General features: G+C 49.1%; 1 protein-coding gene across 3 annotated transcripts; it reads left to right on the forward strand.

Annotated features, from left to right (window-relative positions):
- The first annotated feature begins 12774 nt into the window (after positions 1 to 12774).
- Positions 12775 to 60698, forward strand: ncf4 (neutrophil cytosolic factor 4). 3 transcript variants are annotated; one of them, XM_072492191.1, is made up of 10 exons: positions 12775 to 12903; positions 13380 to 13464; positions 15654 to 15807; positions 28933 to 29003; positions 32715 to 32842; positions 34412 to 34469; positions 39906 to 40004; positions 44544 to 44695; positions 49344 to 49409; positions 56223 to 60698. In XM_072492191.1, exons 1-10 carry the CDS (start codon positions 12869 to 12871, stop codon positions 56422 to 56424), a joined length of 1050 nt encoding a protein of 349 aa, XP_072348292.1. In that variant the 5' UTR covers positions 12775 to 12868; the 3' UTR covers positions 56425 to 60698. The 3 variants fall into 3 exon arrangements, with proteins under 3 accessions (XP_072348292.1, XP_072348294.1, XP_072348293.1); XM_072492193.1 differs by having other exon boundaries at positions 15654 to 15687; XM_072492192.1 differs by lacking the exon at positions 12775 to 12903 and adding an exon at positions 12941 to 13210.
- The last annotated feature ends 10768 nt before the right edge of the window (positions 60699 to 71466 follow it).

The raw sequence follows: 71466 nt of genomic DNA on the forward strand, positions 1-71466 counted from the left end.
TAGCCGATGGGTCGTTGCCATCGAAGTAGCACCATCACTAATATCATGCAAGGCGATGACTGTGCCAGATGTGGAAGTTGGCCAAGACCGTGTACGCTGGTTCCGGCCACCTGCTGTGCCGGAAGGGCGACTCCGCAGAGAAACGTCGAAGCATGTCGCCTTGGAGAGAGAATTGTTGCTCGTATCAACGTCTGGCGATGGCGCGAGTTGGTGTGTCCATCTTGGACCGCCGGTGCTGGTTGCCACTGCCGACCCAGTGGGACTGCCACGCGATCCATTCCCTGTCGCCGTGACATCTGCCGTCACCCTGAGCGTGCCATCACCGAGGCCGCGACACCGCCCGTCCGGAGCAAGGTCTGGCGTGCGCAGATCAGAGTCGGCGCTTGGCTGCTCCCCATCTGGAGTCCGGTCTGCCTTCCGTCGATGCCCCCCGTCCGGAGTCCCAACAGGTTCACTGGAGGCAGCCGAGATTCCCTGAAGCTGCACTTCTGGAGTCGGAACATGCAGGAATGCACCAACCAGTGGAGAGGCTCGAGCCATCGAGGGTGGAAGCGGTGCGCCGCCACCGCAGTCGTCAGTGGTCCCACCGTGATCGTTGAGTGCCTCGGTACGCACTAGGCGAGGTCTGTCACCTTGCACCTTTTGCATGGGAAGTGGGATGCTGTCGTCACTCGTCTCACATCCCGTGGATAGATCGTCATTAGCAGCTTGCTGTTCACTAGGGTTGGGTAAATTGTCAGAGTTTTCATCTGGTGGTGCACACCATGTCGGTGGACTGTCATTGTCTTGCCATTGTCCTTCATTTGGGCTTTTCTTCTTTGGAACTTTAAATCTTCCCCCAGACATTGCAGAACCTTGTTTATTACCCCCAAATTCTCCCATATGTATGGTCTCGAATACAGGATCCACTGTTTCTATCGACATTGTACCATTTTCCAAAGAACATTCCGTTTCACTTTTCTTCTCAGGTACCTCATATGTAACTTTGTTTAATGTACATGCCTTCATGGTCTCTGGGTCTGATTTTGCTGGGACTGGCATGGTCACAGTCTCTCTTTTACTGTTCTCAATTGCCCACATTATACTCCCCATACATAACTGCTTAATCACTGGGGTTAGTGTGGTACAATGGATAATCGGGTCGACCTTATCTGCATCTTCACCATTAGTGGAAAGCACACTTGGTTCACTTGAAACTGCTGTGGGTTTTAAATTCGTTATCTGGCTACTCGATGTCGGTGTCCTCAGGATTCTTGCTCCAATGTTCTGCTCAATAATCAGTGGAGTGTGTATAGGTTCAATGCAATTAATGTTCCCCTCCAGGTTTGAAGAGTCATTACTGACGAACTGCTGGTCTCCGAAGTTGGGATTTTGCGGCATTGTGTTGAAGGGAGACATTTGTCCCTGCTGTAGATATGATTCAGGTTGTGTTATTTCCATTACCTGAGGATCAATGTCTTGTCCATTTTTTCGATCCGTACTAAAACACTGGCAATTCTCAGTCTGCTCCTTGCAAGCTAAACATTCAATTAATTTCGTTAGCAAATCCTCAGCATCCTTCTGTGGCCGTGCTGCATTATTAATCTCTGTTCGGCTACAATGATCCTGAAGGTCAGCGCATAAACCTTTTTTCTTCGGGCTTGGACGAGGCGATTCCTTTGGCTTGTCTTCAGTTGGGCTTGAACAGTCTTCAGCGCTGTGCCCTTTATTGTAGCATGAGAGACCGTCATGGTCATGCTGCTGTGTAGTGGAGCATGGTAGGCTGTTATAGCCTTCTTGCTGTTCACGGGAGCATGGCAGACTTGCATCGTCTGCCGCTGGTTGGTCAGGAGAGGTTGCTAGACCCTCATGGTCTTGTTCCTGCAAGGACTGCGCTCTGGAGTCTTGCGTTCCTTCCATCGTGGAGTCCGTCCACGAGCTCTCTGTGGAGGCTTGTGACACTGGAGTCACTTCTTGTTCGTGCAAGGACTGCGCTCTGGAGTCTTGCGTTGCTTCTATCGTGGAGGCTGTCCACGAGCTCTCTGTGGAGACTTGTGACACTGGAGTCACTTCTTGTTCGTGCAAGGACTGCGCTCTGGAGTCTTGCATTGCTTCTATCGTGGAGGCTGTCCACGAGCTTGCTGTGGAAGCTTGTGACACTGGAGTCACTTCTGGTTCATGCGAGGACTGCACTCTGGAGTCTTGCATGTCATCTTTCATAGAGTCGGGAACGTTGAGCGGGACGTGGACCATGCTCTGTGTGGCAGCAGGGCGCTCTCCGTGTGCTTGCACCGCTCCCTGTCTGTTCATGTCAGGCTGCAGCATCATCCGGTACTGATAAGTTGGAACGTCATATCTGCTGGGTTGAAGATCCTCAAATCCGAAAAATGAATCCGCATCTGCGTCGGATTCAATGTGGGGGCCGCCAATGTGCAACACGAAAGGTTCGTCCGAGTCATAGTCATATAGGACCACGGAGCTATCATTGGGCTCGCGAGGTCCGGAAACACTGTAAAAATCGTCATCGAAGTATTCAAGGTCGGAATCATCGGCTTGTGCGTAGGTAACTGCTTGTCGGAGGGTTCTTCGGAGGTAAAATTCATCTCCTGGGTCAATTTGCGGCACTGTGCTGTCATTCCAGGTGAAGGAAGGTTGTTTTACAGCTTTAACAGATTTTTGTTTTTTTGATTTGGGACGTTTCCCTTTTAAATTGGATTTGGGACATTTCCTTTTTAAATTGATCCAGTCTTGGGCCTCTGACATCCTGACGCTCGGTATGTAGCACGTAGGAAGCGACTGCGCATGCTCAGATCGCTGTTCCTTTACCGATGGCCGTTTTCTTAACTGCGCATGCGCACCATATTGCGCATGCGCAAACGAAACTTCCGGTTCTGCGCACTTCTCGCGCAACTGTGCTAGCGTTATACCTTTAGCAAGATGGCCGCCGACCTCGACCCAGCCTTTTCTCAGGCCCGGGATTTCGGGCTCCGGGATCCCAGCCACGAGGTGAGTACTGCAGCTTTTCTTACCTTTAAGTCCCCATTGGATTGCGTATTCTTCACAGTACTTGGCGAATTTGCCCATGACTGCCTGGTAATCGTGCCTTTGCTGCCTCCTGAAGAACCTGAACCTTCTGAACATTGCTCTTGCCCTTGCACCGGCGACGAGGAGGAGAAATTCAATTTTTTCCTTATCATCCAGGTCCTTGAGTTCAGCTGCCGCCAGGAACAACTCGAACATTTGCCGGAATCGCCGCCAGTTTTCGTGGAGGTCGCCGTCGCACTGGAGCGCCTGCGGAACCGGGAGCTCGTACATCATGCCTGGGCACTGCTGGTTGTCTGTGTACACTGAGGTATGCCGGCAGGTATCGATCCACTCCTGTACCATGTGGTGTTGGGTGCTCTGGTGCACAGATGAGCCAACACAGTTGTATGTGGTACAACTCTATTTTATTATAACTCTTATAATACAGTTCGTTCTGGATACTCTGCACGTGCTGTCTCCCTGAGTGTCTTTGGCAATAGCTCTGTCCTGGTTCTCCTCTGCAGCTCTTACTAACCACCAGGGGTCGTGTCTGTGCTTTTATATCTTTCTGTCATTGGTTGTGGTGTTGTGTGTTCTGATTTGTCTGTTGGTGTGTCTATCATGATGTGTGTGTTTGAATATCATGACACAGAGGATGAACTGTAGATGTGGAGGGAGGGAAAGGGGGAAACAAACAGGAGAAAGGTGAAGGAAAGGTGGATAAGATTGGGGGGGGGGGGGAATTAAATATATATTAAGAAAGAAAGAAATGGGAAAAGACAGTTAAAATGAAATGAAAACAAATGGGTCGAGGTGGGGTAGAGCTGATCATCTGAAGTTGTTGAATTCGATGTTCAGGCCGGAAGGCTGTAGCGGGCCTAACCGGAAGATGAGATGTTGTTCCTCCAGTTTGCGTTGAGCTTCACTGGAACATTGCAGCAGGCCAAGAACAGACATGTGGGCATGGGAGCAGGGTCTTTTGTTAAAATGGCAAGCAACAGGAAGGTCAGTTCCGTTCCCTCCGAGACAATCTAGTCCACTCCTCCACCATACCCAGTACCTCTACCATCATTGGTGAAGGATGTGCAGAGGTCTCTGGCTCTTCACAGAGGCCATCTGATGGAGGTGCCACACCCCAAGATGTAGACTTTTATATTTCTGTTATCTGGGTCATAATCTCGTATGCCGTTACCAAATCTCTCCTCAATCCCGGGAACCATTCTGGTAAATCTCCTCTGCCTCCTCTCAAGGGTATCTGGACATAAGTCCACATTTCAGCTGGCGAGGTTAAACTCAATTAATTAAATCAACCTGGAATATAAAAATCTGGGGTATCACTGATGGGGACCATATAACTAACGGGTTGTCTGGTTCAAGAAGGTCTTTGCAACGGGAGTTTGGTCTCCCATTGGATTTCGGCGGCAGCGGTGCGCAGGGGCCTTCTTGGAGGTGAGTAGTGAGTTTAAAAGCACTTACCTTTACAGGAGCAGCCCTTTGGATTTCGGCGGCAGCGGTGCGCAGGGGCCTTCTGGGAGGTGAGTAGTTAGTTTAAAAGCTCTTACCTTTACAGGAGCAGCCCATTGGATTTCGGCGGCAGCGGTGCGCAGGGTCCTTCTTGGAGGTGAGTAGTGAGTTTAAAAGCACTTACCTTTACAGGAGCAGCCCTTTGGATTTCGGCGGCAGCGGTGCGCAGGGGCCTTCTGGGAGGTGAGTAGTTAGTTTAAAAGCTCTTACCTTTACAGGAGCAGCCCATTGGATTTCGGCGGCAGCGGTGCGCAGGGGCCTTCTTGGAGGTGAGTAGTGAGTTTAAAAGCACTTACCTTTACAGGAGCAGCCCTTTGGATTTCGGCGGGAGCGGTGCGCAGGGGCCTTCTGGGAGGTGAGTAGTTAGTTTAAAAGCTCTTACCTTTACAGGAGCAGCCCATTGGATTTCGGCGGCAGCGGTGCGCAGGGGCCTTCTTGGAGGTGAGTAGTGAGTTTAAAAGCACTTACCTTTACAGGAGCAGCCCTTTGGATTTCGGCGGCAGCGGTGCGCAGGGGCCTTCTGGGAGGTGAGTAGTTAGTTTAAAAGCTCTTACCTTTACAGGAGCAGCCCATTGGATTTCGGCGGCAGCGGTGCGCAGGGGCCTTCTTGGAGGTGAGTAGTGAGTTTAAAAACCCTTACCTTTACAGGAGCAGCCCTTTGGATTTCGGCGGCAGCGGTGCGCAGGGGCCTTCTGGGAGGTGAGTAGTTAGTTTAAAAGCTCTTACCTTTACAGGAGCAGCCCATTGGATTTCGGCGGCAGCGGTGCGCAGGGGCCTTCTTGGAGGTGAGTAGTGAGTTTAAAAGCACTTACCTTTACAGGAGCAGCCCTTTGGATTTCGGCGGGAGCGGTGCGCAGGGGCCTTCTGGGAGGTGAGTAGTTAGTTTAAAAGCTCTTACCTTTACAGGAGCAGCCCATTGGATTTCGGCGGCAGCGGTGCGCAGGGGCCTTCTTGGAGGTGAGTAGTGAGTTTAAAAGCACTTACCTTTACAGGAGCAGCCCTTTGGATTTCGGCGGGAGCGGTGCGCAGGGGCCTTCTGGGAGGTGAGTAGTGAGTTTAAAAGCACTTACCTTTACAGGAGCAGCCCTTTGGATTTCGGCGGGAACCGGAAGTTCAACCTCTGGCAAGTCCCCCCCCCCCCAATAAATTCTGGTGGAGAGGAAACCCGAGACACTACACGTGTAGTGTCTCCCACCCACCCTCCTCCTCTAACCTAATAATAAGACCCATTGGTGGAAGGTAAGTGCCATATTATATTATATATTATTAGCATTGTGCAGGCCAAGGATTGGAGGTGGAGGAGCAGTCTCTGTCAGCGAGAGAACCTGAGAACATCTCAGAAGGTAAGCAAGTGATTTTTACTTTTATACCTTTTTTCAAATTGTGTGTGTCGGGGGGGGACAGAAAAGCTGTGACCTGAGTGGCTGGTTGGGATTCTAACCTAAATTTTTTTGACTATTTGGGAACTAATTAAACATAATAACTTAATTATAATTTAGAGGATATCTAAGCCAGAGATCGGAGGATATTATAGTTAGCTATCGCATTTCTATTAGAAATCTAGTGCTAGGAAACAGATAGTTGACAGTAACTTTGTAATTTAAAAAAAAAAAAAGTATTTATAAAAAAAAGACAAATTTTAATTTTAATTAATTGACGCAATGTCAGTTAGAGGGGTGCTGTGCTCTGACTGTGAGATGTGGCAGGTCCGGGAGGCTTCCAGCGTCCTGGATGGCTTCATCTGCAGAAAGTGCACCCAACTGCAGCTCCTCACAGACCGCATGGTTCGGTTGGAGCAGCAATTGGATGCACTTAGGAGCATGCAGGTGGCGGAAAGTGTCATAGATCGCAGTTATGTAAGTGTGGTCACACCCAAGGTGCAGGCAGAGAAATGGGTGACCACCAGAAAGGGCAGGCAGTCAGTGCAGGAATCCCCTGTGGTTGTCCCCCTCTCGAACAGGTATACCCCTTTGGATACTGTCGGGGGGGATAGCCTATCAGGGGAAAACAGCAGCAGCCAGAGCAGTGGCACCACGGCTGGCTCTGATGTTCAGAAGGGAGGGTCAAAGCGCAGAAGAGTAATAGTTATAGGGGACTCTATAGTCAGGGGAACAGATAGGCGCTTCTGTGGACGTGAAAGAGACTCCAGGATGGTATGTTGCCTCCCTGGTGCCAGGGTCCAGGATGTCTCCGAACGGGTAGAGGGAATCCTGAAGGGGGAGGGCAAACAGGTAGAGGTCGTTGTACATATTGGTACTAACGACATAGGCAGGAAGAGGCATGAGGTCCTGCAGCAGGAGTTCAGGGAGCTAGGCAGAAAGTTAAAAGACAGGACCTCGAGGGTTGTAATCTCGGGATTACTCCCTGTGCCACGTGCCAGTGAGGCTAGAAATAGGAAGATAGAGCAGACAAACACGTGGCTAAACAGCTGGTGTAGGAGGGAGGGTTTCGGTTATCTGGACCACTGGGAGCTCTTCCGGGGCAGGTGTGACCTGTATAAGATGGACGGGTTGCATCTAAACCGGAGAGGCATAAATATCCTGGCCGCGAGATTTGCTAGTGTCACACGGGAGGGTTTAAACTAGTATGGCAGGGGGGTGGGCACGGGAGCAATAGGTCAGAAGGTGAGAGCGTTGAGGGAGAACTAGGGAATATGGACAGTGTGGCTCTGAGGCAGAGCAGACGGGGAGAAGTTGCTGAACACAGCGGGTCTGGTGGCCTGAAGTGCATATGTTTTAATGCAAGGAGCATTACGGGTAAGGCAGATGAACTTAGAGCTTGGATTAGTACTTGGAACTATGATGTTGTTGCCATTACAGAGACCTGGTTGAGGGAAGGGCAGGATTGGCAGCTAAACGTTCCAGGATTTAGATGTTTCAGGCGGGATAGAGGGGGATGTAAAAGGGGAGGCGGAGTTGCGCTACTTGTTCAGGAGAGTATCACAGCTATACAGCGAGAGGACACCTCAGAGGGCAGTGAGGCTATATGGGTAGAGATCAGGAATAAGAAGGGTGCAGTCACAATGTTGGGGGTATACTACAGGCCTCCCAACAGCCAGCGGGAGATAGAGGAGCAGATAGGTAGACAGATTTTGGAAAAGAGTAAAAACAACAGGGTTGTGGTGATGGGAGACTTCAACTTCCCCAATATTGACTGGGACTCACTTAGTGCCAGGGGCTTAGACGGGGCAGAGTTTGTAAGGAGCATCCAGGAGGGCTTCTTAAAACAATATGTAAACAGTCCAACTAGGGAAGGGGCGGTACTGGACCTGGTATTGGGGAATGAGCCCGGCCAGGTGGTAGATGTTTCAGTAGGGGAGCATTTCGGTAACAGTGACCACAATTCAGTAAGTTTTAAAGTACTGGTGGACAAGGATAAGAGTGGTCCGAGGATGAATGTGCTAAATTGGGGGAAGGCTAATTATAACAATATTAGGCGGGACCTGAAGAACATAGATTGGGGGCGGATGTTTGAGGGCAAATCAACATCTGACATGTGGGAGGCTTTCAAGTGTCAGTTGAAAGGAATACAGGACAGGCATGTTCCTGTGAGGAAGAAAGATAAATACGGCAATTTTCGGGAACCTTGGATGACGAATGATATTGTAGGCCTCGTCAAAAAGAAAAAGGAGGCATTTGTCAGGGCTAAAAGGCTGGGAACAGACGAAGCCTGTGTGGCATATAAGGAAAGTAGGAAGGAACTTAAGCAAGGAGTCAGGAGGGCTAGAAGGGGTCATGAAAAGTCATTGGCAAATAGGGTTAAGGAAAATCCCAAGGCTTTTTACACTTACATAAAAAGCAAGAGGGTAGCCAGGGAAAGGGTTGGCCCACTGAAGGATAGGCAAGGGAATCTATGTGTGGAGCCAGAGGAAATGGGCGAGGTACTAAATGAATACTTTGCATCAGTATTCACCAAAGAGAAGGAATTGGTAGATGTTGAGTCTGGAGAAGGGGGTGTAGATAGCCTGGGTCACATTGTGATCCAAAAAGACGAGGTGTTGGGTGTCTTAAAAAATATTAAGGTAGATAAGTCCCCAGGGCCGGATGGGATCTACCCCAGAATACTGAAGGAGGCTGGAGAGGAAATTGCTGAGGCCTTGACAGAAATCTTTGGATCCTCGCTGTCTTCAGGGGATGTCCCGGAGGACTGGAGAATAGCCAATGTTGTTCCTCTGTTTAAGAAGGGTGGCAGGGATAATCCCGGGAACTACAGGCCGGTGAGCCTTACTTCAGTGGTAGGGAAATTACTGGAGAGAATTCTTCGAGACAGGATCTACTCCCATTTGGAAGCAAATGGACGTATTAGTGAGAGGCAGCACGGTTTTGTGAAGGGGAGGTCGTGTCTCACTAACTTGATCGAGTTTTTCGAGGAGGTCACTAAGATGATTGATGCAGGTAGGGCAGTAGATGTTGTCTATATGGACTTCAGTAAGGCCTTTGACAAGGTCCCTCATGGTAGACTAGTACAAAAGGTGAAGTCACACGGGATCAGGGGTGAACTGGCAAGGTGGATACAGAACTGGCTAGGCCATAGAAGGCAGAGGGTAGCAATGGAGGGATGCTTTTCTAATTGGAGGGCTGTGACCAGTGGTGTTCCACAGGGATCAGTGCTGGGACCTTTGCTCTTTGTAGTATATATAAATGATTTGGAGGAAAATGTAACTGGTCTGATTAGTAAGTTTGCAGACGACACAAAGGTTGGTGGAATTGCGGATAGCGATGAGGACTGTCTGAGGATACAGCAGGATTTAGATTGTCTGGAGACTTGGGCGGAGAGATGGCAGATGGAGTTTAACCTGGACAAATGTGAGGTAATGCATTTTGGAAGGGCTAATGCAGGTAGGGAATATACAGTGAATGGTAGAACCCTCAGGAGTATTGAAAGTCAAAGAGATCTAGGAGTACAGGTCCACAGATCACTGAAAGGGGCTACACAGGTGGAGAAGGTAGTCAAGAAGGCATACGGCATGCTTGCCTTCATTGGCCGGGGCATTGAGTATAAGAATTGGCAAGTCATGTTGCAGCTGTATAGAACCTTAGTTAGGCCACACTTGGAGTATAGTGTTCAATTCTGGTCGCCACACTACCAGAAGGATGTGGAGGCTTTAGAGAGGGTGCAGAAGAGATTTACCAGAATGTTGCCTGGTATGGAGGGCATAAGCTATGAGGAGCGATTGAATAAACTCGGTTTGTTCTCACTGGAACGAAGGAGGTTGAGGGGCGACCTGATAGAGGTATACAAAATTATGAGGGGCATAGACAGAGTGGATAGTCAGAGGCTTTTCCCCAGGGTAGAGGGGTCAATTACTAGGGGGCATAGGTTTAAGGTGAGAGGGGCAAAGTTTAGAGTAGATGTACGAGGCAAGTTTTTTACGCAGAGGGTAGTGGGTGCCTGGAACTCACTACCGGAGGAGGTAGTGGAGGCAGGGACGATAGGGACATTTAAGGGGCATCTTGACAAATATATGAATCGGATGGGAATAGAAGGATACGGACCCAGGAAGTGTAGAAGATTGTAGTTTAGTCGGGCAGTATGGTCGGCACGGGCTTGGAGGGCCGAAGGGCCTGTTCCTGTGCTGTACATTTCTTTGTTCTTTGTTCTTTGTTCCTTGGCCAGCCGGGCCTATAGGCGATTCCAGATGCACAGCAATGGGGTTTTCCTTTCAAATGGCCGAGGAAGTCAGTTGTTTGTCAAGGTAGCAGTGGTTCATCACTACCTTCCCAAGGGGCAATTAGGGGTGGGCAATAAATGCTGGCCTCGCCAGCGATGCCCCCCCCACCCCCACCCACCCCTCAACAACCCCCCCCCCCCCGGCCGAATCCTGCGACCAAATAAAATGAGCGCAGTCGCCTTGATTGATGCGGTTTTCCGCCTCCAGGACTATTTACCCCCCCCATTGGCAGAGCTACGAGATGGAAGAGCTGGGGTAACTAGTGGTGTCGCCTTGGGCCAGTAACCCAGAGACGCAGGGCAATGCTCTGGGGACCCGGGTTTGAATCCCACCACGGCAGGTGGCAAGGAATTTGAATTCGATAAAAATCTGAAATTCAGTGAAAACCCACCAATGTTCCTTCTAAGGAGGGAAATCAGCTGGCGGGGCGGAAATTTGTCCGGCGCGGGCCTAGCCCCTTAAGGTTGGGGCTCGGCCCCCAAAGATGCGGAGTATTCCGCAACTTTGGGGTGGCGCGATGCCCGACCGATTTGCGCCGTTTTGGGCGCCAGTCGGCGGACATCGCGCCGATACCGGAGAATTTCGCCCGTGACTCCAGACCCGCAACCACGCGTTTGACTCCTAACTGCCCCCTCTGAATAGCCTCGCGCTGAGCTGACGGGCGATTCGGGATGAATGTTGGCCCAGCCGGCGCCACCCACTGCCTGAATAACAACAAAAAAGAAAGATTAAGCAGCCCGACTGACGGCTGAGTGGCCGTCATCCAAAGGGCAAACCACATGGCTGAGCATCTGGAGCCCCCATAAGGGCGGTACGTGCTTGACCCAGGGGACAACGTCACCTGCCTGGCTACCCTGAGGAGCGCCAGTGTCTCTCCCACTCTCGGGCGGGGGAATCCCCCCGGGGAAAACAAATTAGAACCAGTTCCGCCCCACTTAAAGCCGTTTGTTCAAAGGGGCCACACCACCTCGCAAAGTTATCTGTTGCCTGACTGCTTTAGGTCGGTCGCCTGTGTCATAAAAATATTTCTGCTGGGACTGAAGGTGATTCAGCCTCTCCCCAGAGTTATCTTTCTCGAAACTATACAACATTGTGCAATAGTTGAGCAAGGGCCATAAAGCAAGCTAGATTTCGTTTCTCGAAGGGTTACAGTTGAAAGGCAAGGGCGTCAGCCTAAACCTGCCTTGAACCTTGGTTAGGCTACGCTCAGAGTAAGGATGGCAAGTCACTGGGGGATGGTGCAGAGGAGGTTTACAAGGATGTTGGCAGAAATGTCTGGGCTAACACACGGCAGTAAAGGATCGACAGGGGACCTTTTCTCTCGGGGAAAAGGTCGGCTGAGACGGTGACCTTTAAAACGCTGAAAGTTTTAGATGGAGCGGAAACTGAGTGAATGTTTCCTCTCGTGGGGCAAGGGCTGAACTGGAGGTCACCAGTACGGGTCAGGGGCAGGAGGAGGCGGTGGAATCCCTACAGTGCACAAGGAGGCCACCCGGCCCATCCACGTCTGCACCGACCCTCCGAAACAGCACCCCACCCAGGACCACTGACCCCCCTCCCCGCACCCTAACCCCGTAACCCCCGCCTAACCTGCACATCTTTGGACACTAAGGGGCAATTTAGCACGGCCAATCCACCTAACCCGCACATCTTAGGGCAGCACGGTAGCATAGTGGTTAGCACAATTGCTTCACAGCTCCAGGGTCCCAGGTTTGATTCACCGCTGGGTCACTGTCTGTGCGGAGTCTGCACGTTCTCCCCGTGTCTGCGTGGGTTTCCTCCGGGTGTTCCGGTTTCCTCCCACAGTCCAAAGACGTGCAGGTTAGGTGGATTGGCCGCGCTAAATTGCCCCTTAGTGTCCAAAATTGCCCTTAGTGTTGGGTGGGGTTACTGGGTTATGGGGATAGGGTGGAGGTGTGCGGTTGGGTAGGGTGCTCTTTCCAAGAGCCGGGGCAGACAGTGAATCGAACCTGGGACCTTGGCGCTGTGAAACCACAGTGCTATTCACTTGCGCTACCGTGCTGCCCACACGCGCCTCGGAATCAGAGGTTTGTAGTCCCACTCCACGCTTTGAATTGAAAAATCAAAGAGTGAGAGTGTGCTGCACTGGTCTTTATCACAAAGGCAGGACTCTGTCTAGCCCGATCGCTGGCATGGACTAGAGGCCACCTGGTCACCTCGGCATTGCCAGCTTGGCACCCTGGCAGCACCACCTGGGCACCTTGATACTGCTAGGGACTGTAAAGATTCCATGACTGCGGTTTATTGAACATCTTGTTCCACTTGCGTCGCGCCTCCGGGTCAAGCGGGGATGGAATTGACCGCGCACTGCCCCAGGGGGCCGTGACAAGAGCCAGACAAATACATTCTTGATTAACAAGGGGAGGGGTGGGGGGAGGGGGGAGATATGTTAGCGGGGCGGGGGCGGCGGGAGTCAGGCCGGAGTGTGGAGTCGAGGTTACAATCAGGTCAGCCATTGAGGGGGCCGAGTGGCTCCTGATTGGCACGTCCGTACGAATGAGGAGCCTTGGGAACTCCTGCTGGGCAGTCAGCACTTCAGGAATGCAAGTTGCTCCCGTTCTGCAGCTGATACTCGGGTTACACCTGAGCCGGAGACACCTGCAGAAACCTCGCCCTGCAACGCCAGGATTTAGAGATAACTCACTCAAAATGAAAAACCAGCCTGTCCAGAAAGAAAAAAACAGGTCAGGTGATAGTCCTCTGATTGGAAAACTGGTTTCAGCCTCCACGGCATCTGACACAGCAACAAATCTATCTCTCGCTCTCTCCGTGACGGCAGTGCTGTTTATATATAGAAGGGGCAGTTAGTTCCCCAAAGGCAGGATATTCTGTTGCAACTCGCTCGTCAGGGCACGGTTCCTCAAATCTAGTTTCAGGCTGACAAAAGCGGCATTGGCGACAACTTGTGAATCAACGTTTGCTCATTTACTTTGCTGCCTTCTCTGGCACGGCGCAGGCTTGGGAGATGCAGCGGCAACTGAGAGAGGAGAGGTGAGGGGCGGGCAAGGGCGAGTTCAGCTGCTGGCCGGGGTTTGAAGGGAGCGGGGCGAGGTGTGGAGGGGGGGAGGGGGGGTGGGGGGGGTTATCAGATCGGGTGACCGACAGGGCTGGAAAGCAGAGAGAACTAGGCAGGAGCTCAGATTCCTCTTTGCCGTTTCAGTGACTACGACCAGCTACCCGACAACGTGCCAGTCTCTGCCCACATCGCCGACGCAGAGCTGAGTAAAGGGTTCAACAGCCACTATGTGAGTATTCCGCCTCTTAAACGGCCAGGTTATCTTTGTGGGGGGGGGGGGGGGGGGGGGGTTTCACGGATGTGTGCGCTTTGGCAAAAAAATGTGAGCCAGCCAGTTGCGCGCAGCAAGATTTTGCCCCAGATAGCGGCGGGCAGACAGTGCACGGAGGTACTGTCGCTGGAATAGTAACTCAGAGGCCCAGGTTAATGCCCATGAGGGCCCGGGTTCGAATCCCACCACGGCAGATGGCGGAAATTAACTCGGCACTGTAAATTCTATGATTCTATAAAACGTTTGGATTTATAAGTCTAAATGACAGCCATGAAATTGTTCCCTCTGGAAGCACCGAGCTGCTTGGTTGAAGGGCACCAGAGATGGACGATAAATGAGGGGGAAAATGAGCGTCGACTTAATTATGTCAAGATGGCCTTTTAACGAACATGCGTGACATGCTAATTTATTGAACGCAAAATAGCTGCCCGACGTTATCCGTCGGGAAGCTCAACCCCGCCTTTAAAGTCACCGGGATCAGAATTCCGACAGTTCGTCCCTCCGTCGGGAAACGGACTCCTGGCCTCGCACCACATTAGGTACCTGCGTCCCGTCCTGCTTCCCACTCCTGGCGGGTCCTGACGATTCGGCCCAACGTTTGAACACGACTCTCCTTCCATTCCGGAGGATTGATCTGGAGGCGTTAACTCTCTCTCCACCGACTCTGCCAGATCTGCTGGAATTTTCCCCTCCCTCCCCGCCCCTGCACTTTCTGTTCGTTTTAAAGTTTCAGGTTTGCGGCACCCGCCGTATCTTCTTTTGCTCGTTTCCTCGGTTTTAATGTCTGGCCTGAAAGATGGTTCACTCGCCAGCACGACGCTAACAGAACCCGCCTCCGTTATGCCCCCAGGTTGGCCGAGTGGGGATTGACCCCACGACCTTCTGGTCCAGTGTTCTACAAAATCGGAGAAGACCACACAATCCCTAAAACCTGTGCCATCGCTGGACAAGGCCATTGCCGTTCCTTTATCACAACCCCCATTTCTCGGATAGCCTTTCACTTCCTTTGTTCTCTCATGGGATGTGAGCGTCATCAGCGGGACCGGCACTCGTTATCGATCCCCAATTGCCCTTGAACTGCCCGGTTTCTGGGCCATTTCCGAGGGCAGTTTAGAAGCAACCACATTGCTGTGGGTCGGGAGTCACATGTAGATGGTGGCATAGTGGTAATGTCACTGGGCTAGTACTCCAGAGGCTGGACATATCCCCTGGCACCACAGGTTCAAATCCTACAGCCGCTGGTGGAATTTAAGTTCGACGAATAGATCAAGAATTACCCTCAGTAATGGCCACTGGCAATTGCCGTTAAGAAACGGTGGGCTGGATTCTCCGTATCAGCGGCTAGGTGCCAGCTCGAATGAAGAATCCGCGGGAGGTTTACATGGAAAACAATTGGCGCCAATCCATCACCAATTCCGGGATTGGCCAGGGGCTAGCACAGAGGCTGGGTGAAACTCCCGGCTCCCGCGGCAAAAACGTCCGGTGAATGGCTGGGTCCCTGCCGTGTAAGCGCACATTTGACGACCTGCAGCGGTCGCGCCATGTAACATGGCGCCGGCCGTGCGCGGAGCCGACCCACCATCCGCGACCCCACGGGCAACCCCTGGCCAACCCCCACCAGTCTCCCCTGCCTTCATGGAAGCCCCCCCCCCCCTCCCCGGCCAGCGGCACGTTTCCCATCCGATCGTGGCGGCACTGGGCACAGTTCACAGCTGCCACGCCGGGTCCCCGACTGCTGAGACCGTTGCAAAGTCGTTGCATCGGCGCGCGGTGTGCGACGACGCCACGTTTGAGGGGCCGGAGCAGACTGACCGGCGTCAAATGGGCGCCGGCCCCGACTTGGGCGTCGGAGTCGATTCTCCGTCTGATCGCTGATTACGGTCCTTTAGGGAAGGAAATCTGCCGCCCTCACCTGGTCTGGCCTACATGTGACTCCAGACCCACGGTGGTGAGGTTGACTCATACCTGCCCTCTCTGAAACGGCCCTCAGCAAACCACTCAATTCGAGGGCAATTAGGGACGGACAACAAATGTTGGCCCAGCTAGTGACGTGAACGAATTAAGGACTTGGCCCTGGACACACCTGCCCACAGGTTGGGGGTTTGACATTCCCGTTTCAGTAAGGTCAGCTTTTGTTCTTCCCTCAGGTCTTCACAATCCAGGTGAAGCAGAAAGGTGGCGGTAAGTATTTCATCTTCCGTCGCTATCGGCAGTTTTATAACCTTCAGGTTAAACTTCAGGAGAAATTCACTCCAGAGAACCACAAGAACACCTACACCTGTGACGTGCCTCCTCTACCAGGTAAGGAGACATAGCAATTGCCAGGCTAGGCTGGCACTACCCGTGGCTCATACTGCTTAGACACCAATGAACAGTCTTGTAGAAGCTACAAAGAAGTCTCCATTAACATTATTGAACTCTGCACGGATTTACAGTGGACGGTACATGAATGAGGAGGACTCCATGGCATGTCCTTACATGTTGCTAACTAGCTCTACACTGCCAAACCTAAGCTCTCGGTCAGGTGCCTCCTTACATCACCAGTGCGCAGTATTGTACTCAGTCCCAGGTTAACCCTTAATGCACTGGATCTTTCTATGCCCAGCCCTGACAATGGAATACTCCATTACTACTACACACGAACATACAAATTCGGAGCTGGAGTAGGCTATTCAGCCCCTCGAGCCTTCTCCGTCATTCACTAAGATCATGGCTGATCTGACTGTAACCACAACCCCACATTCCTGCCGACCCCCCCCCCCCCCCCCTCCCGATAACCTTTCACCCCCCTTTGCTTATCAAGAGTCTATCAACTTCTGCCTCAAAGGTATTCAAAGACCTCAACCTGCTTTTGAGGGCGAGAATTCCAAAGCCCCGCATCGTAGATCATAGATTTTACCTTGCAGAATGAGGCCATTCGGCCCATCGAGTCTGCACCGGCCCATGGAAAGATCACCCCACCTAAGCCCACATCTCCACCCTATTCCCTGTAACCCAGTAACCACATATAACCATTTTGGATGTGGAGATTCTGGCGTTGGACTGGGGTGAGCCCAATAAGAAGTCTTACAACAGATTCACCTGAGGAAGGAGCAGTGCTCCGAAAGCTAGGGATTTGAAAAAAACCTGTTGCACTTTAATCTGGTGTTGTGAAACCTTTTTGGACACCAAGGGCAATTTAGCATGTCCAATCCACCTTTCCTGCACATCTTTGGACTGTGGGAGGAAACCGGAGCACCCGGAGGAAACCCACGCACACACGGGGAGAACGACTCCGCACAGACAGTGACCCAAGCGGCGAATCGAACCTGGGACCCTGGAGCTGTGAAGCAACTGTGCTAACCACTGTGCTACCATATCGCTATCTGAGAGTACCTCTTTCTCTCTGAGAGAAAAAAAAGTTTCTTAATCTCGTTTTACCTCTGTTTAATTTCTGATTCTTTATCAGTGAGGGAATCGAGGGTGAAGGTTTAGGAGGCGGATCATTCTGCCAGAATCCTGTGTACGCCTGAGCTCACAGCGCCAAATAATGTAGGAGCGATTTCAAGACCTGTGTATTGAGTCAGCTTCCACGTGGGGTTATTCCCTGCGGCCCAGCTCAGTACAGAGAGGAACAAACATGACGACCTGGACAAAGATGGCTTATTTAATCAAGCTTGTTACGTGTACACGGAGAACAGACTGGATATCGGCCAAGACCCGTTCTGCCGAACACAGTAATGACACAAAGTTCAAAAATCAATAGCCCACCCCAGCTGAACGCAATCCAATCCCTGAAGCTGCTTCTTTTAAACTTATCCAATAGAATGGCAAGCAGTGTTTAAACTTCACCCAATAGAGTCGCAAGCAGCGCATGATTGATCCTCATCCTGACAGCTGCGTACTATCCCAGCAGCTTGCTGATGTTTGTGAGAAACAGAACAACAGAACCAGCACCCTGAATTGTTTCACAAAGACAAGATGTCAGAAGCAATGTCCTTTTGGTCAAGTTAGCTATCCTAAATCCCATTTGATTACTTATTACTGCTACGTCCTAAATTGCATGTTTAATGGTTAATAATGATTACTCAGTCCTATATTTTTTTTCATTTTTTTTTCTTCATATAATTCATCTCAATCCTTAATAAAACAACTTATGTAAAACTACACTAGTGGCATGCTAACGATTCAGTTTTAAGAGGTATCATCGCTGAACCCCTCCTTCAGAGGGTTGCGGGGATAAGGCGGGAAAGTGGAGTTGAGGATTATCACATCAGATCGCCTGTGGTCTCGTTGAATGACGGAGTAGACTCGATGGGCCGAATGGCCTGCTTCTGCTCCTATGTCGTACAGTCACATGGTCTTTCTCTTCATCGGGCAACCCTTTATTTTCAAATAGTCACCCCGAGTTCTAGATTCTCCCATAAGAGGAAATATCCTCTTCACATCCACTCTGTCCCCTCAAGATTCCTCTATGTTTCAATCAAGTCGCCCCTCACTCTTCTAAACTCCAATGGAAATAAATCCAGCCTCTCCAAACTTTCCTCAGCAGACAACCTGCCCAATCCAGGTATTGATCCAGTAAATATTCTCTGAACTGCTTCCAATGCATTTACACCTCTCCGTAAATAAGAAGACCAACATTGGACACTGAACTAAAAGCAAAATACTGCAGGTGCTGGAAATCTGAAACCAAAACAGAAAATGCTGGGAAAAACACAGCAGGTCTGACAGCCTCTGCTGAGAGATAAACAGAGTTAATGTTTCGAGTCCATGTGACTCCCCTTCAGAGATGAATGTAAAGCGAGGAGCGTGCTGATTGCTCACACCTGTGAGAGCCGTGCGCTCCCTCTGAAATGAAAATCGCTCATTGTCACAAGTAGGCTTCAAAGGAAGTTACTGTGAAAAGCCCCTAGTTGCCACATTCCGGCACCTGTTCAGGGAGGCTGTTACGGGAATTGAACGGTGCTGCTGGCCTGCTTTCAAGGCCAGCGATTTAGCCCTGTGCTAAACAGCCCCTGTGTCCAAAGTGTAAATATTTCTGTTGCTTTTACCATTTGAAGTTGTTGATTCCATTAATATATGAATGATTAAACTTGTCGTGAAAAGTCAGCGTGTATTAAATGTATTTCATCTTATTCATGGGGTCAGGGTTGGTGAATAAGCCCGATTTCAATCTTGCGGCCCACTGAAATGAAGGAGGGTCACTCAGGCAGCCCACTCACCAGCCTCGGTTGCCCATCACTCTTCCAGATGATAGCGCTTGTGGGTTTGGAAGGTGCTGTCGAAGGAGCCTTGGAGAGTTCTTGCAGTGCAGCTGGTTGATGGTACGCATGGCTGCCGCTACGTGTCGGTGGAGGAGGGAGTGAATGTTTGTGGAAGAGGGAGCAACCAGTCGGGCTGCTTTAACTGGATTATTGATCTATTTGCCTAATGTTACGGAACCCGGTCCAGACCTCAATCGATATCCGGAAACCAAATGGAATCCCAACAATGTTTCAATTTGTAAACGGTGAGGAAAGGATACTTCGCTCCAGGATTGATCCCTTGACAACTCAGGATCTTTAATATTGAAACAAACTTTATTGTTAACACAGGAGTAACCCCACAAACTTTCAGTTGCCCGTTTTGAATTTGAACAAAGCTTGGCAGTTAACTGCCCCGTGCTGCATTCTCCATGGCAACGCTCGTACCCGTCATAGTCAACCTGCTCGGTTTGAATTTGAACAAAGCTTGGCAGTTAACTGTTCCGTGCTGCATTCTCCATGGCAATGCCTCCACCAATCAGAGTTCAGTTTCCAACCAATCAGCGTTCTCTTCTCTTTCAATAACGTAGGGCGGGACTTTCTGTGCGCCTCCCTGCGGCATGTTTTCTGCTGGCGGAGGTGGCTAGCCGTTGCATCCGTCCGGTCCCGTCGATGTCTACGGCTTTTGCATGGCTCCGCCTCCCTGTCACCGGGGAACGTTGCCGCGTTACCTTCAGCGGGACCGGAAGATCCCACCATCGGAAAGGGCTGGGACATCCCACCTTCGACTGGTTTACGAGTCGGTTTATAAGAGGGCGACTGTTCTGCAGATGGTCTGAGAGGTTAGGCTACTTGCGATACCCAATAATGGTGTGAGCTGGAGCTACACCCGTGAAATAGTTCAGATGTAAGGGGGCGTTTCTCTTTTGCAGAGTCAATGACTGTTCAAACAAGCTTCCATGTGAGGAGGAAGGGGGTGGGGTGGGAGGGTGTGGTTGGGGGGGGGGGGGGGGGGGGGGGGGAGGGCCTCAGTCAATTGAAGACAAACTGGTTAAGTTACTAAGTGGAGCAATTGCCGGTCAGAGACCAGAACGGGTTAGCTAGTTTAGATTTTGATAGTCTCGGCAGAATGATGCCACTGTTGCCCAAATGCTTTAGGAAATTGGGAAAGGATTTTCCGGAATTATTCTTGCATTGGCCGTGGGGACGTGGTAAACGTTCCGGTCCGGGGCGGAATGACGGCACAGTGGTTAGCACTGCCGCCTCGCAGCGCCAGGGTCCCGGGATCGTTTCCGGCCTTGGGTGACTGTCTGTGTGGAGTTTTCTCCCCGTATCTGTGTGGGTTTCCTCCGGGTGCTCCGGTTTCCTCCCACAGTCCAAAGATTACAGGTTGGCCTTGCTGAATTGCCCCTTGGTGTTCAAAGATGTGCAGGTGAGTTGGGGTTACGGGGATAGGGTGGGGGACTGGGCCTAGGGAGGGTGCTCTTTCAGAGGGTTGGTCCAGGCCCGATGGCCCTCCTTCAGCACTGTAGGGATTCAATTCTATGGTCCCACAAAAATAAAGACAAACTTACCTGTTGTCTCCTCTGTGGCTGGGCCCCCAGCTGATAGTGACGAGGAGCCTGCGCAGAGAAAGCCGCACGGGCTTTACACCTGATTTGGGTGGGTGAAGAGGCTACCTGGTGGGTGACACCACCGTAGCCATGGGAACGGTGGACTGGTGAGGTAACCCCACTCCTTCCAGGATTGGCCTGGAGTCTCCGGGAATTGAAGGTCAATCTCCCGGGACACTTTCACCCCGCGATGGAAGCTCCACGAATATAATTAATCGCAATTGGCACCCCTGCTAAATTGCCCATCCCTGCCAGACCAGTAGGCCTTAAACATACCACAGTCCAAGGTGGCCAATTATCCCGGATTGGAAGAGATTGTCCCTCATTCTGATTGTGGATACTTTGTCCCTGAGGGGAGGGCATTTTGGCCTGCGTTCCTCGGAGAGGCTGTGGAAGACTGAGCCAGGAGCCTCCAGGGTGAGTTGGAGCGTTTTCGAATGGGACTGGCAGTGAGTGGGTCAGATAGCAGAGTGACTCAACAAGATAACTTGACTACAAGGGGCAGCACAGTGGGGCAGTGGTTACCATTGCTGCCTCACGGCGCCGAGGTCCCAGGTTCGATCCCGGCTCTGGGTCACTGTCCGTGAGGAGTTTGCACATTCTCCCCGTGTCTGCGTGGGATCCGCCCCCACAACCCAAAGATGTGCAGGGTAGGTCAATTGGCCATGTTAAATTGCCCCTTAATTGGAAACAATGGATTGGGTACTCTAAATTTTAAAAAATTTAATGAAAAGATAACTTGACTACAAACCCACTCCTCCCGCCTGTTATAATGGCCTCAAAACCGGCCCATCCGTGCTCTCATGCCTACTGACCCCCTACAATCTCTCAGGGTCACTCGCGCACACACCCTCCTCGACTCTAGTTCCACGGTGAATTTATCCCGTAGGCATCAGTCACCCTGAGGTGAAAAGGTTTCGAGAATCCTGACAGTCTTCACACTTTGCATTTCTCTCTGGTGGCACTGTGAACACAATGATAAAAATATGTCACAACACTGCGTCTTCCAGAACACTGTCCCAACATTTGTCCCAATGTTGTATGCAAAAGTTCCCTTGCCCTAAGCCCAAGTCCTTCTACTCTCTGTGAATCAACAGTTCTCCTTTCTCAATGTTAACCACACTAGATGGCAGCCTAACACATAGATGGAGAACAACACATTCTTATTGAATCAATTTTAACGTTGGTGGCCTCTTCAGTTCACTATTGTGTCTTTTGCATCTGTGCAGAATTGTTCTAATGATAATAATAATCTTTATTAGTGTCACAAGTAGGCTCACATTAACACTGCAATGAAGTTACTGTGAAAAGCCCCTCGTCGCCACACTCCGGCGCCTGTTCGGGTACACGGAGGGGGAATTCAGAATGTCCAATTCACCTAACAAGCACGTCTTTCGTGATTTGTGGGAGAAAACCGGAGCACCCAGAGGAAACCCACGCAGACACGGGGAGAATGTGCAGACTCCGCACAGACAGTGACCCAAGGATGGAATGGAACCCGGGTCCCTGGCGCTGTGAAGCAGCAGTGCTAACCACTGTGCTGTTGTGCCGCCCTGCCTTAACATCTTCTCCATCCTATCTTAACAATTTCTCTCGTTGATATCTGTTTGGATCATATTCCCCAGTCTCCCCCCACCACCCCCCCCCCCCCACCCCGGCCATACTAAATTGCCCCTTAGTGTCAAAAGATGTGCAGGTTAGGTGGACCGGCCACGCTAAATTGTCCCAGAGATGTGCAGATTAGGTGGGGTAACAGGGAGGGCGAGGGTAGTGGGTCCAGACAGGGTGCTCTTTCAGAGGGTTGGGACACACCCAATGGGCCAAATGGCCTCCCATGCATTTGAGGTAGCTGCTCCAAATCATGAGAGATCCGGAGAGAGTAGATCAAAAGACTGTTTCCACTGATGGAAGGATCGAGAACGAGAGGGGCACAGATTTAAGATAATTGGAAAAAGTAGATACAGGGGGATGAGTAACTTTCTCACGCAGCGGTGGTTAAGACCTGGAATGCGTTGCCTGAGAGTGTGGTGGAGAGAGGTTCAGTCGAAGCTTTCAAGAGGAAATTGGATTATTATTTGAGAAGGAAGAATCTTCAAGGTTATGGGTGTTAGGATACCAGACCAGACCCCAACATTTGTTAGGATAACGGACTAGAACCCCAAACAATTGTTTTAAATTTGTAAAACTTTGAGGAAAGGGTACTTCACCCCAGGAATGATGACTATTTTTTTGTGCAAACAAACTTTAAACACAGAATTAATCACATTAGCATCAAAGAAATAACTTTACAATTATCAATTAAACAATTCCTAAACAAAAGTAAAAAGTTAAAGTAACTATCTATAACTTGCTTCTAATTCCAATTGAGCAACCCAATACAGTTCAAAAGCCACTTATAAATAAAGTTAACAAACCGATTACCTGCTTAGCGGTGTAGAGACTTTGGTGAGAGTTCCTTTCAAGAACAGATTTAGTACACTTCTGCTCAACCTCGCAGCATTTACAAAAGGTGCTGTTCAACTTAAAATCCTTCTGTCTTGTCAGACTCAAATCCAATGCCGAATGGTAAAACTACAGGCAGACCTGGCTCCTCCGATTAATTAAATAATCTGTATCCTACTAAGTTCCATGACCTGCATAGATAGGACTAGGCACCACGGCCCCATAAATTATCTACCCTTCAGGGAATCTCCAGCAATAATAACAATGTTCCATTAGCCTTCTATATGTAAACAAGTATGCTCTTTCAAGGAACTAGAACAGACACAATAGGCTGAAATGCCTTGTGTGGCAATTCTAGGATTGTTTAGGTTTTCCTCAGGTTAGTGTGCTCATTATAAATCTTTTTCCTTCTGCGCCCTGTTAGAGAGCCATCACTTCTACCACTCTCTCCAATTCCAATTCACTTCCCGCACCTGGTGTGCACTAAGGTTTTGTTTGTCCCCATCGTGAGTTTTGCCTGGAATAGGCCGCTAGTCCGTCGCCAGGCGCTTTTGGCTTGAGGGGCGCCACTCCACATCAAGCGTGGCTGACCAGGGGTCTCTCCTGTTCTTACCGCCAGCCATTGACGTGTGTTGGGAGGATTCACAGGTTGACACGCTCAACCTGTTTTGGCCGCGTTATGAATGCACCTTCCTCGGCCATCGAGTCCTGGGGTGGGTCTCGAACCCGGAGCATCCGGCTCAGAGGCAGGGACGCTAACCCACTGTACCACTAGACCTCCTCCTACCGCTCTCTGCAAAAACTGAATTGTTTTGGAAATCGATACTCCCAAAATAAAATGCCGTTTGTTCTTGGCATGAGGGCAACACTGAAAAGTCAGTATTTATTGCCCACCACCAGTTGCCCAATGACACGAGGAATCAACCATGTAACTTGATCATGAAGGATGACAGAACCAAGGCAGATAGATGGAGTTAAGATACAGGTCGGCCACGATCTCATTGACTGGGAAAACAATAGGTGCGAGGGCCCGAATGGCCTTCTTCCATTCCAACACTCCTATAACAGAAGATACCCATAGACCTGACCAGACAGGAGTGATAGATTCCCACCCCCTTGGGGCAGGAATTGGTTGGGATCTTACAGCTAAACGCTGGTGTTCATTGGCACTTTCCTGGTGAGAGATGAAGTTAGTCGGCTTTCCAATTCTAAGCCATCCCTCTCCCTCTGTTCTTCCCGGAATAACAATTTATTGCAATTATCAAAAGAAACCACTGAACTCTTGACACAGACAGGCTGAAAAATGTTAGAGCCACTTTACCATCTTCGACTGTCTGTATTGTTCACAGTAACTTGAGTGTGAAGGATCCTTCATTTTCAAACCATATTGGGTTTAATCGGTACCATTCTGTCTTGTTTCAAACTTAGCTGGATTAGATTCCACTTGTGGCTAATTTTATCCCTTTCCTCTGCATGTTGTACTTCCAACATACGTTGGGGTTAGACTGCAAAACCTTCAGGTAGTCTAATATTTATTCCCCATTGTGAACTGGCATTTCCTATTCGAAGCCTCCGTCACTTAAAGGAGGTTCTGATTCTATTGGAACCTGTCGCACTGCTCCACCTAGTACGATTCGGGACAATTATTCAGCAAAAACAGAAAGTGTTGGAAACCGCACGATCCATGGCCATCTTAGGAGGGAGTAACAGAGTTAGCACTTCAGGACAATGAGCTTTCGTCAGTAGTGGAAGATGTTAGAGATTGAATAAGCAGGATAGAGCTGTGACAAGATTTGGGCTTGGGGGTGTTACTGTCTTGTCAAATTACATTGTTAAAGTTTGTTAATGTCAATTACATAGAAACGTAGAAACATACAAAATAGGTGCAGCAGTAGGACATTCGGCCCGTCGAGCCTGCACCACCACTCAATATGATCATGGCTGATCATCCGGTCGTCGGAGAATCGCGCGAAGGCATCGCGGGTCCATTCTCCGCCCCCGGGCCGGGCGCGATTGCGGCGCTGAGGCTCCGAGAATCCCGGCCCCCATGTCCCAGGAATGTGGCAGAGTAAAGTGGGAAAACCAATAGCCGGCCAAACCCTACTCTTACAGATCAGGACATTGGGAAGGCTGATTTAGAACAGGTGGCCCTAAGACGTTCCCGCTGAGTCCCCAATGGGACAGGAAAGGGTTAAGGCGCTGAGAAACATGGCAGGGAAACATCTCCGAAAGCCACGGGAGTTAGAAAGCTAATGATCGTAACAATTCTTTGATCTAATAATTGAATGAAAGGCTTGTGTTTATTGTGAGGAGGTTGCCTTAGATACTGCCTGTACCCTGCGTTCTCCTGAGGGTGACTGATTCAACCAATTATTAATTTCTTTATACGTATTGTGCAAATTATCACCTTCCAGTGAAAAGGTAATCTTAGGAGTCATAGAAGGTAAAATGATTTAAGGTTGCATTGTTTAATTCTTCACCTTTCAGGGAGTGACATGGTGTACTACTTTGCTCAACAATTGGGATCTTTCTTTAACTTTCTCTTATTCAGTATTCTCTGTAAATTATTATTGGGGTTTTGCCCCCAATCCCCCCTAAAATAAATCCATCTGCACCTCAAGCATTATAGAGAAAAGAGGGCGGCACGGTGACGCAGTGGGTTAGCACTGCCGCCTCACGATGCCGAGGACCCGGGGTCGATCCCGGCCCGTGGTCACTGTCTGTGTGGAGTTTGCACATTCTCCCCGTGTCTGCGTGGGTCTCACCCCCACAACCCAAAGATGTACAGGGTAGATGGATTGGCCACGCTAAATTGCCCCTTAATTGGAAAAAAAGAATTGGGCACTCTAAATTTATTTTCTAGAAAATCATAGAATGTACAGTGCTGAAGGAGACCATTCAGCCCATCGAGTCTGCCCCACCCCTTGGAAAGAGCACCCTACCCAAGCCCACATCTCCACTCTATCCCTGTAACCCAATAGCTCCACCTATACTTTTTGGGCAGTAAGGGCAATTTAGCGCGGCCAATCCACCCAACCTGCACATCTTTGGACTGTGGGAGGAAACCGGAGCACCCGGAGGAAACACACGCACACACGGGGAGAACGTGCAGACTCCGCACAGACAGTGACCCAAGCCGGGAATCGAACCTAGGACCCTGGAGCTGTGAAGCAACAGTGCTAACTACTGTTCACCCGTGCCACCCAGATATCAATTGGGAAACTACTCAACAAACTATTGATTCACTGAATGAAGGAGTTGCGCTCCGAAAGCTAGTGATTCGAAACAAACCTGTTGGTCTTCAACCTGGTGTTGTAAGGCGTCTTACTGTGCCCACCCCAGTCCAACGCCGGCATCTCCACTTCACAACAAACTATTGGGATTGAAGGCAGACATGTCCCCCGGGCCTGAAGGCCTACATCTTAGGGTGTAAAAGGAAGTGGCAGTGGAGATTGTGGATCCATTGCTTGTAATATTCCGAAATTCCCTGGACGCGGGAAAGGTTCCAGGGGATTGGAAAAATGTTAACGAAACGTCCTTATTCAAAAAGGGAGGGAGGCAGAATGATGGAAATTACAGAACAGTTAGTTAGTTGGGAAATTGTTAGAACCCATTATTGCAAAAGTAATACCAGGACATTTGGAAAACCAAAACGCAATCCATCAGTCAGCATGGTTTTATGAAGGGTAAATCATGTATTGCTCGTGTTCCTCAAAGATGAAACAAGCCGACTGGATAATGGGGATCCTGTAGATGTAGTGGACGGGATTCTCCGGCCGAGCTCCCCCTGGCAACCGGAAATTCCCGTCCGAGGTCCATGGACCTTTACATGGTCCGCTTCCCACCCATGGCGATCTTGCAGTGGGTGGGGTGGAAGAATCCAGCCCTGTATACCTGGACTTTCAGAAGGCATTTGATGAGGTGCTGCTCAGAAGGTGAATGTAAAAGGTGAGATCACATGGGATGAGGGGTAATTTATTAGCTTGGATAGGAGACTGGCTGATGGGCCCAAGATAGAGAGCCAGGAGAAATGGGACCTTCTCTGGATGGCAAGGTGTAACTAGAGGGGTGCCACAGGGTTCAGTCCTTGGGCACAACTATTTACAATCTATATTAACGACTCTATATTAACGACTTGGAAACAGGTTCTACCGCCAAATTTGCAGAGGACACTAAAATAGGTGGGACAGTAAGTTGCAATGAGGAAATAAGAACCTTACAACTGGATATAAATAGGTTAGGAGAGTGGGCCAAAATGTGGCAGATAGAACAATAGAACACTAGAACATTACAGCGCAGTACAGGCCCTTCGGCCCTCGATGTTGCGCCGACCTGTGAAACCACTCTAAAGCTCATCTACACTATTCCCTTATCATCCATATGTTTATCCAGTGACCATTTAAATGCCCTTAATGTTGGCGAGTCCACTACTGTTGCAGGCAGGGCATTCCACGTCCCTACTACTCTCTGAGTAAAGAACCTACCTCTGCCATCTGTCCTATATCTATCTCCCCACAATTTAAAGCTATGTCCCCCTCGTGCTAGACATCACCATCCGAGCAAAAAGGCTCTCACTGTCCACCCTATCTAATCCGCAGATCATCTTGTATGCCTCTATTAAGTCACCTCTTAACCTTCTTCTCTCTAACGAAAACAGCCTCAAGTCCCTCAGCCTTTCCTCATAAGATCTTCCCTCCATACCAGGCACCATCCTGGTAAATCTCCTCTGCTCATGTATTTTGGTCGGGAAAATGGACCTTCTGTGCAGCACCTTTTTGTCTAAATGGGGAGAGACTTTGGGTGCTCCAGAGCGGAGGGATCTGGGTATCCACATGCTTGAGTCACAGAAAACTAGCACGCAGGTACAGCAGGGAATAAAGAAAGCGAATGAAATGGTGGCCTTTATAGCTAACGGAATAGAGCATAAAGGTAAGGCAGTGTTGTTGCAGCTGCACAAGGCATTGAGACCGCACCTGGAGCATTGTGTACCGTTTTGGTCCTCGTTATTTGAGGAAGGGTCTAAGGCATTGGAAGGAAGTTCAGAGGTCGATTTCAGAGTTGAGGGGTTTGCCTTATGAAGAGAGGTTGAACAGTTTAGGCCGATACTCTCCAGAATTTAGAAGAACAAAGGTAGATCAAATTGAGGTATAGAAGATGATAAAAGGTCTGGATAAAGTAGACGTGGAGCAGATGCTTCCTCCTGTGGAGCATTCGAGAACGAGAGGTCATAATCTCAGGATAAGAGGTCGCAAATTTAAACCTGAGTTGAAGAGAAACTACTTCTCCCAAAGAGTTGTGAATCTGGAAATTCGCTACCCCAGAGTGCAGTGGGTGCTGGGACAGTGAGTAAATTGAAGGAGGAGTTGGACAGATTTATAATTGGTAGTGGGTTGAAGGGTTATGGAGAACGGGCAGGACGGTGGAGTTGAGGCCAGGATGGGATCAGCCATGATCGAATGGCGGAGCAGACTCGATGGGCCGAATGGCCTAATTGTGCTCCTATATCTTACGGTCTTATGCCAAGTGGCTACTTAGTCTTGTCAGGGTCTGGTCAGTTGTCGGGCAGGGTTTTGCCCTTTGGGTCTGGAAGCTGGGGTTGGGGTGGTGGAGGGGAGTTTGGCAGGGTTGGGGGGGGGGGGGGGGGCGGTAAGGGTTGCAGCAGTGATGTTTCCCGGATTGGCCCGAGGCTCGTTGTAATTAAGTGCAAGGCGGGCAGGCTCTTGGCCCTGCAGGCCCTCCAGCATGCAAGAGGCAACGAGCTACCTTCTCAGGTCAGAGAGAGAGAGATGGCCGCTACACGGCTTCGACAACCTCTTTCCAAGCTTCTAAACTTTTGAATTAAACAAATAGACTCGGTATAGCCAGACCCCCCCCCCCTTCCTCCTGTGGCTTCAGCTAATACCAGATGGTCACAGAGGGCCACAAACACCTACCTGGAACGCTCACCCTGGCCACCACCCAGCAGCTGGCCAATTTCCAAACGCCTCCAGGGGCCATCGGCCGACTGGAAAATCTGAGAGGAATTTCTCGGACGTCTATGAGTGGTGATGTTCTGTGGTGTCCAGAGATTTCCTTCCCCCACTAGGACAAATCCGTTCCTCTTTGCTTGTTCCGTTTGTAACTGTCGCTCCTTCTTTTCACACCAGGGAAAGTTTTTATTGGCAACAAGCAGGACATTGCAGAGAAGAGGATCCCCGAACTCAACATCTACATGAAGGTGGGTCATCTCTTCAGAAGCCCAGAAGCTGACGGCTTCTTCGTTGCCCTCCTTCTCGCTTCCCTTTCTCGCTCCTCTCTCTTTCGCTCTCTTCTTTTCATTTCCTTTTCCTCCGTCCGTCCCTCTTTTACTTTCTCCCCTGCGTCCTTTCTGAAATTGCTGAAAAAGGGACGGTGCTGCCGAAGCTTTCCGTCGTGCACTCATCAGGAATGGCGCAAGAATGTCAAACTTCAAAAGGAACAAGTCATACTGCATGAGGAAAGGGGTGCTGGTTGGTTGTCAAGTCTACTCTGGTTGGTTGCCACGGTAAATGTAACGGGCAGTTATTGACCCCATGATTTTTCTTTATTCAAAAAAAAAAGGTGCGATGTCTGGACATTTTCCTTTGTCTATCTTTCGTTGATGTAATCCAGGTTTCAAAACTCTGAAAGGTTTTGAGTACATAGGGAGAAACTGTTTCTGTTGGTGGGAGGACCAGGGCACAGCGTTTTTTAAAAAATCTTTCACGCCGCTGACTGGTCCAGCATTGGTTGCCCATCCCTAATTGCCCTTGAGAAGGGTTGTCTTGTGAAGGGGCAGCACGGTAGCATGGTGGATAGCACAATTGTTTCACAGCTCCAGGGTCCCAGGTTCGATTCCGGCTTGGGTCACTGTCTGTGCGGAGTCTGCACATCCTCCCCGTGTGTGCGTGGGTTTCCTCCGGGTGCTCCGGTTTCCTCCCACAGTCCAAAGATGTGCAGGTTAGATGGATTGGCCATGATAAATTGCCCATAGTGTCCAAAATTGCCCTTAGTGTTGGGTGGGGTTACTGGGTTATGGGGATAGGGTGGAGGTGTTGACCTTGGGTGGGGTGCTCTTTCCGAATGGCCTCCTTCTGCACTGTAGATTCTATGATTCTATGAAGGGAGATTGAACAGTTTAGGCCTATACTCTCCAGAATTTGGAAGAACAAGGGTAGATCAAATTGAGTTATAGGAGATGATGAAAGGTATGGACAAAGTAGACGTGGAGCGGCTGCTTCCTCCAAAACGAGAGGTCTAAAACGAGGAGAGGTCATGGCCTCAGGATAAGAGGCAGCAAATTTTAAAACAGAGATGAGGAGGCACTACGTCTCCCAAAGGGTTGCGAATCTGTGGAATTCGCTACCCCAGAATGCGGGAGATGCTGGGACAGTCAGTAAATTTATGGAGGAATTAGACGGATTTTTAATTAGTAATGGGTTGAAGGGTTATGGAGAACGGGTGGTGAGCGGCCTTCTTGAGCCGCTGCAGTCCATGTGGTGTAGGTACACCCACAGCGCTGTCGGGGAGGGAGTTCCAGGAGTTTGACCCAGCCACAGTGAAGGAACGGCCAATATATTTTCATGTCAGGGTGGTGAGTGACTCGGAGGGGAAGCCTAGCCAGTGAGGCCCACATCCCGTAAATTAACTTTTACAGAGATTCCCTCAGGGGGTGGTTAGTTTTTAGACTTCGCTTCCCAGAAAACAGTGGAGGCTGTGATATCGATTTTATTTGAGGCTGGGTTGGATAGATTTTTGATAAAGACGGGAGCCCAGGGTTATGGGGAGGGCAGAATTAAGAGTGGGGATGAGATCACTACTAGATCAACCACAATTTTATCGTAAGGCGGAATAGGCTCGAAGGGCTGAATGGCCTCCTTATGTTCCACGTTTTCTGATCATAGATCATAGATCATAGAATTTACAGTGCAGAAGGAGACCATTCGGCCCATTGAGTCTGCACGGCCTTTGGAAAGAGCAACCCACTTAAGCCCAGGCCTCCACCCTATCCCCGTAACCCAACCTAACCTTTTTGGACACTAAGGGCAATTTAGAATGGCCAATCCACCTAACCTGTGTAATGATATGTATGAGTGTATATAACTAAAGGGTTAATTATAACATCTAACTGTAACACTACCACTAGAGGGCATTACAAGATCCACGATAAGTATCAGCTCCCAGAGGACCTTGGTCTCTTTCAACCCAGGAGTGTTTAGTAAGCAGTAGTGTATGACAGATAGCTCTCAGCATAGTTAGTATTTAGAGTTGTGAATCAGTTAATACAATCATATTGAATTACTTGTTTTCTAAAGATAGTTCTGTAGAGTGTCAAAATCAGATATAATTAATCGTTACTTAATAAATTTGTTTGCTTAAGTTGCTTAAGTTCAGGATCACACCATCAGACCATCGACATCAACAGCAACTAGTAACGATACATATTATTAGACCCAGTAATATAACATGGTACCAGGAGCTGTAATAACACAACAACCTGCACATCTTTGGACCCTACGCTATCACTCCACCAACACCGTTAAAAAGCGGATTATTTGGTCATCTGGAAGAACATGCAAGGTTGCAAGGAGAAGGTTCAGTGCTCAAAGAGCCAGCACAGGCCTGACAGGCTGAACGGCCTCCTTCTCCACTGTTAGCATTCACTCAGTGATTCTGTGCTTCTATTGCTGTTTATGGGATCTTATTGTGCGCAAATTGGCTGCCGTTTTTCCTACATTAACACAGTGACACTTCATAAGCACTTAATTGACTCTAAAAGGGGCGTCACGGCATCACAGTGGTTAGCACTGTTGCCTCACAGCGCCAGGGATCCGGGTTCAATTCCGGCCTTGGTTGACTGTCTGTGTGGAGTTCGCACATTCTCTCCATGACTGCGTGGGTTTCCTCCGGGTGCTCCAGTTTCCTCCCACAGTCCAACGTGGGCAGCACGGTAGCACAGTGGTTAGCATTGTTGCTTCACAGCTCCAGGGTCCCAGGTTCGATTCCACACTGTCTGTGTGGAGTCTGCACGTTCTCCCGTTTCTGCGTGGGTTTCCTCCGGGTGCTCCGGTTTCCTCCCACAAGTCCCGAAAGATGTGCTGCTAGGTAATTTGGACATTCTGAATTCTCCCTCAGTGTACCTGAACAGGTGCCGGAATGTGGTGATTCGGGGCTTTTCACAGTAACGTCATTGCAGTGTTAATGTAAGCCTACTTGTGACAATAAAGATTGTTATTATTATTATTGAGTTGTGCAGGTTGGGTGGATTGGCCATGCTAAATGCCTCTGAGTATCCAAAGATGTGCAGGTTGGGTGAGGTTACGGGAATAGGGGGGGCGGGGGGGGAATGTGCCTTGATCGGGTGCTCTTTCAGAGGGTTGGTGCAGACTTGATGGGCCAAGTGGCCTCCTTCTGGACTGTCGGGATTCTATGAAAGCCCTTTGAGATGTTGTGAGCGTCTCTTTATCAAGGAAATCTCTTTCAAGTCTTTTACTTGAACGCCCTTTGTTGAATTGTGGTTTATTCCGCGACCAAAATGAAATGTTATATTTTTTCCACTGGTGACTCATCTCTGTGTATGTTTCTGCAGTGTTTGTACCCTTCTGACTTTTCTCAGATCACTTTAATACGCTTGGCTACCTTTCACTACTGGAGAATTTCTGAAAAAATACCCTGACCTTTCCACAAGATGCCAGCTGAGCTGATGTCTGAATTGTACATCCTGGGGGCAGCCATTAACTACTTCAGAAACATCTTTAGAAGCCCTTTGTCATCCAGTGGTGATTGTTGAGGCCTACCCTGGCTGAAATTCCATTGAAACCCAGGAGCTTAGTGTGTGTGTTGTCAATTAACTTTGTCTCCCTGCTGTGTAGACGCCAATAGACGTGCCCAAGTAAGGATATTCATTTTCTAATATTCATTGGAATTCTAGAAACTTCTGGGACTGTCGGTCTCGGTTCTTCTCGATGAGGATCTCCGGATATTCTTCCACCAAACTATAGGAGACATGGAGCATGTACCACGATCGCTACGGAGACTGAGGCCTTCTACACAGAGAGTGTGAGTAACTGTGCTAAATGAGAATCGCGCAATCTCCCAGAATGTTGCCTCTCTCGTCAGTACACACTGTTATTAGGCTGACACGGGGCTCGAGGAATTTGAGAATACTTGCATGAACTGCATGTTCATCTCGGGGGAATTTATCGAACGCTTTTTCGGGATCCATGGCCCGCTTACTGCCATGTAATGTTTTAGCGAGTGTAATAACGAGGTAGAACATAGAACATTAGAGCGCAGTACAAGCCCTTCGGCCCTCGATGTTGCGCCGACCTGTGAAACCACTCTAAAGCCCATCTAAACTATTCCCTTATCATCAATATGTCTATCCAATGACCATTTGAATGCCCTTAGTGTTGGTGAGTCCACTACTGTTGCAGGCAGGGCATTCCACGCCCTTACTACTCTCTGAGTAAAGAACCTACCTCTGCCATCTGTCCTATATCTATCTCCCCTCAATTTAAAGCTATGTCCCCTCATGCTAGACATCACCATCCGGGGAAAAAGGCTCTCACTGTCCACCCTATCCAATCCTCTGATCATCTTGTATGCCTCACTTAAGTCACCTCTTAACCTTCTTCCCTCTAACGAAAACAGCCTCAAGTCCCTCAGCCTTCCCTCATAAGATCTTCCCTCCATACCAGGCAACATTCTGGTAAATCTCCTCTGCACCCTTTCCAATGCTTCCACATCCTTCCTACAATGCGGTGACCAGAATTGCACGCAATACTCCAAATGCGGCCGCACCGGAGTTTTGTACAGCTGCAACATGACCTCATGGCTCCGAAACTCAATCCCTCTACCAGTAAAAGCTAACACACCGTACGCCTTCTTAACAACCCTCTCAATCTGGGTGGCAACTTTCAGGGATCTATGTACATGGACACCGAGATCTTTCTGCTCATCCACACTGCCAAGAATCTTACCATGTTAGCCAGGGCGGGGTAACTCTGCCCTTTCTTTTCGAAGTGGCCCCATGGGGGATCTCTTGTGTCCGCGCCTGACAAGAGTACTCACGACCTCCCTTCGCGGATGTCCGAAAGACAGACATTGGGAATCTCCTGTCTCGCCAGACGCTTTTTCCTGGGCAGCGCATCCCCCCCCCCACCGGCAATGGGATTCTCCATTCCCACCACCTGCCAATGGGATTCCCCATTGTGGCCACCCCACGTGCAACGGGGAATGCCGCCGGCGGAGAATCCCACTGCCACAACATCTGACAGCGCAGCACTCCCTCGGTAGCGGGCCGGAGGGAGGGCCTAGATCCCTGTGCTCGAGTCTTGGAGCGAGGGCGGAGGTTAACTGGGGTTGGGGGGCAGCGGGTGTCGGGGTTGTCAGAGAATTCTAGCGGAGTTGCAAAGTGCACGTTATTCTAGCTAAGTGAAGAATGGAAGAGGAAAATAAACGGATAATTCTGTAATGGGGAATAATTGGATTCATTTGCATCGAAGGAACACTGGTAATTGCTGTCACTCTTCATCTGTTCTATTAAGTTCATTTTTTTTTGTTTAATAATTGCACTTAACTCAATTATGTTATTGCAACACTAATAACTCCTCATTTGTTATTTAGAAAATCCAATAGCAGAAAGGAAAATGCAAATGGAAAGTCAGATGCTCCTCAGGCAGAGGTAGGTTTGCTAATGGATTCTAATGAATGCAGCACGTAAGCAGGCCAAAGTCTGGGCGTTAATTATTCCATTCTTGGTCTCTGCTCTGATTTTCATTCCCTCGCTTCTGTCCATTGCTGGACCTAGACTCAAGCAATCCTAGGAACATAGAAAATAGGAGCAGGAACCACAGATTTGAGCCTGGGAGGTGGGATGGAAGTTTTCAGAAATGGGAGGAGAAGGGGATTAAGACTCTAAAAGATTTTGTTTCTGAGGGGTCGGTTTGCAGGATTGAAGGAGCTGGAAGCGAAGTATGGGCTGGAACAGGGGGAAATGTTTAGATTCATTCAGGTTCGGGATTTTGCCAGGAAGGAGATACAGAGCTTCCCGGTGGAGCCGGCCTCCACATTGCTGGAGGAGGTGCTGACGACAGGGGGACTGGAGAAAGGGGTAGTGCCGGTGGTTTACGGAGCTATTTTGGAAGAGGAGAAGGCACCACTGGAAGGGATCAAAGCAAAGTGGGAGGAAGAGTTGGGAGAGGATATGGAGGAGGGGTTCTGGTGTGAGGTGCTCCGGAGAGTGAATGCCTCCACCCCGTGCACGAGGTTGGGGTTGATACAGCTGAAGGTGGTATACAGAGCACACCTCACGAGGGCGAGGATGAGCCGGTTCTTTGAAGGAGTAGAAGATGTGTGTGAACGTTGCGGGGGGTGGGGGCCCCGCGAATCACGTTCAGATGTTTTGGTCCTGTCCAAAGCTAGAGGCGTACTGGTAGGAGGTTTATCGGGTAATTTCTAAAGTGGTGCACGTGAAACTGGACCCGGGCTCCCGGATGGCCATATTCGGGGCGTCGGACCAGCCAGGGTTGGAAACGAGTGCGGAGGTAGATGTTGTAGCCTTCGCCTCGTTGATCGCCCGAAGGTGGATCCTGATGGGTTGGAGAGCAGCCTCTCCACCCTGTGCCCTGGCGTGGCGGGGGGATCTGTTGGAATTCTTGACCCTTGAGAAGGTTAAGTTTGAACTGAGAGGAAGGATGGAGGGGTCGTACAATTCATGGGCTTTATTCATTATGCACTTTCAAGAACTGGATAACATCGAACATTAGTTGGGGGGGGGGGGGGGTGGTGGGAGGGTTGGGGGAGGGGGGGCGATGGGTGTTCATAGTGGCTATGGGTGATTCCTGACTCCTTTTTGTCATTTGTTTATGTGAACATGTGGCCGAATGTTTGGGGTTTGGTGGGAGGATGGGATCGTTGTTATTGATATGGGGATTGACATATTTGTTACTGATTATTGTTTATTGTTGGTGGGTGTAAACTTGGGAGAAAATGTGAAAAAGGAGGAGAATAAAGAAATATTTTAAAAAAGAAAAGAAAATCGGAGCAGGAAAAGGCTATTGAGCCCTCCGAGGCTGCTCTGCCATTCAACGTGATCTTGGCCGATCCTCTATCTCAACACAGTACTCCAGCTCTCTCTCCATGCCCTTTGACTTCTTTAGAGCCTCATAATCCATCTTTTCCTTCTCAAATATATTCAGTGGCTTGGCCTCCACAGCTTCCGTGGTCGGGAATTCCACAGGTTCACCAACCATTGAGTGAAGAGGTCTTTCCTCATCTCAGTCCTAAATGGCCCACCCCACATCCTGAAACTATGGCCCCTTGTTCTGGACCCCACCCAGCCAGAGGAGACCTCATCCCTCCATACAGTCTGTCCAGCCCTGTCAGAGGCTTATACATTTCAATTAGATCCCCTCTCACTCTTGTGTTAGTTCTTGTGAATATCGGCCCGGTTGTCCCAATTCCTCCTCGCATGACAACCCTGCCGTCCCAGGAATCAGTCCAGTGAACCTTCGCTGCACTCCCTCTATGGCAAGTGTATCCTTTCTTAGATAAGGAGAGCAAACCTGTGCACAATGCTCCTGGTGTGGCCTCATCATGGCCCTGTACAGCTGCATTACGATATCTTTGCTCCTGTACTCAAGTCCTCTTACAATGAAGGTCAACATACCATTGCCTCCGTAACTGCTCACTGTACCTGCATGTTTGCCTTCAGTGACTGGTGTACGAGGGCGCCCTTCATGTAAAGATCCCTGACTGTTTGACCACAAAGTGCATCACATTCATTGCCTGAAGACTGGAGTCACACACGCACTGACACATATGCATTGGATACATAGATACGCTTATAGACAGGCACACGTGTGCACCTGTGTGCATGGAAGTCAAGGGCAGAAGATGCATGGAAATGCCACCACCTGCAAGTTCCTCTCTAGCCATCCACACTTGAAAATATATCGGCCGGTCCTTCACCATGGCTATGGTGATATGCATCACTGTAAATACACAAGGGGTTAATGTAGATACACTAGAATTAAATAAACACTAGAGGGAGCACCAGAGACATCATGACACACAGATATTCAACCAATAGGTCAGTAAGATAGGACACGACCAATGGGCAGTCAAGACACCCAGAGGTGACACTACCACAAGGGGGCTACCCATATAAAAGGGCAGGGCACATATGCTCTTCCTCTTTCCATAGGCGACACTCAGTGAGACAGGGGCAGATCAGGAAGCATCACACCCACCACATGGATTTGAGCAGACTGGTTAGTTAGATCGAGTTACTCTAGCAAGATCAGCAGGAGAGTCGAACTCAAGTAGGAGAATTGTTAACTGTTCAATAAATGTGTTAAAGCTATCTCCAAGTCTGAACCTTCCTTTGTCAGAGTATACACCAAGGAAGCAGCTTATGCTACATGAAGAAGCAGAACACAACAGTGGCCAAGTCAAATTCCTGGAACTCCCTCCCTCCCAGCACTGTGGCTATGTGGTGGTTTTAAAATTAAGACTGCAGGCCTCATAGATTGAAACAAAGAGTTTTATTCAGGAGATGTTAACAATACAGGCCACGGTGTTGCACTGCCCATTTTCCCACGATCCATCTCTTAAAGGGACCCTGTTCCACTGCAAGTGAGGAAACACTAAGTACCTGAATGCACAACAGCGGGAAATTCAGCGGTTCACGAAGGAGACCCACGATCACCTTCTCAAGGGATGAGCAAAAAATGCTGGCCCAGCTAGTGATGTCACAATCCTGTGATACCATCAAAATGAAACACTCTGGGCTGGATTCTCCGATTTTGAGACTATGTTCCCCACGCTGGCGTGGGAATGGTGGCGTTTTACTACTAAACATCCGGCGCAAAACGGCCACCGATCCTTCGTTTGGCTGGGGGCTAGCAGCCGAGCAGCGTAGAGCACCCGGCTCTAGCTGCCGATACAGCCCGGAGAATTGCCGAGTCCGTAGCCGCGCATGCCCACGGCGGTGGCCTGCAGAGGCCGCGCTGTGCAACATGGCGGCGACTGCTCACGGACCCGGCCTGCGAAATAGCGCCCCCCCCCCCTTTGGCCAGCTCGCACGCCCCGGGCCACCCCCCAACAGTGCCCCCAGCCTCCCTGCCCCGCGGACCGTCCCTCCCCCGACGGTGGCGGTGCTGGACTGAGTCCGCAGCCGCCACGCCGAGTTCCTGGCGGATGAGACCACATGCGACCGATGCCGTTGGGAACTCGGCCGGTCGGGGGCGGAGCACCGGGGGGCTGGCTTCAGGCAACATCCTGAGACCGGAGAATCCCGCTCTCTCTGTGAGCTTGGCTCCATTTTTGTCATCGTCATCCCCTTCCACCCGCCTTCTGGTTGTGCCAGCATCAAACATGGCTGCCAGAAAACAGCCAGGAACAAACATGGTGGCCGACATTCTCAACAATCTTCTCTGAAAGGCGGCCTAAGATTTGCTGCTTTTATTGGTGCTTAAGCACTGGAGAATTTCTAGGTGTGGGAACTCGAAACCACTCATTCTCTAATGACTCGCAAAATGGGTAAATAAGAAAGATTAGGTTCTAATGAAGAGTAGCTTTCAACTGTGTGAAAGAAATCCATTATATTGAAGTCAGCATCTGACTAATGTGCTTTTTCTAAAATGTTAAAAGCATTGCTAACAAGCTTAGATAATTTGCTTTTTCAATTCCCAACCACGATGATTCTGCTCAACTGAAGCAAGTTGGAATGCCAGCAAGGCGACGGTCTGGCAGCTGAACGCAATGTTGTCCCCATCAGAGAATCCTGCAAATCAGCTCGATCGGGATCAACTGCTCTTTGGGATTGCTGTGCACTTAGCCAGTAATGGATGAACGTGTCTTGTCAAACACTCTTGCCAAATGGACATTGGATAATGAAAGAAGAGGTGAAAAGGTTAATCCGTCAATTGAGCAACCACTTGGCAAGTGCCGAGCACTCGGAGCCCGTCCGTATGGAGGAAACCATTGGGGTGCTTGAATTTGGGTTGCCTTTCTTAAAGGGGCCAAGTTCATTTCTTACCAGCTTTGTGTTGGGCCTGTGACAGCTAAGAGGTGTCGGAAAGACAGCATATAAAATGCAAGTTACATAGAAACATAAAAAACCGGAGCAGGAGTAGGCCATAAAGCCCCTTGAGCATGGCCGATGCTCTACCTCAACACCTTACACCTGCTCCCTCCCCATACCCCTTGATGCTTGACTATGTTGAAATCTATTTATTTCCTTCTTAAATATATCCGGTGCCTTGGCCTCCAGAACATTCTTTGGTGGAGAATTGCACAGGTTCACCACCCTCTGAGTGAAGAAATGCCTACCCCATATCCTTAGATTGTGACCCCTCGTTCTAGATGTTCAAACCAGAGGAAACATCATCCCTGCTTCTAGCCTGTCCAGCCCTGCCAGAATGTTTTCCGTTTTAATGATATTGATATACCTTCAATTCACCAAGAGGCCGAGAGTGCGAGTGAACATAAGGCTTTATTAGTCGTGAACTTGCTTAGCCAGAGTCGGTGGTGCAGATGAGTGCCACCCACAGGTGACCAGGTTATATATGGCCCCGGTGAGGGCGGAGCCCACTGGGGTTACAGTACAGTACCTGGAAGCAGCTCGTATCACCACTTCCAGGTCAAAGGTTACATTAGATGGATACATTGGTTACAGTGTCATGCATTATGGTGAATACATTCACCACAGATATCCCCTCTCATTCTTCTAAACTCCAGTGATTAGAGGCCTAATCGAACCAATCTCTCGTCACACAACAACCCAGCCACCCCAGGAATCAGTCTGGTGAACCTTTGCTGCACTCCCTCTATGACGATTATATCCTTTCTTAAGTAAGGAGACCAAAACTGCACCGAATGCTCCAGATGTGGTCTCACCAAGGCCCTGTGCTGCAGCAATAAGACATTCTGTACTCAAGTCCTCATGCAATGAAGGCCAACATACCATTTACCTTTCCAACCGCTGTCCATATTTGATTGCTGCACCTCATATACCACTTTCAATTAATGTAATACTCGTGCTGTATCCTCACATTGCATCTTTGTTTAAGGTGCTGTTCCGAGTGTTGACACCTTTTTCATTTCGACCCATCAGGCTCTGTATGATTTTACCGGGGACAATGACTTGGAATTGACATTTAAAGCTGGCGACATTATCAATCTGCTAAAAAGAATCAATGACGACTGGTTGGAGGTAAGTGGAACTCAGCTAGCCAGTGCCTACTCTTATGGAAGATTGCCATATGTTCGGCTATGCACTGGAGTAATAATACGGGGATTGTGCTGTTAACATTGAGAACTTTCCACATGTATAATTCTTAAATTTAGGTCTGCACTATAGACAGACAGACATGAATAGATAGATGGATAGATAGATAGAGAGACAGAGTTAGATGGATGGACGGATGGATAAATAGACGGATGGACAGACAGACAAACAGATGAGATGGATGGATGGGTGGATGAATGGATGGATGGATGGATGGATGGACGGACAGATGGATAAATAGACGGATGGACAGACTGACAGACAAACGGATGAATGGATGGATGGACGGATGGATGGAACGAATGGATGGATGGATGGATAAATAGACGGATGGACGGATCAACTGTACCACGTTAGCAAAAGAAAGAAAGGTTTGCATTTATATAGCACCTTTCACAACCTTGGGATGTCCCAAAACACTTGGCAAGTAATGACGTGCTTTCAAAGTCACTGGGCGGGATTGAGGGCCGGCTTCGGATGGGAAAGTAGAGCTGAGTCCACAAAAGATCAGCTATGGGGGCAGCACGGTGGCGCAGTGGTTAGCAATGCTGCCTATGGCGCTGAACACCCGGGTTCGAATCCCGGCCCTGGGTCACTGTCCGTGTGGAGTTTGCACATTCAACCCGTGTCTGCGTGGGTTTCACCCCCACAACCCAAAGATGTGCAGGTTAGGTGGATTGACCACGCTAAATTGCCCCTTAATTGGAAAAAATAATTGGGTACTCTAAATTTAAAGTGGAGCTGAGTCCACAAAAGGTCAGCCATGATCTCATTGAATGGCGGAGCAGGCTCGAAGGGCCAGATGGCCGACTCCTGCTCCTAGTTCTTATGCTCTAATGCTCTGGGGACCCAGGTTCAAATCCCACCACGGCAGATTGTGAAATTTGAATTTAATAAATTTCAAATTCAATGAAAATCTGGAATTAAAAGTCTAATCATGACCATGAAACCAGGGTTGATTGTAAAAACCCATCTGGGTCATTCAAGTCCTTTAGGGAAGGAAATCTGCCGTCCTTACCCGGTCTGACCTCCATGTGACTCCAGACCCACAGCAATGTGGTTGACTCTTAAATGCCCTCAGGGGTGGGCAATGAACGCTGGCCCAGCCAGCGAGGCCCACATCCTTTTTTAAAAATAAATTTAGAGTACCCAATTATTATTTTTTTCCAATTAAGGGGCAATTTAGCGTCGCCAATCCACCTAACCTGTACATCTTTGGGTTGTGGGGGCGAAACCCACGCAGACACGGGGAGAATGTGCAAACTCCACACGGACAGTGACCCGGGGCCAGGATTCGAACCTGGGACCTTGGCGCCATGAGGCAGCAGTGCTAACCACTACACCACCGTGCCGCCCTTTCAAGGCCCATATCCTATGAATGAATAAAAAGAAGGTAGTTGGGGACTAAGAGATAGTTTCAAGTAAAATTATGTGTGTATAGTCGTCAGTTTATCTAAGTGTCACAGTCTATTATAGTCCATATCATGTGTGTTTTAAGTTAATAAATATTCTTTATTAACTGTTCACACAATGACTGGACTGTTCCTCACTGGGCCGAACAGCGGTTCCTCACATTGTGGTTGGAATTCTCCAGCCGTTGGGAATCTCTGTTCCCGCCGACAGCGTGCCCCCCCCCCCCGCCCCCCCCCCGTGGGTTTCCCAGTGGTATGGGGGGGGGGCTTCAATGGGGAATCCCATTAACAAGCGGTGGGAGTAGAGAATTCCGCCGCCAGCGAATACGCGCCTCCGAGAGACACGTGGCTAGGGGACCGGCGAATCCAGCCGGAAAAAGCGCATGTATCACAGCGAACCGGTGTTCCACGTCACCCTTCTGGCATTCGGGATACCCTCGCCTTTGGCATCAGCTGGGTTCGTAACAACGGCCTTGGCAGCTAATAATAATAATAATAACCTTTTATTGTCACAAGTATGAAGTTACTGTGAAAAGCCCACATTCCGGCGCCTGTTCGGGTAAGCTGGTACGGGAATTGAACCCGCGCTGCTGGCCTTGTCCTGCATTGCAAACCAGCTGTCTAGCCCACTGAGCTAAACCAGCTCAATAAACCAGCCGAGCTGAAGGCATGGCTGCCAACGGAGGAGCGATTAAAGTCGGTGAAGCGCGAGAGACTAAAATTGGAGGAGCGAGGGATAGCGAAAGGGGAAAAGGCCAGCGAGGGATTTGAACACCAGGACGGGAATTTTAAAACTGAGGCATTGCTGGACTGGGAACCAATGTAGGTCAGCGAACACGGGGCCGAGTTTGATGCGTTCAAATGTATTGCCCCTTGCTCCACCCCCCCCCCATAATGTTAACCCTACTGAAAATGTTACACTATAACAGAAGAAGGATAATTATTTTTCTTCCTCGGTTTCTCAATAATTATTTTTTTTTTTGCCTCGTTCTGTTTTTCCATTCCTCCAGCCCTTGCCCTTCTGTTAAATTTGAAATCCCCCCCAATTGTTTTAAAAGATAACAAGAATATATTTTGAAAAGATGGATGTGTTCTGCCGATGGCAGATGGTGTCCAGCTGTATTGAAACAACTGGGTCAACAGATGTGCTAAGTGTATATAATCGGTCTCTGGCAGGAGGGGACTTTTGGATTTGGCAAAGGTAACATATGGACTATTTCCTCTAATACGGTGACTCCTGGCTGCAACAGGTTGAGTGTGAAGCCAAAAAATGGCAATCTATGTTACAGAAACAACAAGTAGTCTAGCAAGCCGCAAAGTGCTCGCCTTCCACCTTGTTTGTGTAGTGAGAGTGTTTCGGCGGGACGTTGAACAGCATCCACTCATTATCTTAAAATCCTGAGTTAGGATGGAATGGCAAAAAGCCATTTGGATCATTGCCTCAAATAATCGGCCTCATTTGGAGACACTACCCCGGCGCTTCCCAAATTATTTTCCATCAGGGCCCCATTTTAATGAATCCATTGAATCCCGGCAGTGCCGAAGGAGGCCTTTCGTCCCAACGGGTCTGCACCGATCCTCCGAAAGAGCACTATACCTCGGCCCACTCCCCCGCCCCATCCCCGTAACCCCGTGCATTGATCATGGCCGGTCCTACACCTAACCTGCACATCTTTGGACTGTGGAAGCACACCAAAGCACCCGGAGGAAACGCATCATTCCCTCCACCATCGGCGCACAGTGGCAGCCTTGAGCGCCATCTACAAGATGCACTGCAGGACCTCACCAAGGCTGTTTCGACAAGCACCTTCCAAGCCAAAAGCCACCACCATCTTGCAGGGCAAGGGCAGTGGACACATGGGAACACCTCCACCTGCAAGTTCCCCTCCCAGCCACTCAGCACCCTGACTTGGAAAAAAAATCACTATTCACTGTCGTTGGGTCAAAATCCTGGAACTCCCTCTCTAACAGCACAGTGGGTGTACCTACACCACATGGACTGCAGAGATTCAAGAAGGCGGCTCACCACCACCTTCTCAAGGGGCAATTAGGGCTGGGCAATAAATGCTGGCATAGCCAGCGAGGCCCAGACACCTTAAATAAATAGAAAAACGTGTAAAACAGATTTTAGACAAAGTCTAGATCTACTCCTATCACTTGTCATGTGGGAGATTTCATAGAATTTACAGTACAGAAGGAGGCCATTCGGCCCATCGAGTCTGCCCCGGCTCTTGGAAAGAGCACCCTACCCAAGATCAACAGCGCCACCCTATCCCCATAACCCAGTAACCCCACCCAACACTAAGGGCAATTTTGGACACTAAGGGCAATTTAGCACGGTCAATCCACCTAACCTGCACATCTTTGGACTGTGGGAGGAAACCGGAGGAAGCCCACGCACACACGGGGAGGATGCGCAGACTCCGCAGAGACAGTGACCCAAGCCGGAATCGAACCTGGGACCCTGGTGCTGTGAAGCAATTGAGCTATCCACAATGCTACCATGCTTGCTAGACTGCTTCTTGTTTCTGTAACATAGATGTATTTATGTTTGTTGTTTTTCTCCTAAAATCATTAGAACAAAAGGAGCTGGAGTAGACCATTTAGCCCTTTGAACCTGCTCTGTCATTTGATAAGATAATGGCTAATCTACCTCGAATACACCTTTCTGGACAATCCAAATATTCCTTAATTCCCTTAGTACCCAAAAGTCTTTGGATCTATGTTTGAGTTTTCTCAATAACTAAGCATCAACTTCTCTCTAGGCCAGACACTGATTCACAACCCTCCGTCTGGAGAAATTTCTCCTCACCTCAGCCCAAAATGGCCGCCCCCATATTTTGAGAACGCAGCTCGAATTTCAGACTCCTCAACCTTTCCTTCTGCTTCATCAATCTTTCCTAATCTTACCTCATTCTTCTTTTCTTATCCCTTTCAGTCGTTTCCCCTTTTCCTCATTTCCATTCTGACCTCCTTCTGTCCGGCCACTCTTCCTGTTTTCGTCGCTGTTTACTTATTTGTTTCTTCCCTACCCCGCTCTCTCCCAAATTAGGGCGTTCTGAATGACTGCACTGGGATTTTCCCCAAATCGTTCGTGAGGATTATTAAGGATTTGTCAGAAGGAACGCTCAACGCGGATGGGGAACTCACGGATGCTCACTGGTTCCGATGCTTCTACCATGATATCCATTGTTGTGTGATCAGGTATGTGGTTGCCCAGTTCCAAAGAAGATTGCCAAGTAACTCGGGTAATATGGAGTCACTGGCACAGATTGTTACTTCTTTACCGTAGACTTTTTTCTGAGTTGTAGCTTCTGGATTGCTTCATCAATCTCCAATGCTTCATTTCTAACATAATCTAATTGTTATTTATTTTAAGGAATTTATTCCTGGTACCATGTAGTGTTCTTTGTGCTGCTTATTTCAGGATGGTTGGCATAGTGTTCATAAAGACCACAGAATAGCTTTTACCTTAAACAAAGCTATGATTTTATTTGCATGACTAAACTGGGATACGACACTTAGACCTTAAGAATACGCAACTGATCAATAACATCTAACTATACTCATCTACTGCTAATCTCACTACTGGTATAAACTATGATCTAACCTTACTCACACTATCTGCTCTGACGGTCTTCACTACTACCTCCTGCATACACTCTTCCCCTAAGGTCTAGCATCAGTGGTAGGTTCTTTACTCAGAGAGTAGTAAGGGCGTGGAATGCCCTGCCTGCAACAGTAGTGGACTCGCCAACACTAAGGGCATTCAAATGGTCATTGGATAGACATATGGACGATAAGGGAATAGTGTAGATGGGCTTCAGAGTGATTTCACAGGTCGGCGCAACATTGAGGGCCGAAGGGCCAGTACTGCGCTGTAATGTTCTATGTTCTATGTCACTGCCTTATATAGTTGTCTTTGCAGCTCCCTCTAGTGGCTACTCGCGATACTACATTAACCCTTGAAATGCTGACAGTTATGATAATACCACAAGCGAGAGTCCGAATATTTCCCCACTCAGCCGACCCTGCTCAGCAGAATTCAAATACAACCCCCAAAGAATACAACACTAAGTAATCCTTTAAGTTTTCCTTTTAACTTAAAAACACCTTTTAACAGAAGCACATTAGGTTTACATTCACTACTGAGAACATATATAATTCTGAATTCACCAAATAATCAAGAGATAGCCTTTTGATGGCAGAGAGAACAACAGTACACCCACTCTGTCTGGCTTCAGCTCCAACACTGAAAACAAAACCTGCAGCCTGCTCAAAAACAAAAGTAAAAAACTGACAGACAGACCAGCTCCACCCACTCTCTGACATCACTGCAGTAGTAAACACCCATTGCTTCAAGGTACTCTCACTACAGATATTTATATACACACCCATTTATAAACACCCATTTCTTAAAGGTACTCTTACATGGCACCTGAGCTGTTCCAATTTAATAACAACATCCCATAACCTTTTACCAAAACAGTAGGTTTGAATTCCTTCCAGAAAACAGTTAGCACTTTTAAATTATCAAGTAATCTGGAAACACCTTTTAACATGCAGAGAGAGACAAGACCAACTTCTCTGTCTGAATTCAGCTTCCAAATGTGAAAACCAAAGCAGAAAGACTTGGAGCCACAGCTCAGCTTCCAGCTCAAAAATGAAACTAAAAAACCCAGAGCCACAGCCCAGCTCCACCACACAATGACATCACTAAAGCCATTTGATAAGACACAACATTTCTTAAAGGGACACTCCCATGATGTTACTGTGACAAGCCCCTCGTCGCCACATTCCGGAGCCTGTTCGGGTGCACAGAGGGAGAATTCAGAATGTCCAATTAACCTAACAAGCACGTCTTTCGGAACTTGTGGGAGGAAACCGGAGCACCCGGAGGAAACCCACGCAGACACAGGGAGAATGTGCAGACTCCACACAGACAGTGACCCCAAGCCGGGAATCGAACCCGGGATCCTGGTGCTGTGAAGCAACAGTGCTAACCACTGTGCTACCATGCCAATGCCTGCATTTTTTAATGGAGTACAAGGGTCATTATGCCCTCTAGCCCTCATGATGCTCCATCCACTCTCATGGCACTCATAGCCCCATGCCAACACAGTGTCAACTCACGATCCCCCCACCAGCACTCATTAACTCCCATGGCTTCGTCCAGCCCTAATGCCAACTTAATACTTACTAACCACTAACCTAGCCCAATGGCCCCCACAGGCCCTCCATGCCAACTCAAGAACCTTCCATGCTCATTGACTTAGTATACATTCTGTACAGAACCAATGAGCACAGTAGTAACAATGGCATGTATAGAACTGCTCAGGAAAAAAAAACACCCATTCAAATATCTTCTGAAAAGGCAAAACTGCTGTTTCTACAACTGTGTAAAAGTGTCAATCAAACAGACCATTAAAATTTCAATAACAGAAGCGTAACCACATTGCATCTCTTAATCTCGTGCAAGTAAACACTGAGTCATTGACAAAAGAGATCACAGATAGAGAAACCTATTATAACCACATAACAATGTCTGTCAAGCGAAGACAACAGTTCTCTCCAGCTGTACAAAAAATCTCCCACTGAAGCTGAACTTCAAAGACCAGAGAGTCCCTGATTTGGTTCCCAGCTTGTGATAAATTTGTGATGCCAGTAATGAGAGCACCAAGGTTGATCTTTGCGGTGATGTGCTCCCTTCTTCTTGACTGCTGGAAGTGGACATTGTGTGAAAGTTGGATTGAATTTGGCTGAATGTCTGCCTTGGTTGGGGTAACTCGCCTTTACTTCAGGGGAAGAAAGGTCCTTTAGGTTAGGTTAGGTTGTCCCACAGCACATTCCAGTGAGGAGTTTGGGACAGGGGTCATTTTGTTTGCAAGTTGCGTTGAAAATCTGCCTCAGTGTAGTTAAGGCAAAGGTACGTTGGCCATCCATTTGTGTTACTCCCAACAATATCCAGAGGGCCTTGGCGTAGGGAGGTCCATGTCCTTGCTCCCTCGCTAGTGCCGGCTAATAGAAGGCAAACTAATTCCTAGTCGACATTACAATGCTTTCCACTTACCAGTGTTTAATGGGAATTGTGCGTTACTTTGTGGCAGCCAGGAGTGTCACTGAGTGCTGGAATGGTGTTAAGTAGGCTTGGGGCCTCTGAATGTTTGAAGTATTTTCTTGGCCACTCAACCCAACAATGAAGAACTCCAGCTGTGAGCAAACTGAGAACAAGGTTGCATTTAATAATTTAGTTGCTTGTTTCTTAAGAGACCCAATTCTTTTTGCTTTGGGCAGAATTGTCTCATGAAGCCCCCCCCCCCCCCCCGCCCCACCCCTTTGCTGGGCTCAAAGGCAGGCGGGGATGGGGAGATTTGACGGGTGAATTTACTGGTGTGAATTTCCTGCGGGATCTCTCGCTTGTGCCCGCCATGGCGGATCGGGAAATTACTGGAGCCCGGCGTGAAGCTCATTTGCATCTCGCGTATGGGATTCAGATGAAGGGCAGACCGCCCTCGCCTGATTCTCCGCGGCGCCAAAGGGTAAACACGCCAACGGCTGCGAAACACGTTTGGAAAACATGGCGTGCAGATATCGAGACTCCCCCGAACAATGCCCCGGGCTGCCTCCAGAGTTCAGGATGGAGGCCACCAGCAAACGTGGACTCCAGAACACCACAGCAATGAGAGAGATAGCTGGGCGGGAGGAGAGGGGGGCGAGCATCTGCCGGTGGACCTGCCAGACTGGAGGGTGTCCATCTTCCAGCCCCGGAATGTTCCCGTTGGTACATCTTCATTTTCAGGAGGTCCGCCTTCTTTCTCCAATATTGGGCCAATGATGTTGGGGGCCTTTTTTCAATGTGGTTTCTGGATAGGAGGGCGGACTAGGAGCCATCAGGCCTGCCCACCGTGGTGTACAGCGGGAAACACCCTGTCCCATAATTAATGGGGTGGGGAGCAGAAGCTTAGGCGTGTGTTGTCCCACCAGCCTCTGCAGCGGGAAAAGGCGCAGGCTTGAAGGGCCTGGTCCTGGGCTGTATTGTTCTTTGTTCTGAGTAACACTCCACGCTCCCGCCTCCGCCACGGGACTTGGTCCCAGGGTGAGAGATTTCCGCCCATTGAACCATGATAAGGCAGCACGGTAGCACAGTGGTTAGCACGGTTGCTTCACAGCTCCAGGGTCCCAGGTTCGATTCCCGGCTTGGGTCACTGTCTGTGCTGAGTCTGCACGTTCTCCCCGTGTCTGCGTGGGTTTCCTCCGGGTGCTCCGGTTTCCTCCCACAGTCCAAAGATGTGCAGGTTAGGTGGATTGGCTATGCTAAATTGCCCTCCCAGTCCAAAAAGGTTAGTTGGGGTTACTGGGTTACGGGGATAGGTTGGGAGTGTGGGCTTAAATGGGGTGCTCTTTCCAAGAGCCGGTGCAGACTCGATGGGTTGAATGGCCTCCTTCTGCACTGTAAATTCTATAATTCTATGATAAGACCAAGGCCGGGATTTTCTCGCGATTGGCCGCCAGTCGATGCTGTTATGTTTGGCTTGCTCACCTCACCCCCAGTGAACCCGCTTGGGGGGGGGGGGTCACCTTCGGCGGGACGGGAAGATCCTGTCGGCGGCAATCCTGCCCCCCCCCCCCCCCCCCCGCCCCCCCCCCCCGCCCAGGCTTATTTGGCTACATTTTAAGGCCTGAGGCCTGTTGAGCAGGATTAGCGCCGCAGGAATAGAGAGTGAAATTAATATACAATGGTGCTGTAAATGTGTGTGTGTGTGGTGGGGGGGTAATTATTAGTGAAATACTTCATTAGTAACTGTGTTACTGAAGTAGTTATTCAGTTTTCATGTGTTTTCTCTTTCCGCAGGGATGTAACTTTGAGAGATGGGGTCCCTGTACATATGGAATACACAGAGCTTTTGTCCTTGATGAGGTATTATTTAAAATATTCACCGTTTGAGCAGATTTCTTGCAGATTTTACTTTGCTATCAGCTTCCCTTTGTTTGAGCCGAATTTCAAATCAGTCACAAAGACGAGAGCATTCCACCCAATCAGAGGCAGTTTCCCTTGGAGGGGCAACGCCCTCTCAGCGTCTTAACTCCGAGCTGTACTCGTTTCAATAAATCACCTCTCGTTCTTCGAAGCTCCGATGAGTGGTTCTCTTCCCCACCCCCCCCCCCCCCCCCCCCCCCACCCCCACCCCCCGCCACACACTGAAGGATGTGCCAAACACACTTGGAGCTCCACCTTGTTTTCCAGAGCAAGCAACGAAGGCCTCCTCGATGCCAACCATCTGGTTTTCCAACCGGGCATCAGTCTCTTCCGCCCTTTAGCACCGTCCCCCCCTGGGAGCCAGTGAAAGAACCCATTGTTGATTGCTCCATCAGAGTGGATCGTGTTCGCAAAGGGGCCCTCCCTGAGGCTTGTCAACTCTCCAAGAACTTTCTGGAATCTCCAGGAATTATTCTCCGAGGCACTGCAGGAGAGCTCTCAGCGTAAGCTCTCCGGCACATTACTAGAAATAGTGCGTGTGTTTTTTCCACTGCTTCAAATGTTTGCTATGAAAACGCATTGAGGGGGAGTGGGGTGGGGGTGTGTGGGGGGGGGGTAGGGTCCATTTGCTTGCATTGGAGGAAGTTCTGGGAAGGTTCATTGGGTCCATTCCTGGGAAGAGGGGCGTCGAGTTATGAGGACAGTTTGGATAGGCTGGGCCTATACTCACTGGAGGAATGAGAGGCGAACTCCTTACAGTGGAGAAGGAGGCCGTTCGGCCCATCGGGTCTGCACCGACACTCCGTAAGAGCACCCCTACCTAGGCCCACGCCCCCACTCTATCTCTGTAACCCAGTGACCCCATCGAAACGTTGGACACTGAGGGGCAATTGATCTTGGCCAATCCACCTAAACTGCACGTCATTGGACAGTGGGAGGAAACCGGAGCACACAGAGGAAACCCACGCAGACACGGGGGAGAAACTCCACACAGGCAGTCATCCAAGTTAAAATTGAACCAGGGTCCCTGGCGCTGTGAGGCAGCAGCGCTAACCACAATCATATTGAAACATATACAGTTCTGCGGGAGGCTTAAGATGCAATGAGGGTGTCTCCCCTCTTCGGGAAATCCAGGACTGGGGGCATAGTTTCAGAATAAGGGGTCCCACATTTCAAAGGGAGATGAGGAGGAACTTCATCTTCAGAAGATGATCTTTAATCTTTGGAATTGTCTTCCCAGAGAGCAGTGGGGGCTGGGCCATTGAATACCTTCAAGACTGAATTAGGCAGACATTTGATCCTCAAGGAATGTGGGGGTGGGGAGAAACAGGAAAGTGGAGTTGCGACTATTGCCATATCGGCCATGATCTTGTTGTGTGGCTGAGCAGGCTGGATGGGGGCGAATGGCCTACTTTCGGGCCTATTTCTTATGTTCTCATGTGATTTGCATCAAGAAGCATTCAATCGAGCAACAAAGAGCCCGTTGACTTCTCAACGAACCACATGAAGGCAGTGTGTCTTGTGGATGGGTATACTGGCAGACTGAAGGTGGGGAGGGGCAGTGGGAGATGTTCGAACCCCAGGGATGCCCTACCGCAATGGTCAGCGACGTTACTCCACATCCGTAACCCCCCCCGCCCCCCCGCCCCCGAACGATGATTCATCATGAAGAGGGGTCAGCGACCAGAGATTTCGAGCTCCGCACGAGGCCATTCAGCCCATTTTGTCTGTCCCGGGTCTTTGCGGGACCCCAAAACCATAACTGCCACATGCCCCACAACCTGGAATCCTTAAAACTAAAATCAAAAGTTAAATCGCTGGAAATACTCAGCAGGTCAGGAATCATCTATGAGCGGGGGGGTGGGGGGTGGGGGGGGGGGAGAGAAACAGATTATCGGCCGGATCGCTGGCGGGTTACCTGGTGGATTCTCGCTGGTTTCCCCGAGGCGCGGGGTGCCCTCGACAGCGGTGGGAATAGAGAACCCCACCACCAGCGAACTTTGATCAAGTGAAAATCGACGGGGGGGTGGGGGGGGGGGGGGCGCAAGGAAAGAAGAAGACGATAGGATAGTTTGGAGGACCGGGCAAATGGGCAGCACGGTGACACAGTGGTTAGCACAGTTGCTTCACAGCTGCAGGGTCCCAGGTTCGATTCCTGACTTGGGTCACTGTCTGCGCGGAGTCTGCACGTTCTCCCCGTGTCTGCGTGCGTTTCCTCCGGGTGCTCCGGTTTCCTCCCACAAAGACATGCAGGTTAGGTGGATTGGCCACGCTAAATTGCCCTTTGTGTCCAAAAAGGTTGGGTGGGGTTACGGGGATAGGGTGGAGGCGTGGGCTTGGGTAAGGTGCTCTTTCCAAGGGCTGGTGCACACTCGATGGGCCAAATGGCCTCCTTCTGCACTGTAAATTCTATGTGTATGTCATCTATGTCTAACTAACCAAGGATTTCCTGGCAACAAAGCTAAAGGGATTGGACAAGTGAGGGAACAATAGATGAGGTGTGACTATCTTCCCTACATTCCGTTCGCTGCTTCAAATAATTATCCTTAAAAATAGCAATGATTCTGCCTCAAACCACTCCCTGTGGGAAAACATTCCCGGCTCCAACGTCGAAACGAGGAATTTCTCCTAACCTCGGTCTCAGTGAAAAGCTAACTGAGCTTTCCCGACAGGACGCCTTTCATGTGGGATCTGCTGGGGAAGACTTTTAACTCCACGGTCTGGGCCGGATTCAAACTCGGAGTTCAAAGAGGTGGATTTCTGGCACATCGCACCACATGAAAGCCCCCCCGCAACTCTGAATTCCTTCCACTTCACTAAGGTGCTAAATATCCCTCCCGGCCACGAGGGTGGGCAGGCAGCCACGGCTACGCTGGCAGAGACCGCTAACTACATGTTAAGCCCGGAGGAAATGAAAAATGAAATGAAAATCGCTTATTGTCACAAGTAGGCTTCAAATGAAGTTACTGTGAAAAGCCCCTAGTCGCCACTTTCCGGCGCCTGTTCGGGGAGGCTGGTACGGGAATTGAACCGTGCTGCTGGCCTGCCTTGGTCGGCTTTAAAAGCCAGCGATTTAGCCCAGTGTGCTAAACCAGGAATGTGGACATGTCGCAAAACGCTCTTCAATCATTGATCAAACTGCTGAAGGAGAGGGGCAAACTTTTTCTTCCTGCTTGGATTCAGCCCTGTGCCTTACCCCGGACGAGAGGCCAGAAGTCAGCAACTTAACAGGTGGAGAATTGTTGGCGCATGCCGACACTTTGACATGCCAACAAGCTACACTGCGTCATTCCGTTTAACAATTGGGCAAGCTTCTCCGAGCAATTGTCCAGTTGGTTTTATTGTTAATAATTATGACTTATTATAGAATCGCTGGAGTGCAGAAGGAGGCGATTCGGCCCATCGAGTCTGCACCGGCCCTCTAAATAATAATAATAATCGCTTATTGTCACAAGTAGGTTTCAAATGAAGTTACTGTGAAAAGCCCCCAGTCGCCACATTCCGGCGCCTGTTCGGGGAGGCCGGGGCGGGATTTGAACCCGCGCTGCTGCCTTGTTCTGCATTACAGGCCAGCTGTTTAGCCCACCGTGCTAAACCAGACCCATACCGAGGCCCACTCCCCTGCCCTATTGCCGTAAGTCTGTAACACCGCCTAATCTTTGGACATGAAGGGGCAGTTTAATCTGGCCTACCCACCTAACCCGCACATCTCTGGACTGTGGGAGGAATCCGGAGCACCCGGAGGAAACCCACGCAGACGCGGGGAGGCAGTGCAAAGTCCACACGGACAGTCACCCAAGGTTGGAATTGAACCCGGGTCCCTGGCGCTGTGAAGCAGCAGTGCTAGCCACTGTGCAACAGTGCTGCCCGTGTTTGATGTCAGCTGGTTTCCAATCTCGCTTTAGAGTATCGCCCCGACAAGCTCAGTGTGTTCTGTGCCTGTTTGCTCAGGGAAGTTCCCCAAGCACAATTGGCAGGCTGTGTTGGATGTCCTCATCTCAGCTCAGGATAGCGGTTGGAGTTCTATAACTACCCTCTTGGCCCTTGGCAAGGTTGGGGGAGGGGGAAATGTCAGTCGGGATAGCCAATTTCAATCCAGTGACTTCAATCCACGACCTCTGCCATCTAAAAGACAAGGGGTAGCAGATACCTGGGCACCCCACCAGCTGCAAGTTCCCCTCCGAGCCACACACCATCCCGACTTGGGAATATATCGGCCGCTCCTTCACTGTCGCTGGGTCAAAATCCTGGAACTCCTTCCCTAACAGCACTGTGGGTGTACCTACACCACACTGACTGCAGCAGTTCAGGCAGGCACCACCTCCTCAAGGGCAATTAGGGATGGGCAACACATGCTGGCCCAGCCACAGATGCTCACACCTCATGAACAAAGTTTAAAAAGTGACCCTGAAAAGTTCCGTTTTACCTCCCAAGTTGCAACAAATTCTTTCCCCAGAGGGTGTGAACTTAGGAATTCTCTACCTCAGAGGCCCACGGACACTCCTTGTCGGGTAGATTCAAGGCTAAGATTGACGGACTTTTGACATCTGACGGAATCATGGGGCTGGATTCTCCGCACCCCAACGCCAAAATTGCGGCGTGCGCGGGGGCGGAGAATCCATTTTCCCCGCACGGAATTGGGACCGGCGCCGGTTCCCCGATTCTGCGGGCCCCGCAAAGCACCATACTCGGAGAGTACGCCGCGCCGTATCGCACCTACCTGGGGCCATTGCCAGAGGCCCGCTCCGCCATTCTCCGCCCCCGACCGGCCGCAGTCCCGGCGGCATGGACCTAATGTGGTCCAGCCGGTCGGGATACCCGCGTGGCGGCTGCGGACTCAGTCCGCGGTCGCTTTTGTCGGGGGTGGGCCGATCGGAGTGCAGGGACCTTATACTCGGACGGGAAGTGTTTGTGCGGGCGGACAGGGTCGGGCGCGCGGCCGATCGGGGAGTGCACTTTCAGGGTCCAGCTCCGCGGTCCGAGCCCGCCATGGAGCACGGCGCGGCCGCTGGAGGCCGTACGCATGTGCAGCCTCCGACCCGGAAGTGCGGGGGCCCCGTATCTGCAGCAAAAGCTGCTAGATCTACGCCGGGTCCCTGCTACCCCCCTGCAGGGCGAGGAATATGTGTCCCTTTCACACCAGTTTTTCAGACGTGGAACTCCACAGTTTTGATCCCGGCATGGGGACATAGTCCCAATAACGGAGAATCCAGCCCAAGGGTTTTGGGGCTAGGGGCAGTAAGGTGGAATTGAGGCCAAGGAAGATCACCCATTATCCTGTTGAATGGTGGAGTGGGGCCTTGTGGTCTACCCGTGCTCTGATTCCTCATATTCTTGAGGCCATAGTGTTCGTGTGCTATCAGCTGGAGTGGCAGCCCATCCCCTAATTGCTCTTGAACAGAGTGGCTAGGCTTCCAGGACACGCCGGTGCGGAGGGGGAGGACCTCCCATCAGAGTCCTCGATGAACACTGTTGTCCAGCAACATTCCGTGGTAAATTGTGCGGAGCAGGACAGGACCTGGTTGTGATATCCCTGTGATTGGGCCGCTGACACTCGCTCTCTCGACAAGTAAGACCACTTGGCTGAGACACTACAAAGTGACAGACATCTACAGTACCCTATACCCCCAGGACAGAAAAGGGCGGGTTGGATTAATGAGTGGTGTGTTGAATGTTAACATTTCAAGAGTTACCGACCATATTGTACTTGGACGGGAACCACAATAATGAATGTTTTGAATAGGAAGTTAATTTTCACCATTGGAATTCCAGACTTGGATTAGGAAGTGTTTATGTTGAGTCGACAGAGTCAACAAGAGTGGCCTGTTTTTCCTGGGTTGTGGTGTCAGCACTTCCAATGTTTGGAATTAATTATCCTGCTGCAGTTTTGGTGGCATGCTCTTCCCTATGGACACCACACGGGATAGCACGGAAGGGTTGGAATGAGCCAAAGTGTTGGCTAGGTTGACGGGAGCCACTGGACTATCAAGGGGCCCAGTAATCAATGTCAGCTTGCTGGCCAAATGGAGGAGCCTCAAATTGAACCTTTTGACAAAGGACTTGCATGTGGGGAGGCGGTGGTGCAGCGGTATTGTAACTGGACTAGTAATCCAGTGACCCAGGGTGATGCTCTGGGGCCCTGGGTTCGAATCCCACCACGGCAGATGGTGAAATTTGGAACTAAAAGTCCAGTGATGGGGCGGCACGTGGCGCAGTGGTTAGCACTGCTGCCTCATGGCGCTTAGCACCCGGGTGCGATTCCGGCCCCGGGTCACTGTCCGTGTGGAGTTTGCACATTCTCCCTGTATCTGAGTGGGTCTCACCACAACCCAAAGCTATGTGCAGGGTAGGTGAATTGGCCACGCTAAATTGCCCCTTAATTGGAAAAAAAAAATGAATTGGGCACTTGAAATTTAATAAAAAGTCCAATGATGACCATGGTCAATTGGTGTAAAAACTCACCTGGTTCACTAATGTCCTTTAGGGGAGGAAATCTGCCTTCCTTACCCGGTCTGGCCTACATGTGACTCCAGCTCCTAAGCAATGTGCGGTTGACTCTTGCCTCTGAAATGGCTGAGCGAGCCATTCGGTTCAAGGGAAATTAGGGATGGCCAACAAATGTAGAACAAATTTAAAAAACGGCGGTGAGCCATCTTTATAGGTCCAAACACACATGTGTACTGCACAGTAGCACAAAGGCTCTCTTGTTGCGTGCTTTAGACTAAAAGCAGTTGTATTCTCTTGACATTCCAGGACTGAATTTGGGAACAAGGCCATTGCCCTGAATTACCGGGACCCAGAGGGGGACATGGTGCGCATTATGGACAACATGGATATTGAACTGATGGTGTTGGAGGCCAAAGGTCACTCGAAGATCCGGAGGCCTGATTTTGCCACTTGGGAGCTGCATGTGACCAGAAAGGATGATCTCTCAGTGTACAACACCAATCCGTGAAGCCGTTACTATGGTAACTTGCAATGGGGGTTATTCACCTACAAGAGTCTTTTGATTTGGTTCTTTTTCTGTGACCTACTCATTTGCTGAAAGGTATAATTTGGGTTGCTCCCTCTACATTTCAGAGATACTTAATTCCCCCTCATCTACAGTCTTTCTTCATCCGTTCTCCTCTAATCTAGGAAGATGAATTTGTCTTTGATTGGAGCGTGTATTAATACCAATGCTGCTCTATTTTTGACAAGGCGTGGTTTTATGGTCTTGCCCATCCCTGGGACCAGAAATTCCTGCCCGAGGTCAACGGAACTTTAGCTTGTCTGTCAAATTCTCCATCAGAATACAGGAGGGAGATTGAGAACCTAATGGAGTGGAGCAACAACAACAATCTCTCCCTCAATGCCAGCAAAATTAAACAGCTGGTCAGTGACTTCAGGAAGCAAAGCACTGTACACACCCCTGTCTGTATCAATGGGGCCGAGGTGGAGATGGTTAGCAGTTTCAAATTCCTAGGGGTGCACAACACCAAAAAATCTGTCTGGTCCACCCATGTCGACGCTACCACCAAGAAAGCACAACAGCGCCTATACTTCTTCAGGAAACTAAGGAAATTCGGCATGCCCACACTGACTCTTGACAACTTTTACAAATACACCATAGAAAGCATCCTATCGGGCTGCACCACAGCCTGGTATGGCAACTGCTCGGCCCAAGACCGCAAGAAACTTCAGAGAGTCGTGAACACAGCCCAGTCCATCACACAAACCTGCCTCCCATCCATTGACTCCATCTACACCTCCCGCTGCATGGGGACAGCGGGCAGCATAATCAAAGACCCCTCTCACCTGGCTTACTCACTCTTCCAACTTCTTCCATTGGACAGGAGATACAAAAGTCTGAGAACACGCACGAACAGATTCAAAAACAGCTTCTTCCCCACTGTTACGAGACTCCTAAACGACCCTCTTATGGACTGACCTCATTAACGCTACACCCTGTATGCTTCATCCGATGCCGGTGTCTATGTACTTACATTGTGTACCTTGTGTTGCCCTGTTATGTATTTTCTTTTTCTTTTCTTTTATTTTCATGTACTTAATGATCTGTTTGAGCTGCTCGCAGAAAGCTACTTTTCACTCGGTACACATGACAATAAACAAATCCAGGCCAACGAATCCAATCCAATCCATCCCGCCCGTGATGATCTGCACGGCATGCCGTACCAGGGGATTTAGGCCTCAGTGTTATTTCGACACCGCCTCTTGTCACCCTGCGCATCTAATGATCTGGATATAGGTCCTGACTCAAGTGGTGTCCAATGGGCCGGGACTTCAGCCTGGAGGCAAGTTCTGTGCAAATTTTGTTAGCCCACTGTCAGGTCTGGAAAACAGGAGGAGCAGGGCCTGGATTCTCCCTTTTGGGGACTAAGTCCCCACGCCCGCTGGAAAACGGGCGAGAATCACTCTGGACATTTTCCGCGAAGGTCCGGGGTGATTCCCTCTTTTCCAGGGAGCTAGCACAGCCCTGGCGTGCGTCCCGCAGCTCTGGCTGTCGGCGGCCGCAAGCAGGTCCTTCCATGCTCGTGGCGGCCCACCTCGGCGCAGGCGGGTATCCTGTGGTGGTCTGGTGGGGATTCCCTGCAGCAGAGCAGTCTGCTGGTGGTCTGGAGGGTCTCTGTCATGGGACAGAGTCCGGATCATGGGAGAGTGTCCCATGGCCGTCAGTTGGATTGTTGGGTGTTGGTTAGGGTGGGCAGCAGAGAAATCATGGAGAGGACTGGCTGTGGATGTTTCCGGAATAACTGCAACTCTCGGCCCACAAGCAGTGCTGCAAAGTCTCTTACCTTGCAGATTCAGTCCCTCTCTCTTCCATTAAGCTTCCAAGATCTGAGAAACACACCTTCATGTGTTTAAAATTACGAATTACTAATTAAAATTATGAATTACTAATTAAGAAGACAGGCCATCTCATTATAATATTTGGTGACCATCCTGCATCCTGAGGGAAGAATGGGTCCCGCTCCTTGTCCTCGCTCTATTAAAACTGGAAGTGGGCATTTTTAAGGAGTGTTGATTGCCCGCTGTTTTTGTCCTCTAACTTCAGACTTGAACCTTACCCACCCGTTTTTTTTGGGTTAAGATCCAGTCTTGCCTCGCAACCCAGATCCCTCTAACCGCATCTGCCTGCTCCCGAGCATTTGAAGATCTCTCTTGTGCCTCGCAATTGGACACAAACACTCACTGTAGCATCGGTTAAGGATGACTTACTTTGATTCGCACACTACAATTTAAGATGTACAGTTCAGCTTTTTGCATCTCTTTTAAAAAAATTAATTTTATAGATTATCAAAGAATTTACAGTGCAGAAGGAGGCCATTCGGCCCATCGAGTCTGCACCGGCTCTTGGAAAGAGCACCCTACCCAAGGTCAACACCTCCACCCTATCCCCATAACCCAGTAACCCCATCCAACACTAAGGGCAATTTTGGACACTAAGGGCAATTTAGCATGGCCAATCCACTTAACCTGCACATCTTTGGACTTTGGGAGGAAACCGGAGCACCCGGAGGAAACCCACGCAGACACGGAGAGGATGTGCAGACTCCGCACAGACAGTGACCCAAGCTGGAATTTATGGGGTGTGGGCGTCGCTGGCTAGGCCAGCATTTACTGACTATCCCTAGTTGCCCCTTTAGAAGATGGTCGCGAGCTGCCTTCTTGAACCGCTGCAGTCCCTGCGGTATAGGTGCACCCACTGTGCTGTTAGGGAGGGAGTCCCAAGATTTTGACACAGCGACAGTGAAGGAACGGCCGATATATTTCCAAGTCAGGGTGGTGAGTGACTTGGAAGGGAACAGTCGACCTCTTATTCTTATGCCCTGAGGTGGCTGGTTGCTAAGACACCTGGACCTCTCTCAGTTTCATCTGTAGCTATCGCAGAACCCTGTAAACTTTGACAACAGTGAGAGAGGGCAATAGCGAATTGACCGTATTGATTGTTTGATATTTATTGTCACATGTACCGAAGTACAGTGAAAAGTATTTTTCTGCGGCCAAGGGAATGTACACAGTATGTACATAGTAGACAAAAGAATAATCAACAGAGTACCTTGCCAATGGTACATCAACAAATAGTGATTGGCTACAGTGCGGAACAAGGGCCAAACAAAAACAACATAGGGAGTCGTGAATAGTGTTCTGACAGGGAACAGATCAGTCCGAGGGAGGGTCGTTGAGGAGTCTAGTGGCTGTGGGGAAGTAGCTATTCCTATGCCTGGATGTGCGGGTCTTCAGACTTCTGTATCTTCTGCCTGATGGAAGGGTCTGGAAGAAGGCAAAGCCTGGGTGTGAGGGGTCTCTAACAATGCTGTCTGCCTTCCTGAGGCAGCGGGAGGTGTAGACAGAACCAATGAGAGGGTGGCAAGAGTGTGTGATGCGTTGGGCTGAGTTCACCACACTCTGCAGTTTCTTGCGACCTTGGGCCGAGCCGTTGCCATACCAGGCTGTAATGCAGCTGGATAGGATGCTCTCTATGGCACATCTGTAGAAGTTAATGAGAGTCGATGCTCTGTTTCTTCCCTTCCACTGCGGCTAACGCGATATCGCAAATTGTACATTTAAGTTAAAGATTACCGAAAAGAGAGACTTGTTGAAGCTTTTCGCTTTGCACTCATCAGGACAAATGCAAGAAGACCAAATTTATAGAGGAGATGTTGCAATCATTTGAAATTTGGCATTCTTGCATTTGTCCTGATGCTTGCAAGAAAAACTTTGTCAATGCCTCTGTCTGCAACAATATTCAAGTTCTGTATTACCGGGTGGCTATTTAAGTTAAAGTTAATGTTGCCCTTTATTTTATACCTCCCTGTAGTACTCGATGTAAAGTTTAAACCGTCATTTTAACCCCCTTACATATCTTGTACAATTCATTTTATGCTTCCTAAGTTGTACTTTCATCAGTAAGGATTCCATTTAATCCCACATTCCATGAAAATGTATATTTTTTCATTTAACTCTTGACATGACTGTTCATGCAGGACAAGTGAAGGCTAGCACATGATCCCATCACCCAGCATTCTTGCTCTTTCACATTGACACTTGAACTATGTGCCTGTTGTTGAGTATTCATGTTTGTTCCTAGTCGGAACAAGGTCACTTTAAGAGCCAGATTACATGATGCACTGATGACATCATCGACCGTTTACGCGGGCAAATGGGCATCTAGCCGAACAGCCTGTAGAGTAAACACCTTTCCAATAAAGCTCTTGTTTGTTTGTATCTTTGCCGTCTGCAAGCCTATCTTTTAAAAAATACCACAAAGAAAACTGGCGATGAGGAAACGGGAACCATGCAGATTCCAGGAGAAGTAAAAAAAATATAGAAAAACCCGTTGATCTGCGCGCAGACATCCGAAAAGGATAAAGAAGCTGAAATCTTTGCTACACCAAAGTTGGTGAGGGAGGGGTGCCAAATATTGGTAGCAGCCATCAAAGGAACCAATATTTCTATGTAAATTTCAGAAGAAACAACATCGAAAAGAAGCTCACCACGTGCTCTGCCCAGAAAGATCTGGAACAGTACAGGGAGCACGCTGAGTAGCAAGTACCCGGCAACAATAGTTTAGAGCTGGAGGTGTTCCAAAACTCATAAGGAAACAGGCTGAGCTCATGGGTACCTTGTCTGAAAAGAGAAGTGAGGTAGCAACAAAACATTTGTGGCTCGTCGTGCTTATATATTTCATTTAAAAATGGTGCATAATTTTCACGTCGTGGGACTGTATGATGAGGACACTGAGTGGTGGGGCTCATATACTGAAAGATTTAATTATTTAGTCCAAGAGAATAAAATTGCGATAGATATGGTAGTCCCAACTTTCCAGAGTAAAATGGGAATCATAGAATCATAGAATTTACAGTGCAGAAGGAGGCCATTCGGCCCATCGAGTCTGTACAGGAGCCTGTGAAGAGCACCCTATTTAAGCCCACACTTCCACCCTATCCCCGTAACCCAATAAACCCACTTACCTTTTTTGGACACCCTATCGCGGTAACCCCACCTAACCTTTTTCGACACTAAGAGCAATTTAACATGGCCAATCCACCTAACCTGCACATCTTTGGACTGTGGGAGGAAACCGGAGCTCCCGGAGGAAACCCACGCAGACACGGGGAGAGCGTGCATGCTCCGCACAGACAGTGACCCAAGCCGGGAATTGAACCTGGAACCCTGGAGCTGTGAAGCAACAGTGCTAACCACTGTTCTACTGTGGGAAGGGGGGGATGGAAATTTCAACCTCCTGTGATGTCAGGTATAGCCAGAAAAAACAGACCCGGAGAACTATGGCGAGAACGTGGAGATATTGCAGGGCCACCTCTCGTCTAAACCTTTAGTCATGGCCGAGAGGTTCAGGTTCCACAAACACAACCAACAAGAAGGTGAATCAATCAGTTCGTAGTTACTTTGAAGAAATTAGCTGAATACTGTGAATTTGGAGAAGTCTTGAATGACACCATGAGAGACAGACTAGTGTGTGGGTTAAGAAACAAAGCTATCCAAAAAATGCTGTTAACAGAAAGCAACTTAAAGCTGAAGAAAGCTTTAGAAGCCACAATCTCTATGGAATTAGCAGCTAAGGAAGCCCAATAATTAGGGTTGGGCACTAGAATCCATAAATTGTCGGCTGAGACCCGAAGACAAACTCCGGTTCGAAATTGACACCGATGTGCAAGAACCGGTCACGCAATGGCAGACTGCTGATGCAAAGATGCAAAATTCTGGAATTGTGGTAAAAAGAAAAGGGCACATCAAACATGTGTTTTGATGAAAGGAACAACAATTTCCAAACAAAAGCTATAAAAAGCAAGAACCACAAGTGTATCGAATGGAAAACCGAACACGGGAAAAAGTATCCCCGTGATACAAAAAGGGCACAAAGAAGGACCACAGTCACATTCAGATGATGAACTGTCGTTGAACGTACTGACCATTGCGGGCACAACAAACCCGTTACCTGGTCACTCCTTTAATGGACGGACAACCAGTGAAAATGGAGGTGGATACTAGAGCAGCAGTATCATTGGTGCCAGAAACTATTTACCAAGAGAAACTGCGACATATTGTCATGTGAAAGTGCCTTTAAGAAATGGATGTTTAACCAATGTACCTTTAAGAAAACAGTGATGTCAGAGAGTGGGTGGAGCTGAGCTCAGTTCAGCCATTTTGAAGTTTCAGTTTTGAGGAAAAGAGCTTTGTGTGTGTCTGTGTTTGCAGTGAGCTGGATCTGCTGTGATCTCTGCCATGAAAGACTATCTCTGGATCATTTGGGTGATTTAAACTCATAAAAGTAAAGCCTTTAACCAGATGTGTTTCTGTTTAAAGATGTTAAGTCTCTGCGATGTTGAAAGGAATAACCGAAGGATTATTTAGTGTTGTACTATTTTTGGGGTTATCTTTGAAGTAAGGGGTGTTAAGAGATCTAATGTTTATTTAAAAGGGTTAAGTTGAGTTCATAGAATAAACATTGTTTTGTGTTTAAAAACCATTTGTCCATAATTGCTGCATCACACCTGGAGAACAAGCCATGTGCTCGGAAAAGCAACAAATACATTAAAGGGGGAGGTTGGTTGAACTCCATGATCCATTTTGGGGTTCTGAAAACGCCTCGCCCATCACCATATCATCTGAAAACCCTCAAAGATAATCCTAAAAACCTATACTGGGGAAGTGATTGTGTTGAGGGGCCGTATTGATGTAAATCTGCCGCTAAATAGACAGACCGCAGACTTGTCCCTGCCCATCGTTAGAGGTAACTATCCAGCCCTAATGGGGAGAACCTGACTGGAGAGAATCAAGATAAATTGGGCCGAGGTGAATCTCATGTCCGAGTCCGAAGCAGCTCTACCAAATATTTTAAACCACCATGGGTTGGATTCTGCGGTCACCAACGGCGAAATCGCGTCCGGCGAACGGCCGGAGAAACCGAATTCCCCATCAAATCGGGGGTGACACCGCTTTGACGATGCTCTGCTCCCCCCCACCCAAAGTGGCGTACTCGGCACGCCACATGTTGACGTCCTCAAGATATTGCCTGAGGCCCGCCCCCCCGCCGATGCTCCGTCCCAGATGGTCTCACCCGTCGGGAATGCGCCATGGCGGTTGTGGACTCAGTCCAGCGCGGCACAGTTGGGGGAGGGACGATCCGCGGGCAGTGGGGCATTATTCGGGGCTGGGGGAACTGTGGGGGGAGGGGGGGGTGATCCTCACGGCCACGGACCCGGCAATTCTTCGGGGCGTATCGGCAGCTAGAGCTGGGCGTTCTACGCTGCCGCCCTGCTAGCCCCCAGCAAAGCGGGGAAATCGGTGGCCATTTTGTGCCAGTTTTTCTGGTGTAAAACGCCACCGTTCCCACGCCGACGAGGGGACATAGCCACAGAATCGGAGAAGCCAGCCCCATACCTTTAATGGAGAGTTGGGAAGCATGAAGTCAAGCTAAAGACTAGAATGGAAGCAAAGCAAAATGCTTAAAGGCCCGGCCCGTGCCGTATGCCATTGGGTCTAAGCTCAAGGCAGAATTAGAGAGGCTGGTCAAGATGGAGGGCCTCGCGAACCCGTTAATGTAAGTGATTGGGCTCCACCCATAGTGCCCGTGATGAAGAAAGATGGTTTGGTATAAGCATGTGGCAATTTTAATCAATCCGGTACGTATGCAGAGCTGCACCTTCTGCCTTTAATTACTGATTTAGTTGCTGGGTTGGCTGGAAGCCAGCATTTCAGTAAAGTTGACCTTAGTCAAGCTTATCTCCAGGTAAATGTGGATCGAGATTAACAGCAAAATTTGACAATCGTGACACGCCAAGGGCAATTCAGATATAAAATCCTCCATTTGGTATCACTTCTGCACCTGCGTTGTCCCAACGTGCCATTGATCAAATTCTCAGTGATAGTCCAGAGCTACGTAACTGATATGTTAGTAACTGGCAAGATTGAAGAAAAGCATCTTCAAAATTTAGGTGCCACACTCCAGAGATTAGAAGATTACGGGGCAGCACGGTAGCATTGTGGATAGCACAATTGCTTCACAGCTCCAGGGTCCCAGGTTCGATTCCGGCTTGGGTCACTGTCTGTGCGGAGTCTGCACATCCTCCCCTTGTGTGCGTGGGTTTCCTCTGGGTGCTCCGGTTTCCTCCCACAGTCCAAAGATGTGCAGGTTAGGTGGGTTGGCCATGATAAATTGCCCTTAGTGTCCAAAATTGCCCTTAGTGTTGGGTGGGGTTGCTGGGTTATGGGGATAGGGTGGAGGTGTTGACCTTGGCAAGGGTGCTCTTTCCAAGAGCCGGTGCAGACTCAACGGGCTGAATGGCCTACTTCTGCACTGTAAATTCTATGATAATCTATGATTACAGACCACGGGTACAGAAGGATAAATGTGAATTCTTCAAATCTTCAATTGAATACTTGGGACATATCATAGATGCAAAGGGACTGCAGAAATCAGATATAAAATATAAAAGCTATAACTGAGGCGCCTGTACCTCAAAATGTAAATCAATGATTGTTTTGGGGTTTATTAAACTATGATGGAAGGTTTATCCCTGATCCAGTAATAATTCTCAAGCCTTTACACAACTTATTTGTGTCAAAACAGGAAATGGAAATGGGTATGCGTACGCGTTAAAGAGACACTGCTAAAATCAGATTGCCTGACTCTCTTTGATCCCTTGCAACTGGCTTGCGATGCATCACCTAATATAATGGGAGCTGTGGTTTCTCACATCATTCTCAATGGTGAAGAGAAACCAATCGCGTTTTCATCAAGGTCCTTGAACAACGCAGAAATGAAGTAGGCACAGGTAGATAAGGAAACTCTCGGCATCATTTATCTTAGCCCCACTCCCTCACGTTTCCTCCACAGCCCTGCACGTGTCTTTCCCTATTAGCGTTTATCCAATCCTCTTTTGAAAACCAGAATTGAATGGGCCTCCACCCCCCCCCCCCCCCCCCCACACACACACAGACATTGTTTTCCAGATCCTAACCACTCACTGCGTGAGAAGGTCTTTTCTTCCCATCATGCCACCTTTGACCCTTTTGCCAACAGATTGGCCTTGATCCCGTTCAATGTAACAGGCCCGAGGGGCTGAATGGCCTATCTTCTGCCCCTATTTTCCTAAGTACCACTGTTACTCAGTATTGAATCTGTTTCCTCGTCTAGATGGTAAACATTTTGTGCACAATGTACACTTACAGGAAGTGTGCAATGTTTACATCTTGCCACACTTTGTCACATTTTGTCCATGATGTCCCGATATTACAAACAGCATTCTGGTTCGCTGTGAGCAATGCCGTGCGAGATCTGCTAATATTTATTGTCAAATATCAAAATAAAAGACTAATTGTCACCAAGGTCAATGGCATTTGTGTGTTTTTCCCTTATTCTCATTGACAACACAAAGGCACATGGACTGATTATGGTTAAACGATAGACTGCCAGACTACATATTAGATGTCCCAGAGGAGCAGAATTGAGAATTTGCATTTATACAACGCCTCTCACAATGCCAGAGATTCTCGAAATGCCATGTGGTCAATGGAGTACTGTTGTGATGTACGGAAACACAGCAGCAAAAGTGTAAGACCTCACAAACAACAATGTGGTCATCTTTCCAAAATTCAATAATCACCCCTGGTGATAAGTTCTGGATTTGTTCCCCGAGAGATATGTTCTGGATTTGCTCCCCAGGTGATAAGTTCTGGATTTGTTCCCGAGTGATTTGTTCTGGTTTTGTTCCCCGGGAGGTAAATTCTGGATTTGTTCTTTGGGTGATAAGTTCCGGATTTGTTCTCTGGGTGATAAGTTCTGGATTTATTCCCAGAGTGGTAGGTTCTGGATTTGTTTGTTGGCCGATAAGTTTTGGATTTGTTCTCAGGTGATTTGTTCTGGATTTGTTCCCCGGGAGCTCGGTTCTGGATTTGTTCCCCGGGAGGTAAATTCTGGATTTGTTCTTTGGGTGATAAGTTCCGGATTTGTTCTCTGGGTGATAAGTTCTGGATTTATTCCCAGAGTGGTAGGTTCTGGATTTGTTTGTTGGCCGATAAGTTTTGGATTTGTTCTCAGGTGATTTGTTCTGGATTTGTTCCCCGGGAGCTCGGTTCTGGATTTGTTCCCCGGGAGGTAAATTCTGGATTTGCTCTTTGGGTGATAAGTTCCGGATTTGTTCTCCGGGTGATAAGTTCTGGATTTATTCCCTAGTGGTAGGTTCTGGATTTGTTCATTGGCCGATAAGTTCTGGATTTGTTCCCCGTGTGATAAGTTCTGGATTTGATCCCCGGGTGATAAGTTTTGGATTTGTTCCCGGGTGATTTGTGCTGGATTTGTTCCCCGGGTGACAAGTTCTGGTTTTGTTCCTCGGGTGATATGTTTTGGATTTGTTCCCCGGGAAGTAAATTCTGGATTTGTTCTCCGGGTGAAAAGTTCCGGATTTATTCCCCGAGTGGTAGGTTCTGGATTTGTTCGTTGGCCGATAAGTTCTGGATTTGTTTGTTGGGCAGTAAGTTCTAGATTTGTTTGTTGGGCAGTAAGTTCTAGATTTGCTTGTTAGTCAGTAAGTTCTGTATTTGTTCGTTGGGCAATAAGCTCTTGATTTGTTTGTTTGGGGTAAGTTCCAGATTTGTTTATTGAGCAGTAAATTCTGGATTTGTCCATTGGGCGGTAAGCTCTGGATTTATTTGTTGGATGATAAGTTCTGGGTTTGTTCATTGGGTATCAAGTACTGGATTTGTTCATTGGGCAGTAAGTTCTGGATTTATTTGTTGGGTGATAAGTTCTGGATTTGTTCATTTGGCAGTAAGTTCTGGATTTGTTCATTGTGCAGTAAAGTCCAGAATTGTTCGTCCGGCAGTAAGTTCTGGATTTGATCGTTGGGCAGTAAGTTCTGAATTTGTTCTTTGGGCAGTAAGTTCTGGATTTATTCATTGGGTGATGAATTCTGGATTTGTTCTTTGGGCGGTAAGTTCTGGGTTTATTTGTTGGGTGATAAGTTCTGGATTTGTTCGTTGGGCAGTAAGTTCTGGATTTGTTCATTGTGCAGTAAGTCCAGAATTGTTTGTCAGGCAGTAAATTCTGGATTTGTTCATTGGGCAGTAAGATCTGGATTTGTTCATTGTGCAGTAAAGTCCAGAATTGTTCGTCGGGCAGTAAGTTCTGGATTTGTTCATTGGGCAGTAAGTTCTGGATTTGTTCATTGTGCAGTAAAGTCCAGAATTGTTCGTCGGGCAGTAAGTTCTGGATTTGATCGTTGGTCAGTAAATTCCGGATTTATTCGTTGGCTGGTAAGTTCTGGATTTGTTAATTTGGCAGTAAGTTCTGGATTTGTTAATTTGGCAGTAAGTTCCGGATTTGTTAATTTGGCAGTAGTTCCGGATTTGTTCGTTGGGCAGTAAGTTCTGGATTAATTAGTTGGGCACTAAGTTCCGGATTTGTTACCTGGGCGGTAAGTTCCGGATTTGTTACCTGGGCGGTAAGTTCCGGGTTGCTGTGCAGCTTCCCCTCCACGCAGCCGAGAGGCTATGTTTGCCGTGTTGCTCTTTTTAGCCTTAGTTTATTAGCTCTGATTACGTCACCTTTGCTCACGAGTCGCCAGGTATCTTTCTGATACCGCCACGTGGTTCAAGTTCAAGTTATGATTAATAAGTCAGCACACCGCTTAGTAAGATTGAAATCAATGGTCATTTATTATATACAACAAGTAATATTTATACAATACTCCTACTATCTATATAATAAACCTATCACTACTGGCCAATACTTAACTTTAGGAAGAGCCCACCAGGTCAGGGAACGAATGACTTATCCAATCGGATCTGGCCCGCGGGATTCAAAAGGCTGATACAGGTCGATGGCTAGGAGTCTTTATCGGATATCGATCGCTGGATTCAAACTTACGGTTGCCGGTTGATGTTCTTGCGAAGGTCTCGAGCAGGTGAAGAAGGGAGAGAGAGCGAGATCTGAAATTGGCCCCTCATTTTATAGGGCCCAGGGGCTTCCCGCCTCTCGGGGCGGCCCTTGACCCTGAGTCCCAAGTGATTGGACTTGTTCCCAATCACTGGGTTCGATACGTCCAATTGCGAGGCGATTCCCCGATCGGGGGGGGGGGTGGTCGTTCACCTGCCTTTGTTTCGGCCACTGCAGGCGCCGACAGGTCTGACCCGGTATTCAATTGCTAATATGTTGCAATTGTTCCCGGGGATAGCTGATTAAACTGCAGATGTCTGGGTGGATGGGCTGTTAATAGTCCTGAGTATAACTGCAGATGTCTGGGTTGATGGGCTGTTAATAGTCCTGAGTATCGATCTGGGCCGACTTCCCCAGAGCCGAATATGATATTCTGCCTGCAGCTGTCCGTTTGTGTCTTGTTACCCGCTTTTCCCATCAGCCTTTCCGGTTAGCCATTTTAAATCGGGTTTTGGCCAAATTAATCGGGAAGCAGCCATTTTACGTGGCTAAAGCCGTTATCATAAAGTAGCCACTAATGAATCCAAAAAGGAATTGAGGAGTAACATTTCCATTCAGAGGCGGCGGCACGGTGTTGCAATCTCTCCCAGCTCCCGTGAATCACTGTTCCATCCCCTTTTATATATAATTAATTCATAATAATAATCGCTTATTGTCACAAGTAGGCTTCAATGAAGTCACTGTGAAAAGCCCTTTAATCACATGTTTCCCTCTCTTTAGCTCCGATGAAGAGTCATGCGATCTTGAAACATTTACTCTGTCCCCTCCCCTCCCCTCATGGATGCTGCCAGACCTGCTGGGTTTTTCCAAGCATTCACTGTTTTTGTTTCTGATTTCAACATCTGCATTATTTTGCCATCTAAGTGTTGAAATTTTATCCAACGGAAGAGCAGGAAACCAAGATCACTCAGTGAACACCAAAATAAATCTTGATGCCAAAATGACGAGCTTCCAGTGACTCACCATCAGACAACAGCACAGTCACAAGCTCCCATTGAGGTCACATCAGCAACATGGATGAAACTGTGGAGTGGAAATGTTTCAAAGCAGTTCTAATGAAAATGGTCGGGCACTAGAAGACAAAGGAGGGAGCGCTGCTCCAACAACACTCAAGGAGCTCGACGCCATCCAGGACAAAGCAGCCCCACTTGATCGGCACCCCATCCACCACTTCCACCTCCACTCCCTCCACCACCAGTGCTCAGTGGCATCTACAAGGCGCACTGCAGCAACTCACCGAGGCTCCTTCAGCAGCACCTTCCAAACCCACGACCTCTACCGCCTCGAAGGACAAGGACAGCAGCTACCTGGGAACACCATCGCCTGTGAATTCCCCTCCGAGCCACAGACCATCCTGACTTGCAAATATATCTATTTTCCTTCACTGTCGCTGTGTCAAACACCTGGAACTCCCTCCCTAACAGCGCTGTGGATGTAAGTACACCACATGGACTGCACGCGGGTTCAAGAAGGCAGCTCACCACCGCCATCTCAGGGGCGGTTACGGATAGGCAATAAAACTGCTGAGCCAGCCAGCGACGCCACATCCTGTGAAAGAAGAAAAACGTGGAATTCCCAATTCGGTGGATGGAGAGGAAGCTGGTTTTGTTGCGGAGGGAAGTGGTGACAGGGAAGGCCCAAGCCAGTTCCAGAGTGGGGCCTTGATGATGCTGTCATCGCCAAAGTGCCTCAGAATGAATTTGATGGACCTCCTTACATCAGATGCCAAAGGAGATGAATCATTCTTGTGGTTAAAGGTATTAATTCAATATGAATTACTGGAGTTATGTTTCTAGCACATAGAACATAGAGTGCAGAAGGAGGCCATTCAGCCCATCGTGTCTGCACCGACCCACTTAAGCCCTCACTTCCACCCTACCCCCGTAACCCAATAACCCCTCCTAACTGTTTTGGTCACTAAGGGCAATTTAGCCTGTCCAATCCACCTAACCCGCACATCTTTGGACTGTGGGAGGAAACCGGACCACCCGGAGGAAACCCACGCACACACGAGGAGAACGTGCAGACTCCGCACAGACAGTGACCCAGCGGGGAATCGAGCCTGGGACCCTGGCGCTGTGAAGCCACAGTGCTATCCACTTATGCTACCGTGCTGCCCTATTCTTTCACTCTTCAATACAAGGACCACGCCCACCCACACATTTATACTTGGCGTATAAGTTGGCGCCTGCCTTTGGAAGATACTTAGAGGCTTCACGGGTTGGCTTATATGTGGGTGGCACGGTAGCAAGCACTGTTGCTTCACAGGTCCACGTTCGATTACGGCTAGGGTCACTGTCTGTGCGGCGTTCTCCCCGTGTCTGCGTGGGTTTCCTCCGGGTGCTCCGGTTTCCTCCCACAAGTCCCGAAGGGCATGCTTGTCAGGTGAATTGGACATTCTGAATTCCCCCTCTGTGTACCCGAACAGGCGCCGGAATGTGGCGACTTGGGGGATTTTCACAGTAACTTCATTGCAGTGTAAATGTAAACCTACTTGTGACAATAATAAAGATTATTATTGCTATCATTAAAGGTGCTATATATGCAAGTTGTTCTTATCCAGGTGATTGTGTACTATTTTATCCGATTGTGCCAGGGCCAGTAACATGCATTTAAATTCCCAATAAATGTCTCGAGAGCCGTTGTTAGGAATCGCAGGCTGAATTGTCCCGGATGCAGAGTATACCCTGAAAAAGGGCCGGCTAGTGATTAGAGTCATATTTTCCCAGCGAGTTATTGCTCCTGCGGAATGTGTGCAGGATCCTGAGTTGAATCCAAGGTCATTCCTCTATGGTCAGGATAGTTTTCCCAAGCGGATAACCCCCTGCCAATTCCAATCTGACCACCTCCTTGCAGCAGGATCCTTATCCAAACAATTGCATAAGGAGACTCTGCTGCCAACAGCCTGCGCCGGCCTGCCATGTGGCATCTGTCATGTCCCAGTAATGAGACTGGGTCCTCCAGAGCCCATCACAAAGGCTCCAATGGAATAAACGTTACAGCCGGAGAATGGGTGTGATCTTCGTTCTACTGGCA

The sequence above is a fragment of the Scyliorhinus torazame genome, chromosome 29 (genome assembly GCF_047496885.1).
Source record: "Scyliorhinus torazame isolate Kashiwa2021f chromosome 29, sScyTor2.1, whole genome shotgun sequence".
Taxonomy (NCBI): domain Eukaryota; kingdom Metazoa; phylum Chordata; class Chondrichthyes; order Carcharhiniformes; family Scyliorhinidae; genus Scyliorhinus; species Scyliorhinus torazame.

Bases quoted from the DNA above. Each gene is read 5' to 3' on its own strand.
- ncf4 (XM_072492191.1), top strand. From the start codon at position 12,869: ATGAAAAACCAGCCTGTCCAGAAAGAAAAAAACAG. The intron at 34,470-39,905 runs GTAGGTTTGCTA...TCGACCCATCAG, and splicing joins CAGATGCTCCTCAGGCAGAG to GCTCTGTATGATTTTACCGG. The intron at 44,696-49,343 runs GTATGTGGTTGC...CTCTTTCCGCAG, and splicing joins ATCCATTGTTGTGTGATCAG to GGATGTAACTTTGAGAGATG.